Genomic DNA, 60,948 nt, shown 5'->3' on the forward strand with positions numbered 1-60,948 from the left:
TTGTGGGCCCCGCTCAGGCGGAGGGGGGTTCCCAGATGGGGCATTGCTTCTAGTGTGCCCTATCTGGGACGCTGTCGCCGTGCGTGGAGACCCGTAAGGCTGGAGATGGGGATCCTGGTTAGCCTGATGCGCTAGCTTTGGCCTCATATTCAGCCAAAATGGGAGGCTTGGATTAGCTCCGTCCAGGTCAATCGGCTGTGGTCGCCTCGGTGGATGAAGGGGTTACACTACTGGGCAGGTAGAGGGACCGGGCCTGCCGGACGTCGTTGAGGTTTGTTGGTGCTGCTTCACGACGATCTTGGATCTTGAACGCGTCTGCTCGCCTGTTTCGGTGGTGTATAGCTCTCACCTAACCTGACGTTGCTACTAACCTTCACCGGTTACGTTGGCGCGTCCCCTCGTAGGGCTGCATGGTGGGTGAGAGTGGAACAATACCCATTTAAATATGGGAAAAAATCAATGTCAAAGAACTGCTCTTAGTGAAACAATTGTCACATAAACCGCTTCTTCAAATCTATCTACTGTCTCATTCTTCTTCTTGCATAGTTCTGATACCGATAAACAGCTGTCAAAAGTATCACCATTCTTGATAGATAAAGCTCTCTATGGCGCAGTTGGAACTTTAAAATCAGTGAAGGCTCTTCGTTCAGGAGACCTTCTCATCGAAACCAACACTTCCAAACAAGCGAACTCATTCAAAAGCTCACATCTCTCGGGGACATTCCCATAACAGTCAAAATCCATCCCACGCTGAATTATTCACGTGGTGTCATCTCAGACCCTAACTTGATCAAAATGAACTAACCCAGGAGCTAGCGTCTCCAGGCGTAACATCTGCCAAACTTAGCATGAGCCGCAATGATGGCAACCCAGCTCCATCACGAAATATAATTCTGACATTTTCATCCCCAACATTGCCGAAAGACCTCAAAATCGGTTATTATAACCTCCATATCCGGCCATACATACCTAACCCTGTAAGATGCTTCAACTGCCAAAAATTCGGTCACTCACGAATGGCGTGCCGTAGTCAACCCACCTGCGCAAAGTGCGGTGAGAGGGACCACACTTGGGACAACTGCACTCCAACATCATTCAAGTGCGTCAATTGTGGTGGCAATCCCCCCGCATTTGACAGGAAATGTCCGAAATGGAATGAAGAAAAAGAGATCCAGAAGATCAAGGTCCTTAATAACATCTCATATATCGAAGCACGCCGTCGTATAACTTCTAACCAAACTCCAATAGGTACTAGATCATACTCTAATATGGTAACAAATCCATCGTTAGCTAATAAGACTAACAATGTCACCAAAGCATCTGTAACAACTCAGACCGAACCCATAGCTGATACATCCACTCAAACATCATGTAACCAACCATGTAATAGTTGTGGCTGCTGTTGCTCTGCTGGATTACGGAAGGAGTCCACCACCTCCGAAGAAGAAGTGGTAAAAGCAGCAGCAAACACATTCAAAGTAACTACAGGTACTAAGCCAAAAATCAATACTGGAAATAAACCTAATATAAAACTATTCAAGACCGGATATTCAAGAAAAGCCATTCAGAGAGCAAAGAAGAAGCCTACATTACAAAACATGTCACTCCTTGATGACAAATCAATTGGTGACATGGTACTCGCCGGAAATTAGACCGAAATAAAGATCTTGAACCGTCTACATCTATTTGAAATTTATGGCCAACATTATTCAATGGAACATTCGTGGTCTTAGATCTAATTACGAAAATCTCAAGGATTTGATCAATCGATATCATCCTGTTTGCGTGGCACTCCAGGAAACTTTCACGAAGCCCTCGGAGACTCATCAGGCGACATTCCCTGTTTCGTATTGACTACGATGACGGGAGTAGGGCTTGCCGCGGTGTTGCCCTGCTGGTTCCACATCATGTGTCGTCGCGCGTTTTAACACTGCGCACGAACCTGCAAGCCATCGCGGTGGAAATTTCTACTGGCCTAAGAATTATCATCTGTTCTATTTATTTGACACCATCTTACAGAGAGATCTAGAAGATCTGATTGATCAAGTACCACCACCATTTTTTCTTCTTTGAGACTTCAATGCTCATAATATGATACGGGGTTCTAACAGCTACACCCCTCGTGGGGAAATGGCTGAACGGCTGTTAGACGACATGGACCTCGCCATCATGAATGATGGCAGTTTCACTGCAATAGATTTATCGTTATGTTCACCTTCACTCTTGCCCAACTGGTCCTCGTAGGTTGATCCGGCCCTCCACGGGAGCAATCATTTTCCTCTAGTGCCTTGATCGAAGCCATAGCATTCCTGAGGGACCTCCTCGGTGGAAGCTTGTGGCCGCCCGATGGGCAGACTTCACGGTCAAGGCAGAAATCACAGAGGATATGGTCTCGCAACCCGACATCGACCACTGTGTTGACCTTGTGACCAGTTGCATAATGTCAGCAGCCAATGAAACAATACCCAAAGTCTCCTCCAAACATCCTAAACTCTGGTGGAACCACGAATGCAATCTTACGATTAAAGTACAAAAGAAAGCATGGAGTAGGTTCCGGCGGTATCCTACCCATGACAATAAGTTGGCATTTTTAAAAGCAAAGGCGATAGCTAGAAGAACCAGACGCCAGGCTCAACGTGAGTCCTGGCAAAAGTTTACAACGGGAATCAATTCATCAACTTAATCGAAAATCAAATGGTCATTATCAGTCTCATCCCATCACCATTTTAAATACCAATGGCACTATCATCAGCGATGTGAGGGATATTGCGGACACCATCACCGCTGTCTCCAGTGATGCGAACTATCCCCCATCGTTTCATCCCATTAAATCATCAGCCGAACGTACATCGTACACCTTCCGGGTACAATTCATTGTTCACCCTTCATGAACTGACGACGGCCTTGCAGCGAAGTCCTGACTCTGCTGTAGGGCCCGATGCCATTCATTATTCCATGATTCGGCATCTCTCACCAGAATCACTGTCACATTTACTCATATTGTTCAATCGGATCTGGGACAGTCATTCATTTCCTGACACCTGGCGAGCAGCCATAGTTCTTGCATTCCCGAAGCCTGGCAAAAATTCTCAACAACCAAACAGTTACAGACCTATTGCTTTGACCAGTTGTCTATGTAAGCTCATGGAACTCATGGTCAACTATCGCCTTATGCACTACCTTGAGGTTAACAATATTTTATCGAAACCTCAAAGCGGCTTTAGACGGTTCAGGTCCACAACATGCAATCTGTTACGCCTTGAGACATCATCAATAAGACAAGTATTTGTGAAGAGGGAGCATATGCTAGCCATATTTTTCGACATAGAAAAGGCCTACGACCGTACTTGGAGGCAAGGAATTCTTTCCGACCTCTATAATAGCGGCTTGCGGGGCAACTTGCCCATTTTCATTAAGAACTTTCTTGCTCACCGCATCTTCCGGGTAAGGATCGGAAGCACATTATCAGCTCCCCAAATTCAAGAACAAGGTGTACCTCAAGGTAGCATTTTAAGTGTAACACTTTTCATTTTAAGACTCAACGGGGTGTTGAACCAACTCCCGTTGTCAGTCACTGGCGCACTCTACGTGGACAGCCAATATGAGGACAGCCGAGAGACAATTACAAACCGCTCTTAGCAAGATCAGCAAGTGGGCCCATGATAATGGCTTCTCTTTCTCCGCCGACAAGACTGTCGCTGTGCACTTTTGTCGGTGTCGAGACCTTCATGATGACCCACAATTGCTTCTAAACAATAGTCAAATACCAATTCCTCGGCATCATATTTAACAAGAAACTAACTTTCAAACCTCATGTTGCACAGTTAAGAGCTCGTTGCATGAAGACGATGAACCTCTTGAAGGTCATGTCGTCTACATCATGGGGAGCAGACAGTAAGTCGCTCCTCCACTTATATAAAGCCCTAGTAAGGTCAAAGCCTGACTACGGCTCCATTGTATACGGGTCAGCACCTCGGAGCTATCTGAGTGTGCTCGACCCAGTCCACCATCTCGCCCTCCGCATTTGCTCTGGAGCTTTCCGGACATCTCCACTGGAGAGCCTGTATGTCGAATGCAACGAGCCGTCACTGACATCAAGACGCCAGCAACTATCCTTTAAATATTATATAAAAATGAAGTCTTTACCAGATCATCCACTTCATCGTGTCATTTTTTAATCCTTCTTTTCATTGACTTTTCGCTGCTCGTCCTACGGTCTCCGTATGAGGGCACTTCTGGAAGAACTACAATTATACATCAGTCGCGTGGCCCCAGTTGCCGAGCAATTGGCACCGTGGGAACAGTCTCCGCCAGATGTCTCTCTTTCTTTGTTATCATACCCTAGAGCCACCACAGCAGATGTCATATATCGACAGATATTCTTTACGCACAGGGGTAGGTACAATAGGTACTTCCCCATATATACCGACGGCTCCAAGAGCCCTGACCATGTCGGTTCTGCCTACATCTTTCAAACTTCCCGACATATTCTCTATTTTTTCTGCGGAGCTGTACGCAATCCTTCAGGCTCTACGTCATATAAGACGCAAACGCCACCGACGATGCATCGTTTATAGTGACTCTCTCAGCGCATTGCAAGCACTATGTTCCTTCAGTTTGGCAACGAAAAAGCAGACACCGCAGCTCGAACAACAACTAACATTGACAATAGTCTTTTGGTTCCTGCCAGTGACCACTTCTCAATCCTCCGGGAAGTGATGCATCGCCGCTGGCAGGAGCACTGGAACAATCAGATAAATAATAAACTTCATGCCATCAAACCCACACTTGGCTATGGCGTTCGAGCTGCAGAACTAACCGAAAGGAGGAAGTTCTGCTTGCCCGGTTACGCATAGGACACAGTCGCCTAACACAATCATATTTGTTATTAGGAGAGAGTCAACCAGAGTGCCCTCATTATCAAAGTCCATTGCTCATGCTTTTACTTGTTCACATCATCGTCATCATTTTACGACCGCTTTTGGTCAGAGTCATCTTTCACTTCATGAAATTTAAAATGACAATAGCGATGCATCTCGCATTTTTAAATTCATCAAAGCCATTGGTTTATACGACAAATTATAGTTTTACAATTCATGTCATTGATTTACGTTTCATGCTGCTTTTTATCATGCGCTTTTTTAATTTTGTGACATGACAAAAGGACAACTTCTTTTTTATAATAATGTGTGTTAGCGCAGTTTGACCAAATTGGTCCTTGCGCCAATAAACTTAAAATCCAATCCAATCTTGTGTGCTTGCACGTGGTCGTATTTGATGTTGTAGAATGCGCTCATAATGCTCGTCATGCAGATATAAGAAAATTCTCTTTTCTCTATTTGGCCCCTTGTAGAAGACCTGGATAGAAGATGAATATAAATAAATATATATATATGTATATATGCATCTATACTTAGAATGAGACAACCATAAGTATTCTTTATGGGCATTGTATAATTTTTATCACGTGTATATTTTATAATTTTTATTAATTGCATTTTTAATTGGGTTGCTGTATTTGACATCCATATTTTTATGGGCATCTTTTTATCAGCCACCTCGTTGGTTAGTGTTAGAGTTGGTTAGAGTTGGTTAGAGTTAGTTTCCCGCAAAATGGATGATTTTGGGCAAGCAATTGACTTCAACAATGAAACGATCAAAGAACTATATCCAAAATAGTTCCAGAGATATTTATATTAAATAGAGATATTTCCAAAAAAAATATCGAGATGAAAAGGGAAATGAAAAATTAGCTGTGATATGATTGAACTTAAGCAATATTCCAGAAACTGAGAATGAAAATCTCCAACAAATTTTCACGAATATAGATGCACTAGTGAAAACAAATGTCTGCAAAACTCTAGTGACTGCTCATCGTGTACCAACATTCAACAAGGACAGGCCAAAACCTATTATCTTACAGTTCACATCAAAAATTATCCGTGACAACATTTTGAGAGAATTAAAGGATTGCCGAATAAAGGCCTCCGAAATAAATCCAAGATTTGATTTATGGACGTCTCTGTTTATTTCAGCGAACATCTCATACCCGAGCTAAAAGCACTGTTCCTTAACGCGGAACACAACTATAAGTACTGTTGGACCCGTGACGGCAAAATATTCTTACGTGAGGACGATTCATCCAGGATCTTTCGTGTAAAATCTGAAGACGACCTACATTCACAGATCCATTGACTGATATAAATAACGATTTCCAATCCACCTGGATGATTTAAAGCAATTTTTGTCGTCTGCACCTTAGAGGAGAAATAAAGTAGAGTGAGGGAAACCCTACTTTTCGGGTACAGACAGTAAAGGTCACGTGACTTATAAACAATCTTCCCCCCTCCCGCGGCCATTTTCTATGTGTTTACCGTAGACTCTTGGAAGCGTCGCCTGCTCTCGCGTGTTACTTTTGTTAATAATGGTGCTAATGTGCTGTGCTTACGCTTGTGATGAGAAAAGTGTGGAAGGGGGACGAATAACGTTTCACAGGTACGTAAAATCGTTCTTTATTTTAATTTTTTCAAATATATATAAGTCATTAAAGTTTGCTATGCAAAAGTGCATTCATTAAAACGTGCGTTTTTTCGTTAAGGTGCACATTCTTGCTAATTTTTTGATAAATATTGAAATTAAGTTTAACAACCAAATGGTTATAAATATTTCTGCACTCTTGAATAAAAATTTAATTAAATTTTGATCTATTTGTCATTATGTTCCACAAGTATGTTGATGTTGTTCTTGGCGACCAAATTTTTCGCCAACTACTGCAGCTCGGATGCGTTTTCTCAACCCATTTTTGACAGATCTTCCGATTTTTAACCAAATTTCACACAAATTTTGCATATGATTACTGGTTACTTAACATACCTGAGCAGTTTCAAAAAAATGGAAAAAATTATATGAATTTTGATTTTTGAAAAATCAAAGTTAATTTCTTTGTACCTTTTTTTTGAAATAGTATGACCATCATACTTTTCTATTTCCCTAAAATGATAATTTCTTGGAGAGGGCGATTTCCCCATCCCCAGCTTTTACAAAAATTTAAAAAGTAACAGTAAGTGAAAATAAATAAATAAAAAAATAGATTCAGATGCCACAGTAAAGCAATTTTCAAAGTAGTAGCTGGAAGACAAAAAAAAATATTGCTCATAAAACATAATTTTTTAATAATTATAACAATTTTAACATGTTATTTGGATTTGCATTCCAATAGTCTCGTTTTTTTGCCTTGAACTGACACAAATATTCTTTATTTTTCAGTTTTCCTAAAGATCATGGAAAAAGGCAGCTTTGGGAAATCAATCTTTGGAGAGAAGGCCTCTGATTGCTCCAAAATTTGCTGCAAGCATTTTACAGAAGACGGTTTTGATCGGGAGAAGTTCATGGCTAAAAAAAGCTTGTTGGAAAGTTACAAAAGAAGCGGGAAAGTGATGAAAATTCAATGTGCCTAGTAATGCAGGTAACAAAACACATTTAGTTTTCTGTTATAATCCACTTAAACTATTTTTTCATAGATGAATTTGATTCTAGTCTGTCATAAGAAAAATATCTCAAAATGCAAATGTGAAAACTCGTGGACATGTTTCTCTTAACACGAAACTTTGTTTTATGTTTTCATGTTGATTGACGTGAAACTGATGCGTGTCACTAATTTTACTGTTAACATATTTTGCAGTTGCCAAAAACAAAAAGAAATACTACCTTGGAGATTTTGGTTCTGATGGTATGAAGTCCCCTGTCCATAAGCTACTGAAGTTGTGAAAATAGCTAACCACAGGATAAGCTAAATTACAATATTGGGCAGAAAAAAAAAGAAGAAAGTCACTCGAGATAAAAGTCAGTTCTCTTCAAGAAATGCTGGAAATCATGAGGAAAAAGTCTTCAATCTCTAATGCTGCTTGTAATATGTGAGAGGTATGGTTGCATTTTTCATGAGGTTATTCTACATAGACCTACAGTCAATTTTCTATCAGTTGAACTCTGATGACTCAAATATCTGCTCGAGTTGAACTTTTCTTCCTTTAAGCCGAAGTTTTTGGTTTGAAATGAATTAAATTCATTATCAGAGTGAAGAATTTAGGTACGGCTTATATTTAAGACATTTTTTTTTATTTCCTACTTCCCTTCTCTAGTTTTGTAAATAAACTAACCAATGACAATCAACTTGGACAACAGTGCTTGCAAATCTCTTGTTGCATGTATGGTCATGTCAGTAGTTTTTTAGCTCAGTTGCGAGTAATGCACAAATGCCAGATCACATCTTGATTGTGTGTAGACTTTTCTTGAAAATATCAAAGTAGTAAAGTTTTAGATTTGAAACAAAAAAAAATTATTAGCCTAATGAAATGGAAAGAAATCCAAATCTCAAAAGTTCGTACGTTAAATTTTTTTTCCTGAATATTATTTTTACCGACTTTGTAAAACATGGTAATTATTCGTGCAAGACTGCAAATATGAATGAAAAGAGACAACTAAAAATTTCTGAAAACACTATAGAAATTTATACAAGTATTGAAGGTATATGTGCAATTAGTTTTTTTTGTTTATCATTTATATTTTATGTATGTCCACGTTAAATTTTTTTTCAATATTCTCATTTCTGTGCTCTGATGGCAAAATGTCACTTTTTCAAAATTTCATGAGGGCAAATTTGTAAACAATATTTTGTAAAAATGTGATACTGTGGCTTTTTGACTTATTGCAATTTGCCTTCGTTGGTTCCTCATAAACCGAAAGATAGACAAAATTTTGTCACTTTCCAAAATTTTGATGAGCGAGACTCCAGAATGCGAACACATCAATTTTTTGGGAAAATTGGCTTGTGGCATTTTGCTATTTGATTGTATACACATAGTTCAGTACCATATAAACATTTTCAGAACGAAGGAGTCATTCAAGTATTACGTCAGCATCGAGGTGGGGGGGGGGTTTGGATTTTGTGACTTTTGATGACAATAGGGGGAGGGAAGTTTGAAGGTTGCTTATGTCATCAACCACCTCTTTTTGAAGATATGAAATATTCTAAGCTGCTGACGAAAATTTTGCTGACAGGGGGTGGGTCAGTGTTTTGCTGACTTTTGCTCACAGGGGGGGGGGGGTCAAAAATGGCTGAAAATCTGATTACGTAATACTTGAATGGCCCCCCCCCCAATTCCTGAAATGTTGAAAATAAACCGCTCCTTTATTAGGTACTTGTTTTTTAGGTACCTGTACTGATAGTCGTTTTCACCTTTCTTATAGTTTTCATTGCCTGGTCCAGCAGCAGAACTTAAGAAAGCTCAAAAATGGAAAAATATCCACAAGAATTCGGAGCCTTTGCCTTAACGTTAGTTTTATTCAAGCAAGGCTTATAACTTCATGAGAAAGACATTCAAAAAATGCTTATCACACCCATCGGCAATGCAAAAGTGGTATCAGATGGTCAACCTGATGAATGAATGTTTGAAATCTGTTCAAGAGACTGGTGTGGAAGTAGTCTCTATGACTATTGATGGCACCAGCTGTAATTTTGCAACTACCAAAAAATATGGAGCCATAATATGGAATATGAAACCATATTTCAAGCATTTATTTATTCGCAGCATTGTTTCATACATCATATTTATTCCCATCGTGCTTATGCATTGTATTCCCAGCATAGTGTTTATATATCATGTTTATTTGCAGCAACGTGTTTATACATGAGTTATTGGCATCATATATCATCAAAACTATTGAATAAACAATTTGATGTTTGTTTGACTTTTGAAAGGATGATTATATTTGTGAAATTTAAAAGTTGGTGCCACACGCACACAATATCTAATAAAGTGTTCTTCACTGTGTTTGCTTTATTATATCACTCTTGAGGTTTTATGTCTTCATCTTTATAAAGGATTAACAGTATCCACTTAAAATAATTTAACATTGTGATTAGGGGAAATCTCATATGTAACAAAAAAAAGGAAAACTATTTATCGGACAAAAACATTATTGTAAATTAGGATAGGATTTTAACTTCTGAAAAATTATTTTAAAAACCAGTAAACTTAAAATTATTTCTTTCAGACATTCTGAATTTTCATCAATTTGTTCTAGAATTTTCATTAAATCCAAAATATTTTTCAATTAATTCCGAAATTATCTTTTCATTAATTCTAGAATTAATCGTCTTTCATAGTTTTCATCCATTTTCTGAAGATACTCTGCATATCCCGGCAAAAAACTCCGCGGACAAAGTGTGCGATTACGAATTCGCCAAATTCCGAAGCGCGTAAGATAACCGCCAAACATGGCAGCTTTGCTTATATAAGTCACGTGGTATACTAAGAGCGCGTGTATGGGCTTTCGCCCTCTACTTTATTTCTCCTCGATGGTCTGCACCAACAAATTGTAAGTCATACTGCAATATTTTTCATGTAAATACACAGAGCTTACGCGCTAACTTTGATAACTTAACCGCTTTACTATCAGAGTATATGAATCATATCTCAATATTAATTCTTTCCGAAATTTGTATCTACAGTAATGAAATGGATTTATATAAAATTGAAGGCTTTGATTAGTTTTTTTTTTCAAATGCAGAAGATAATAATCGGTCGGGAGGCATTGCAGTTTATACACGAAATTTGTTAAATTTCAGTCAAATCGAATTGGAAATGTCAACTGCAGAAATATTATTATACAGCAAAAAATTGAAAATTGCATTAATATCACTATATCGCTCTCACAATTTTACTATTTCAAATTTCAACACTGAACTGGATTTTGTCTTAAAAAGTTTAAATTATGGAAACATCATAATGATAGGAGATATGTACATAGATTTACTAACAAATAACTCCGATGTACTTGAATATCAAAACAATCTATTTTGGGTCGGATTTCAATCCTTAATAAATGAACCAACCAGGGTTAAAGATACCTCGACTTGTATTGATCATATTTTTATAAAAAATCAAAATCGTACAATAACATTTTCCTCTGGGATATTTATCAACGATTTAACCGATCACTATCCCGTTCTTCTAAAATTTTATGACAAAATTCCAATTTCCAAATTTCAGGAAAATCCCCCTCATATTATTAGATAAAAAAAACTTTCCACTTATTTTAACAATTACAAATATCTCTGGTTAAATAATATCAACTTAAATTTACAATATCAATACTTTACATCCACTCTGAACTCTATTAAAAATAACTTCAAGTTTGTAACATATCGAAACAAATTTAAAAAAAATTGGATGACGTTTGACTCTATGTCTTGATCAAGAGAAAGGAAAAATTATATACTAGATTAAGGAAACATCCTTATGCGTGTGTGATTTAAAACTGCTTATAATTGTGTAGCTAGGGAACTGAAATTGAAAATCACAAACACTAAAAACGAATATTATGGAATGCAATGGAAATTCTTTAATAATACCATCAAAGTCCAATTTTTCCTAACAGCTTGGAACTTGCAAATCGATTCAACGCCCATTTTAAAGATATCAGCAATGGTAATCTAGCCTTTAACGATATTAATGAATTCAAAAATTATTTATATCCAACTGTGAATTCTTTTGTTTTGCTTGATGTAGATAACACTGAGGTCCTAAATAATCTAAACAGCTTCTACAAGAAATCTACATCTGACTACGATGGCAGCAGTATATATCTTATTAAATAATTTGCACGAAATAATGTTGAATTTCTAAAAAAATTTATGAATACATCTTTTTATTCAGCCACATTTCCCGATTCCTTAAAGTGAGGAACTATCACTCCGATCTACAAATCTGGAGAGAAAAATTCCCTTCTCAATTACAGACCTATATCGATTTTTTTACCTATAACCAATTTTTTCTAGAGTTCTAGAACATAAAGCGACAGGATATGATGGTATAACAGTAAAAATGATCAAAATCATAGCCAGATATCATAATGACTTGTTACTATACCTAATAAATACCTCACTAATAAAAGGAATTTTCTATCGTGTACCCAATTTTTAAAAAAGTTGATAAAAACCTTTTACCAAATTATAGACCTATTTCAGCACTCCCGGTTTTTTCAAAAATAGTTGAGAAATGTATGAAAACAAAATTGACTAGTTACTTGAAACGTATAAACTTCTTTGCTGAGAATCAATACGGTTTTCAAACAGGAAAAAGCACTGAAATGTAAATCGCAAAAGGGAATGAATATCTAAACCAGAGCTTCAACAACAATAATTATTCAATAGCAGTTTTTATCGATTTAAAAAGAGCTTTTGATAATGTAGATCCATCTCTGTTATTACATAAGATGGAGAATGCCGGAATTCGGGGTGAACTATTGCGGTGTTTCGAAATGTACTGTTATGGACGAATACACGCAGTCTATGTAGAAAATGAAAAAAGTGATTACCTTGAAATAAAAAAAGGAATACCTCAGGGAACAGTACTTGGTTTCACACTTTTTCTGGTATATATAAATGAATTATGCCTTCTAAAATTGCATGGTAGAATAGTGTCTTTCGCGGATGACACTGTATCATATGTTGAAGGTAAAAATATTTCTCATTTGATAACTGAAGTTGAAGACGACTTTAGACAGATTAACATATGGCTAACAAAAAATAAATTACTTCCAAACGTAGAAAAAACAAAATTCATCTGTCTAAAAATTAGAGATATTAAACCAGAAACTCCAATATCACTAAGATTACACGTTTGTAAATACCCCTCCCAAATTTGTTCTTGTAGTCACATAGAAAGAGTAGGAGAATATAGTTATTTAGGGGTAGTTATACAAGACGACCTAAAATGGAATAGCCATTCTAACAATTTCTGTAATACGGTAAGAAAACAAATTGCAGCTTTATATACACTGCTCAAAACAAATAGGGGAGCAAGCAAAAAAGTGAAGAAAACCGTGCGAGACAGCCACGTATTGACATACAATGGATAGTACACGCGTATCAATGCGCAATACAGAAAAAAGACGTAAAAAAATTTGGAATTAAGCTTTAATTCTTTGGAAAAAACATGAAAAGATGATTTAAGGCAAAAATTTGGTTACATGTAAACGATAAAAAAAAGTACTGTTTAGACATGATGCATGAGTTTTAATAGGGCGTGTGGTCTCCTCGAACAGCTAAGACTGCTGCACACCTGTTTGCCATGGATGCAATGAGGTTATCGATCAGACTTTGGGGAATACTGTTCCACTTCTCAAGAAGTGCAATCTGCAAGTCTCGGACAGTAACAGGCGGCCTTGGTCGCGCAGCAATGCGTCGTCCGAGCATGTCCCAAACATGCTCGATTGGATTCAGGTCAGGAGAGCACGCTGGCCATTCCATACGCTGTATTGTTTCAGCTTCAAGCATGTTCTCCACCAGACAAGCTCTATGCGGTCGGGCATTATCATCCTGGAAAACAAAGGAATCTCCAATGGCTCCAGCGTAAGGGATGACATGAGGTCGCAGTATTTCGTCTGCATACCTTCGGGCCGTCAAAGTGCCATTCCGAATGATATGCAGGTCCGTACGTCCGCCTATGCTGATTCCACCCCATACCATCCAACCAGCTCGTCTGTATTGTGACCTTTCACGAACGAATGCGGGGTTATTTCGAGTGCCCCTGTCCATCCATACCAGAACACGTCGGGTGTCACACTCCAGACTGAATCGGGACTCGTCTGTAAACAGCACTTGGCTCCAATCATGTTGCTCCCAATCTCGATGTTCAGCAGCCCATCTTCTTCGGGCCGCACGGTGGCGTGGGGTCAACGGAATGCACACCATTGGCCTACGTGCATAGAGCCCTCCCTCATGAAGCCGATTACGTACTGTTTGGCTGGACACCCTTCGTCCTGTTGCCAAGAGCAACCATCTTTGCAGCTGCGTAGCATAATCTGTTCTGTTTCGACGGGCTGTTAACCGTACATACCGGTCATCAGTTGCTGTAGTGGCGCGTGGCCGACCTTGCCCTGGTCGACGTCTAACATTTCCTGTTTCTTGGAATCGATTCCACAGCCTTGCAACAACACTTCTGGCGACTCCAACAGCGTCCGCGACACTACGTTGTGTTTGCCCGGATTCCAGTCTGCCTATAACACGCCATGCCATGGATTCCGCTAAATCACGTTGTTGAGACATCCTCAAGTCACCTTGTCTCAAAAAAAAATACTGCGCAATCGAATTTCACAGTTACGGCAGTAAAACAGACGTTTCTGCAACATCCCGATTTCTGCCCTTATCTCCTTTTTCTGGTTTTTGACGTCATGAACTTTGATTTGCATATGAAGTTTTCTTCTTCCGTTTCCTGCTAGACTTAAAATGAATCATCCATAATTTAATGTTACTTATCGGTATACATCTTTGTGTAATTTTGTTAAAACCATGTGCTCCCCTAATTGTTTTGCGCAGTGTAGATACCTACTAAGATGGGATATCTGAAAATTCACCCACCAAGGGGCTCATGAGGCATTCAAATGTTATATGGGCTATCATTTAATAATAATAATAACAACGTGATCCTCACGTATTCCCAAGGGATCAGTATGATCCGTCCAGGGAATTTGTTAGTGTTAGTAAACATCCATGCCCGAACCGGGATTGCCAAGTAATTTTTAGATTACTAAATCCACTTGAGTAAAGCCACAGGTAACAGCTAGTAATGAATATAATTGCAGCAGTTTTAATAACTTAACAAATTATTTTTTCTGATAATTGACACTGTTTGTCATCAACAAGAATGATAAGATTTGGACTCATAGATATATTGAGAGCAATCAACATTGTACATTACAGCCTTCATTAGGGCAGAAATATTCACATTATAATAAATAATTTTACAATCAAAATTAACTAGAGTTTTCTAAAATTATTAAGTTTATTTTTTTAATCTTGATCATTTTTGTTGCACCACGGCCATTTTTCTGTACACGAGGGCTAATTAGACTGGAACCTACAATTTATTGCAGATTCCAAACAGCAGGCTTGTTTTCATACTCACCGAGAGGTTGGTGCGCTAACCCCTCGATGAAGGACTCCCTGCTGTAGCAATGTTTTCTGCTGTCATATCGCCGTTTCTGTTGTACCCCTGTGTCAGGAAAGTTTTCTGACAAGGACGAACTGGGAATCAAACTCACGACACCTCTAAACATCCTTTGGTACTTCAGGCGAGTTCTTATTGACCTGAACTACTGCGCCCAATCTTGTTCTGACTTCATGGGCGGCAACTAGTTTTTCAACGGGGTTGCCAGTTCGACACCTCTGCTTTACATTATATGTGTGTTTATATTTTAATTATAAAATAATCTGAAAAAACATACATATTATTCAAAAAGTTCTAATGTGTTAACAAAAGAGGGTTTGAAACAGGGATTGACAAAATGAAAAAGAATTAGGCACCAGCCAAATGCCTTAAAAGTCAAACAAAATATTATCTTAGATCATTTTTGTTGGGAGGAAACACCAATAAAAATGATGCAGAATAATCTTTTGTTTTTCCTTAAAATTTTCCAGAACTCGATGACCCCTTTCTATGTTGGTAGACACAAATACAACGTGCTGTATACAACACGTATACACACAATACAACATGTTGTGTTGGTAGACACAAATACTGGAAAATTTTCCAACTTAAAATTGCTATATTGCCCACTTACATTTATTCAAAAAATGTTCAGACAAAATGCATAAATAATGGTTATACACCAATAACTATTATTTATGCATGAGACAATGCAATAAAACAAATTAAAAATAGCATTTGAAAAAACAAAATAAGCTAAAATAAAAAGTTTCAAATAACATTTTGAAAAAAAATGTTTTTTTTATATATATATATATATAAGCACAAGAGATTAATGATAAAACTTGGGAAGAAGCAATGTGGTGATCCTCCACTAAAGTGAGATGACTCAGCCAATGTGGAATACCAATTATGTGTATCTAAAGTGAAAGTCTCTTCCCACATAAAAACCAAAGACAGCTAGAATAGAATGATGCACACAAAGACTGACAGGGTAACTGGGATAGGGTGCTCAGCTATGAATTGACATTTTGTGTGTCCACAATAATCAAAGTATGTGTTTCTCATCTCAAACAATAAATATTCACTAAATAGTGCACAAACCAGTCAGTGAAATTCATCACCTTTGTGACATTGATTGCCGAGAGCCCAAGAAGGCTTCACAATTCGATCTTAAGAGGGAAATCTGATGTTGAGAAAATCTTGAATACTATGTGCATTTTACCACACTTCTAAGCTCTACCACTGTTTGACTAAAAAAAATTTGGAATGCTTCATTGGCTTCAAGCTTACCACCATATTTAAGCCCTATGGAGAATTTGTTGGGTGTACACAGAGACATTCAACAATAAGTTCCGAAGGACAAAAATGATCTTTTGGCAAGTTTGAAGACCATGTCAGAGCAGTTACATAAACCACTAAAAATGACTAAAGCGATAGTGGATGACATGCAAATAGCTTATAGATATTGCTAAAGCAATGGGATATGTCACAAAATATTGCACATTGACATTGTTTCTATTTTGAGTAATTTTTATAGAAATTTTTATAACATAAAAATCATAATTTTTTTCAACTAAGTTTAAAAAGTTATTGCAGTTTTGCGAATTTTCCAAAATTTCAATTATTTGTTAGTTCCAATTTTTATCCATTTTATACAGGGTGTCCTGTATGTGCTAGCACGGCCTTTATCTCATGAACCGTCCATCGTAGAGGTATGATTCCAATTTAAAAAATGCTCAACAAGCATTCAAAAATTACACTGTATTTTCATTCACAAAACTGGTATAGTGTGTTAAAAAATAAAAAAAATCCAAATTTTTATACAGTGTCCCTGTGCTCTAACTTCCAATTGGAAAGTTGTTGCCATTTTGGTCTCAACCTGACCACTTGTGTTCGATTAAACGAGAGGCATATCCAAGAACGTCAAACTGAGAACTTTCTAACTTAACATGATTTATTTAAACTTGAACAAAAATTATTAGTTAACCAAACATAATGTTAAAACATACTGCAGTAAAAATATTATAGCATTGATTGAAGTGTGCGGCTTTCTTATATAGTGGATGAGGGCGTGGCAATAGATGACCGGTAACGATCACATCACTTTGCATATGGAATGCAGCGCCGCCACAGTACTCCCCCCCCCCTAGTGAGCAGGCGGAAGCACAAATCTGACTTGTCTGCCAGATCGAGTGAATACTTTTTGATCACCCGGTGGAGCTTGCTTTTCCGGGAAAAGATCAGCTTCATAGAATGCGGGTTTTACACGGTCTACAGATATTGTGACCGGCTTACCCTTTATCTGTAGGAGAAAAGTTCTTGCCTTTCTTTCTAGTACCTGATACGGTCCTTCGTATGGCATTTGAAGAGGGCGACGTACTGAATCAGTTCTCAGGAATACGTGTGTGCACTTTTTTAGTTCTTTATGAACAAAGATTGATTCTCTTTTCCATGGCGAGTTGCTGGAACGGCACGTAACTTGTTCATAATTTCTTGAAGATGAGATATGAACTCGTGTCGGTCTCGTGCAGTTAAATCTTTCGACAGTGAACGAAAGAAATCTCCTGGTAAACGAAAAACAGTTCCGTACACCATTTTTGCTGAGGAACATCCGACATCCTCTCATAAGCTAGATCGGAATCCTAAAAGAATCGGAGGAAGTTTCTCCACCCACTTATCTGTAGCGTGACAACGAATAGAGGCCTTTGGATCACGATGGAATCGTTCCACCATACCATTAGCAGCAGGATGATAGGCGGTTGTACGCATTTTTTCGATTCCAAGGAGGTTGGACAATTGGCGTACCAAACCACTTTCGAATTGAGTACCTTGGTCAGATACGATTGCTTGTGGGCAACCAAATCTTGATATCCAGCCAGCCAGAAATGCTCCAGCTATGGTCTCTGCTCGTTGATCTGCGACTAGAATCGCCTCGGGCCATCGAGTCCACCTGTCGACACAAGTTAGACAGTATCGACAACCTTGAGAAGTTGGTAGTGGCTGAACGATGTCGATGTGTATCACTCGGAAACGATCATCTGCAGGAGGGAATTTTCCTAGAGGGGCACGAGTATGGGGTTGAGTCTTGGCTTTTTGGCAAGGTATACACGTTCGTACCCACTCTGCACAGTTCTTTTAGAGATCTTTCCAAACGAACCTCTGTCTCATCAGCTTCATCGTTGCGCAAACACCAGGATGTAACAATCCATGTACCGAATCGAATGCTTGACGTCGAAGCTCTGCTGAGACATAAGGCCTTGGAGTTCCTGTGGAGACATCACATGCAACCGAAATATTTTCCGGACGATGAAATACATCCTTTATTTCGAGACTACATTCAGGACCACGCAACACCTCCAATTCTTTATCATTAATTTGTTTATTAGCTAATTCTTTATAACTAATTTGATTAGGAAAATATACACTAGATATCCTAGAAAGTGAATCGGCCACAACATTTTCGTTACCCGGTATGTAACGTATGTCAGTGGTGAACTGAGCTAAATATTCAAGCTGCCTTTGTTGTCTAGGGGAAACCCTCTCCAGTCTCTGGTGGAACGCAAAACAAAGCGGCTTATGGTCACTGAAAATTGCAAAATTCCTGCCTTCCAAAAAATATCGGAAGTGGCGTACCGCGGAATAAGCGGATAGCAATTCCCGGTCATAGGCGCTATATTTTAACTCTGCAGCTGTAAGCTTACGAGAAAAATATGCGAGTGGCTGGAAATTATCACCAACCGCTTGTTGCAAAACCGCACCAACAGAGACGGAAGAAGCATCCACCATTAATGAAACTTCAGCATCCGCTACCGGGTGCACTAATAAGGCGTTTTTCACCAATGATTTTTTACATTGATCAAAGGACTCAATATATTTATCTGTCCATTCTATTAAAAAGATTTATCATTTTTCTTCTTAGATTTCACGAATTCATACAGTGGTGCCTGGATTTCCGCTGCGTTTGGTACGAATTTATGGTAGAAATTTAACATCGCGAGAAATCGACGCAAATCTTTCACGGTCACTGGTCTAGGGTAGGCAGCAATGGCAGAAACCTTTTCGGACAAGGGGGATATACCTAAAGGTGTAACTAAATAACCCAAAAACGGTAGTTCACTTGCACCAAAAATGCATTTATCCACATTGACCACCAAACCATACTTCTGTAACCGCTTAAATACCGTGCGGAGATCTATATGATGCTTTTCCACACTTTCTGACGTCACCAAAATATCGTCTAGATATGGGAAGCAGAAATCCAAACCACGTAAAACTTCATGAATAAATCTCTGGAAGGTATGTATATTTTATGTTTACATTGGATGAACGCAGATGTCGAGGAGATATGATCGAAGTGTTCAAAATTTTCAATGAGATGGATAGAATGGACCATGAACTTTTAGTACACAGCTAATCGACTGCTTTTACAAGGGGACACCAGTATCGATTGGTAAGGGACAATGCAAGGTTATGGTGTCGCAGGGAATTTTTCTCTAATAGGGTTGTCAATAAATGGAATAGCTTACCCCCAGAGGTAGTAAATTGTAACACAATTGACACGTTTAAAAAGAAATACGATAAACATGTTGGGGTAAATCGAGAAGCTATCCATTCTTAGAATAAGACAACCATAAGTATATTCTTTATGGGCATTGTATAATATTTTATCATGTGTATATATCGTTTATAATGTTTCTAATTACATTTTTAATTGGGTTGCTTTACTTTTGAAATATATGACATCCATATTTGTTATGGGCATCTTTTTCTCAGTCACCTCGCTGGTCATTTTGCCTGTTGTGGTGTTGTATTTGTATTGGCTGCGTTTCGCAAGCCAAATGGCATACATTTGAATTCAAATGCACCAAAAGGTGTGGTAACAGCCGTTTTCAAAACATCGGATGGCTCAACCGGTATCTGATTATATGCACATACAAGGTCGATTTTTGAATATATTTGTTTTCCAAACAAATTATAAGAAAAATCGTGTAAGTGTGGAATCTGGTATTGTTACAGCATTAAGTTTGCGGTAATCACCACACACACGCCAAGTGGAATCTTTCTTAGGGACCATGTGAATAGGGCTAGCCCAAGGACTATTTGATGGGCTACAAATTCCTTCTTTGAGCATCCGATCAAACTCCTGTCGAGCCACCTTCAGCTTTTCTGGCGATAACCTTCGAGTTTTAGAAAAAACCGGTGGACCAGTGGTTTGTATACAATGTGTAACATTATGCAACATAGATGATCTGGACAAATTAGGATTAATGATTTCTGGAAATTCGGATAATAATTTATGTTACTCGGAATTATTTGAAATTAAAGTCAAGCCAATCGAAGGTCCAGAAATTTTTTTTGCTTTAATGCTTAAAGATGTGACTCGTTCGACCAAACGTTGATTTTTAATATCGACTAGCAATCCAAATCGACCCAAAAAATCTGCACCCAATATAGGTCTAGTGACTTCGGCGATAAAGAAATTCCAAGGAAATTCTCGCTTCAATCCAAGATTTAAGTTTTGAAAACTAGTTCCAAATGTTCTTATCCGAGATTCATTAGCTGCATATAATTGCAAATCGGTAGGTTTTAGGTTCTTTTGAACCCTACTCCTAGGAATTACCGAAACTGCAGCGCCTGTGTCAACCAGATACCTAACACCTGTGCTTCGATCAAAAACAAAAAGGCGACAAGGATTAATTCCAACATCCTCTGTCGCCGCGAGGGTTGTCTCACTCAGTTTTCCGGATTATAATTACAAGGTTTTTGACATTTACTTGCCCTATCCCCAAAATTAAAATGATACCAACACAAACCAGATTTTTTAAAATCTGAACCGCTGCCACTTCGAGCTCTAAAGCTTGTTTTCCTCTTGCGTGTATTAAATTCTCCTGAGCGCGACATTTGGTCGATGCGTTTGGCCACGTTCTCATCACGAAGTGCCGATATCTCTGACCTATGCTCTACTGGTGCAACAGTAGCTGAAATAGCAGAAACTTCTACGATTTTATCAGCCATTTCAGCTAATTTCTCGAGGGGATCTGTCGAAACGCTTAAAATTTGTTGCACTGAAATAGGGAGTCTCTGCAACCACAACGCGCGTAATGCATCGTCCTGAAAATTCGATGCTGCCAGTTGCTTCATTTCACGCAATAAATGGCTAGGTTTTTTATCACCTAAATCCAACACTTGTAAAAGCATACGTAGTCTAGAAGCTTCGGATTCAGAGAATTGATTGGCAATTCTAGTTTTTAGTGTCTCATACTTATTTTCCGGAGGAGGATTACGCAAGAGATCGCTGACATACAAAAGTATATCGGAGCTCAATGCGGACATAACACAATGGTATTTCGTTACATCAACCGTAATTCCCGAAATTGCAAAATTAGACTCGACTTGATGAAACCACAAATCGGGATTAGCACTCCAAAAAGGGAGGGGGCCTAAAAGCAACCCGTGCCAATTCAGCCCCGCCCAAGGGATCCGCCATACCAACTACCCGATTTCTCCAAAAAAATATATGTATGTAAAACTAGTTTTATGTAAAAGTTAAAAATTTGTAAAAAACTATAAAATCCGTAAAATGTTAAAATTTAAAAATTATTCATAATTAGAGGTGCCGCAAGATCCAAAACACAACTCAAAATACCTGGTAGGAGTAATCTCAGGGCTTCAGCTGGAACAGCTTCAGCCGGCTGTTCCAAAAGGTTTCTTTCAACATGACATTGAGGATCCCGACATCAATCTCGAACTTGCACAAGATGGGTCACCACTTTGGTTGGTTTTTGGTCTCAACCTGACCGCTTGTGTTCGATTAAACGAGAGGCATATCCAAGAACGTCAAACTCTGAGAACTTCTAACTTAACATGATTTATTTAAACTTGAACAAAAGTTATTAGTTAACCAAACATAATGTTAAAACATACTGCAGTAAAAATATTATAGCATTGATTGAAGTGTGCGGCTTTCTTATATAGTGGATGAGGGCGTGGCAATATATGACTGAAAACGATCACATCACTTTGCATATGGAATGCAGCGCCGCCACACCATGTCTCTCCTCATGCCAACAAAAAAATTCTGTGTTTCTAAGTACAACATTCACAGAGATATTTGAATTCGAAAAACCGAGGAAATTTGAGAAAGAACGGCGTTAAATGTGGGTAAAACGTGTTTATGCATTTAACACTGTTCTTTCCCAAATTTGCTCCGTTTTTCGAATATCTCAGTGAATATTACATTTGGAAACATGGATGTTTTTCTGTTGGACTCAGAAAAGACAGGGCAACAACTTTCTAATTGGAAGTTAGAGCACAGGGGGACTGTATAAAAATTTAGATTTTTTTTTTACACACTGTATCCCAAAACTGATGCAGGGTAATTTTTGAACGCATGTTGAGCATTTTTTAAATTGGAATCATACCTCCACAACATAGGCGGAGATTGAATTGAAAGTCTGGGAGGGGGGCAAGGTCATTATTGCTGGGGGGGGGCACGATGATGATGATATCAATTCATCTATACATATATAAATTAGATCAGTCGACTCCACGTTTGATCAGTCGACTCCACGTTTGATCAGTCGACTCCACGGGGGGGCCCCCCCCGTATCTCCGTCCATGCTCCACAATGAACAGTTGATGAGATAAAAGCCGTGCTAGCACTTACAGGACACCCTGTATAATGAAGACATGTTAAATAAGTATACAAATCAACAGTATTAAAAAAGTTCACTCAAATTTTGCAGCATAACACAGAACAGATGCTGCCACTATAGCCATAAAGAAAAAAACATTAATTTATTAAAGTTCATTGGCCAGCAAAATTATCAGAATTTTACAAGAGATTTCAGTCACACTTTCAATTATCACTATGTAATGATTTTTTACACAGACAAGAATATTCACCAATCACATTTAATAAGATGTATGTCCTCATTTTTTAATATATTTGCTTAATCAGTACATATCAACCACAAGAATAAAATGCTACCAGCAGCAGCCACAACTACATACACAAAAATACTTGATTAACACAGCGAAATAATGAAACAAACAATATACAAAATTCATTCATGTGAATACTTGAAGTGACCATAAATGCTTTATCACACAAAGCAACCATTTGGCACCCACACTCAATAGTTAAGCATGAAATTGTACATAACAATGCAGTCTCTTACTTACGAGTGTCTTCAAATGGCAATGATTCTTCAAATTACTCTGTATGAAAACTGGACTGTGAAGCATTATTTTTGTTCAAGTTGTCTGGGGTAGCTTGAAATAAAACATAAGAAGCTGATGATATATCATCCTTGGAATGTGTATTACTTGCAGTTACTGACTCTGCTTCACTATTGACACTTTTATTTTCTTCATTTGCCTTGCTTGTGTTTCCATTCAGATCTAGTGTTTGCGGGTGGTTTTTCTGAAATAAATAAAAGTAAATAAAATAAATAAGTAAAACACACAAGTCATGGTGTAAGAGAGAATGAGGAGTTTCTTTCAGTTTTAGCATAATTTTTAATAATGTTTAAGAAAAAATATAACAGAAAAATTTCTTGCCTAAAGTAAATAGACAATAATTTGCATAAAAAAAATTTCAACCATAGTGTCCAGTCTGTGTGCGATACCAGATACCATATGTCTCTATGAGGTACCAAATACATACAGGGCATCCATAATTAAAATACCCTATTTTAAAGTAGTCTACAGGCGAAACCAGTCATCCATCAGAAGTGTAAAGTTTTGTGGAGGACTTCATGAAGTAATGGGAATTTGTTTCAGGGAGAAAAAAATTAGTTGCACATGTCACCACCAGAGGGCATTCCCCTTTGAATACATATGGTAAACATGTAAATTTATGTAATGTCACACAGCAGCTGTTATAAAATCTAAATACATTTGCAGAGATTTTGTTTCTCAATGTGTTTGCTGCTCACAATGACGATAAGTGTATGAGATCATGCTTTCTTGGTATAAAATTGTTTTAACAAAACAACAATTCCGCAGTAACTACTCTACGGAAATTTCAGACTTGGAAGAGGATTCAAAAAGGTCCAATGAATGTTAAAAACCTTCTGAGTATGATAACGAAATTTGAAACCATAGGATTGTTGGCTGTTCGTCCTGGAAGAGGAAGAAAACCTGTATCTATAGACGCAGTACAGGAGGTTTCGCTTCAGGTGGAAGAAGACAGAGCTTCAAATTCTTGTGATAGCACTATCGTCAGACGTGTAGCACAGGCGTTTGATAGGCCACATTAAACTGTCCATAAAATCATGCAAAACATCCTCCGATATTATCCGTACAAACTTTCACTTGTGCAGCGGTTGCTTCCACATGATTATGACGCTCAACTCCGGTTCTCACTGCAGTTTCTAGCTCGTGTTGAGGTCGATTCAGAATGGCCTTGGACTATCCTCTGGACAGACGAAGCGCATTTTCACTTGGATGGTGCAGTCAATACTCACAACTGTCGAATTCGGGAACAAGAAAATCTGTAAGCTATTTTAGATGTTCTGTTGTATTCACCAAAAGTTATGGTATGGTGTGGATTTACTGCATCATTTATTCTCGGTCCCTACTTCTATGAGGAGTTATGTTCTACAAGTCCAGTGACATGTCCAATCACCAGGAAGCGATATGCATTGCTGTTACAGGACAAAATTGTTCCGGCTCTGCAAGCACGTCACTGCCTTGCAAATGCAATCTTTATGTAAGACGAAGCTTCTCCACACATTGCAGTGTGTGTTAAGAATATTCTTAAAACACATTTTACAGAAGAACATGTCATCAGCTATCACTTCCCTAATCGATGGCCTCCCTGATCCCCGGACCTTAATCCATGCGATTTTTGGCTTTGGGGGTATTTTAAATGTCTTGGTAAGTCGTGACAACCCAAGAACTTTACCTGACCTTAAAAGCAGCATTTCACGCCACATGCTGAACATTTCCCTGCACACACTTTGGTCAGTTGTGGAACATGCCATCTTGTGATTCCACATGGTATCTGAAAATGATGGCCATCATGTGGAACATGTTTTGTTGCAGTAACAATTGTAAAAGTGTTTAACAATTATTAAAATTGTAAACGTTTGCCTAAATGTGTCTTTTTTTTTATTAAAACGCCCTCTGGTGACGGCATGTGCAACTAATTTTTTCTCCTGAAACAAATTCTCATCACTTCATGAAGTCCTCCATAAAATTTCACAATTTATGATGAATGGTTTCGCCCGTAGGCTACTTTGAAGTAGGGTCTTTTAATTATGGACACCCTGTACTCTCATAACAGGTTAAACCCCTCTTCATCATAGTTCTGCCTTATGTTTGACAGTAGTGTGTGATGCAATAGTTGGGAATGGGTGTTTTCAAGTGCTGGAGGACAAGTTACGGGCAGAGTTGTGATGCTATAGCGATGGATCAGATCTGATAGTTTATTCAAATTCAAACGATTCTCAAGCAATGCTGAAGATGAAATTTCAGGACATTGGGGACATAATAATAATTACTAAAAGACACTTCAATCTCGAAATTTCATTTTCTGTGCATATTTGCATATAGTGTAATTAAACTTTAATTTGTGACTTAAAATTTTTTTTAACTACAATACTAAATTTTACTACGTACTGATTACATTTTTTTCTTAAGTCACAAATCAATGTTCAATTACATTATATGTAAATATGCACAGAAAATGAAATTTCGAGATTCAAGTGTCTTTTAGAAAAACTATAATACTAAATTTTACTACGTACTGATTTTTCTTTCTTATGTTAAAAAGCTCTATTTCTTGTAATTCTTTCCAGTCGCCTCAGTTTTGAGATAGAGAGGTTTGACTGTATTTGTATCACTGGTTCACTTATATCCAGACTTGAGCAGGAGTGAAGTTTGTCACACCGAGCTGCAAAATATTAGGGGCCATAAAAAATTACAGCCTGGATCTGCTTTTAGCAAGTCTGGTTTTAATGAGCAAATCAATTCATTTTGTTTGATGCAATGCTAATTGTACAGCAATTCTGTCACTTTTAGCGAGCAGGTTTTTTACAGTAGCTCAAATTTAATGAGGGTTTCAGAAGGAAAACTCCAAAAAATGGGAGAAAATGAAAAGTAAATTAAGAACCACCCTAAAACTGAGTTTTTTTTACTGCTCTCATAAATATGGAGGTAATGCACTTGATGAGGGATGATTGTCAACCAAATGGTTCTACAAAAGGGTTATCGCCCCCTTCACATTTATTGTCAATGTTCAGGAACAGCAACATTTTGTCTAGAAGGGAGAAATGGGCATGAAAAATGAAGATAAAAAACTGACCAATCAGAATTTCAAAAAAATGGCAAATTCAGTGCTTGCTCAACTTCCCATACACACTCAACATGTTCAAGTGTGAGGATCATCAGCAGAGTTTTTCCTTTCCCACGTGTTGTATTTTTAATATTTTTGTAGGAGAAAAATAAGTTTTCACTGTCAAAGTGAAATCATCAATCACTAGAATCTGTAGACTCATCAGGAACACTATCTCGGGATAGCAGAAATGCCAGATTTAACCTGTCGATGTTGACCACCTTTTCTCTATCATTTACTTACACTGCAAAGTCCTTGGTCAGTCTCCATACGACACAGAATGGACCTTCATAGACGTACTGGAGAGACTTCTTGAAAGGACTATGATATATGAGGACATGAGTGTAGATGGTGAGGACATAGATATTTGGCAGTCTATGTCTCACAAGATTTGTTGATTTCAGAGAGCTCATGATCCTCTGCAATTGAGTTATGTAGTCAGGAGTATTGGATACATAGGCAGAGATACAGTGCGTCTCAAAAGTATAAAGAATGTGTATTTTCCACATGCATTTTCCTGAATAAAATATGAAAGAAAGCAACATCTTAAAAAGTTTTAACACACAATCATGGAACTGATTAAGCACACACCTTTGGAATAATTTTGACATGAAATACAAAATTCCAATTTGAGTTAACAAAATTTAAAAAATACTGTCTCAAAAAAGCATAGAGAAAAACTTATAAAACAGTGATTTCACAAAGAAGTTTAACAAATTTGCATTAAGGTGGATTGCACATGAACAGTACTTTGACACACTGTATAAAAGGCTCAATAACTTTTACACTTCATTTAGTTGTAAAAATGCCCTACAACGTTAATTTTTTTGTAAGGAAGCCTGCCTTGATATAGTATGACGTCTTGAAGCAAATGGATGGAGTGTTTCCCAAATTTTTAGGGAAATTAATTGAGGTGAGTTAGCTAACAACAAAGTCTTACCAAGAAATAGTGATTTTATTGGAAAGAAACAATTTGGATGGCCAAGAAAAACATGACCACATTTATGTTCAATGTAAAAATTTTCACAATGTGAAGTTTTCAGCATACTGTAATAACTCAAACTACACAATGCTTCCAAGTATCTGAGAAAGCAGTAACAATGTGAACTGAAAGAAAAACCTCCCATTACCACAACAGATGCTCCTCTATTCTGTCTACTAAGAGGTATTCTGAAGTTCACAGCTCAAATCATGCCAGTAACAGTTCCAGCCATTTGGGTCATTTAAGAGTTGAACTTCTTTTTTCATGAGAGAAAATATCTGTTACTCATTTGTCCTTCCAAAGAATGTGAAAAAAACCATGATAATCAAGCTTGTTTGTGGTGCACATAAAGTTTTGAGAACGAACACATTTTGTTACACACAGTGTTACGGCTTTCTATGGTACTTAGACAAACTGTGTACTTTGAGATTTTACAGTTGATATGCTGAAAAACTTCACGTAGTGAAATTTTTTATGTTGAATACAAATGTGGTGATTTATTTCTGTTGTTTTTCTTAGCCACCCAGTTTGTTTGTTTCTGATAAAATCACTATTGCTTGGTAAGACTTTGTGACTAACTGACTGACTTCTATAATTTCCCTGGAAATTGGTAAAACACTCAATCCATTTGCTTCATGATTCCTTACTTTCAAGGCTTCCTCACAAAAAAAATGAATGTTGCGTAACATTTTTAAAACTAATTGAACAGTGAAAAATATTGAGTCTTTGATTAACTATACCAAAGTACTGTCCATGTGTGATCCAATTTTATGCAAATTTGTTAGACTTCTTTAGGAAATCATTGTTTTATACATTTTTCTCTATAATTCCAATTCCGAGACATTTTTTTTGTTATAACTCAAGTTGAAATTTTGTTATTCATGTCAAAATTATTGCAAAGACTTACATGAATTAGTTCCATGATCGTGTTAAAACTTTTTAAGATGTTGCTTTCATTCATATTTTATTTAAAAAATATGCATTCTCTATACTTTTGAGATTCACTATAGACTTGAAAGGCTGCGGGGGGGGGGGGGGTTATGATGATATCAATTCATATACAGGTGAGAACTTGGTTAATTCAAGTTTTAGGATAATTTGAATTTCAGGAGTTCCCTTTGACAGTCCTATTCAATTTAATGTTGATTGGATTGGATTGGATTGGATTTTGAATTTTTGGCGCAAGGACCAATTTGGTCAAACTGCGCCAAAGCAAGACATAAAAATGAGAAAAATGTCCTTCTGTCATGTCAAAAAACTAAAACATATAAAACGGAACATGAAACGTAAAACAATGACATAAATTTTAAAAACTATAATTTGTCATAAAAACCAATGGCTTTGATGAATTTAAAAATGCGAGATGCATCGCTATTGTCATTTAAAATATCATGAAGTGAAAGATGACTATGACCAAAAGTGGTCGTAAAATGATGACGATGATGTGAACAAGTAAAAGCATGAGCAATGGTTAATGGACTTTGACAATGAGGGCACTCTGGTTGACTCTCTCGTAATAATAAATATGATTGTGTTAGGCGACTGTGTCCTATGCGCAACCGGGCAAGCAGAACTTCCTCCTTTCTGTTAGTTCTGCAGCTCGAACGCCAAAGGCCAAGTGTGGGCTTGATGGCATGAAGTTTATTATTTATCTGATGGTTCCAATGATCCTGCCAGCGGTGATGCATCACTTCCCGGAGGATTGAGAAGTAGTCACTGGCAGGTACCAAAAGGTTACTGTCAATGTTAGCTGTTGTTCGAGCTGCGGTGTCTGCTTTTTCGTTGCCCGGTATTCCTACATGACCTGGTACCCAGTAAAATTTTACTGTGGTACCATGATGAATGAGGTAATGCAGTTCATGAAAAATGGCATGAATGAATGGATGAGTGTGAAAAGTGAAGGAACACAGTGCTTGCAATGCGCTGAGAGAGTCGCTATAGATTATGCATCGTCGGTGGCGTTTGCGTCGTATATGACGTAGAGCCTGAAGGATTGCGTACAGTTCTGCCGAATAAATAGAGAATGTGTCTGATAGTTTGAAAGATGTCTCCTCACAGCAGATGTAGGCACAACCGACATGCCCAGGGCTCTTGGAGCCGTCGGTATATATGGGGAAGTACCTGTTGTACCTACCCCTGTGCCTGAAGAATATCTGTCGATATATGACATCTGCTGTGGTGGCTCTGGGGTATAATGATAATGAAAGAGAGACATCTGGCAGAGACTGCTCCCATGGTGCCAGTTGCCAAGCAACTGGGGCCACACGACTGATGTCTAATTCTAGTTCTTCCACAAGTGCCCTCATACGAAGACCGTAAGATGAAACACATGAAGGGCGAGCAGCAAAAAGTCTATGAAATGACGGAATGAAAATGACATTATGAAGTGGATGACCTGGTAAAGATTTCATTTTAATATAATATTTCAAAGAAAGTTGTTGGCGTCTTGATGTCAGTGATGGCTCGTTGCATTCGACATACAGGCTCTCCATTGGAGACGTCCGGAATGCTCCAGAACAAATCCGCAGGGCGAGATGGTGGACTGGGTCGAGCACACTCAGATAGCTCCGAGGTGCCGACCCGTATACAATGGAGCCGTAGTCGAGCTTCGATCTTATTAAAGCTTTATATAAGTGGAGGAGCGACTTACGGTCAGCTCCCCACGATGTAGAAGAGATGACCTTCAAGAGGTTCATCGTCTTCATGCAACGAGCTCTTAATTGCGCAATTTGAGGTTTAAATGTAAGTTTCTTGTCAAATGAAATGCCGAGGAATTTTGTATTCTCTACAATAGGTATTTGACTATTATTTAAAAATAACTGTGGTTCATCATGAAGCTCACGACGCCGGCAAAAATGCACAGCGACGGTTTTGTCAGCGGAGAAAGAGAAACCGTTATCATGAGCCCACTTGCTGATCTTGTTGAGAGCAGTTTGTAATTGTCTCTCGGCTGACCTCATATTCACTGATTGATATGATATTAACAGATCATCCACGTAAAGTGCGCCAGTGACAGACAACGGGAGTTGGTTCAACACCCCGTTGAGTCTCAAAATAAAAAGTGTCACACTTAAAATGCTACCTTGAGGTACACCTTGTTCTTGAATTTGGGGAGCTGATAATGTGCTTCCGATCCGTACCTGGAAGATGCGGCGAGCAAGAAAGTTCTTAATGAAAATGGGCAAGTTGCCCCGCAAGCCGCTATTATAGAGGTCGGAAAGAATTCCGTGCCTCCATGTACGATCGTAGGCCTTTTCTATATCGAAAAATATAGCTATCATATGCTCCCTCTTCACAAATGCTTGTCTTATTGATGTCTCAAGGCGTAACATATTGCATGTTGTGGACCTGAACCGTCTAAAGCCGCTTTGATGTTTCGATAAAATATTGTTAACCTCAAGGTAGTGCATAAGGCGATAGTTGACCATGCGTTCCATGAGCTTACATAAACAACTGGTCAAAGCAATGGGTCGGTAACTGTTAGGTTGCTGAGGATTTTTGCCAGGCTTCGGGAATGCAAGAACAATGGCTGCTCGCCAGGTGTCAGGAAATGAATGACTGACCCAGATCCGATTAAATAATATGAGTAAATGTGACAGTGATTCTGGTGAGAGATGCCGAATCATGGAATAATGAATGGCATCCGGCCCTACAGCTGAGTCAGGACTTCGCTGCAAGGCCGTCGTCAGTTCATGAAGGGTGAACAAGGAATTGTACCCCTCCGGTGTAAAAGGCCGGAAGGTGTACGATGTACGTTCGGCTGATGATTTAATGGGATGAAACGATGGGGGATAGTTCGCATCACTGGAGACAGTGGCGAAATGGGCGGCGATGGTATCCGCAATATCCCTCACATCGCTGATGATAGTGCCATTGGTGTTTAAAATAGTGATGGGATGAGACTGATAATGACCATTGATTTTTCGGATCCGGTCCCAAATGACTTTAGATGAAGTAGATGAATTGATTCCCGTGGTAAACTTTTGCCAGGACTCGCGTTGAGCCTGGCGCCTGGTTCTTCTTGCTATCGCCTTTGCTTTTAAAAATGCCAACTTGTTGTCATGGGTAGGATACCGCCGGAACCTACTCCACGCTTTCTTTTGTGCTTTAATAGTGAGATTACATTCGTGGTTCCACCAAGGTTTAGGAAATTTAGGAAGTTTCGAGGAGACTTTGGGTATTGTTTCATTGGCTGCTGAGATTATACAACTGGTCACAAGGTCGACACAATGGTCGACGTCGGGTTGCGAAACCATATCCTCCGTGATTTCTGCCTTGACCGTGAAGTCTGCCCATCGGGCGGCCACAAGCTTCCACCGAGGAGGACCCTCAGGTATGCTATGGCTTCGATCAAGGCACTTAACCACTAGAGGAAAATGATTGCTCCCGTGGAGGTACGGATCGACCGACCAGGACCAGTTCGGCAAGAGTGAAGGTGAACATAACGATAAATCTATTGCAGTGAAACTATTGTTTGGGGCATGGAAATGAGTGAAACTGCCATCATTCATGATGGCGAGGTCCATGTCTTCTAACAGCCGTTCAACCATTTCGCCACGTGGGGTGTTGCTGTTAGAACCCCAAATCATGTTATGTGCATTGAAGTCTCCAAGAAGAAAAAATGGTGGAGGTAATTGATCAATCAGATCTTCTAGATCTCTCTGTAAAATGGTGTCATTTGGTGGCAAATAAATAGAACAGATGGTAACCCTTAGGCCTGTAGAGATTTCCACCGCGATGGCTTGCAGGTTCGTGCGCAGCGTTAAAACGCGCGACGACACGTGATGTGGAACCAGCAGAGCAACACCGCGGCAAGCTCTACTCCCGTCATCGTAATCAATACGGAACAAGGAATGTCGCCTGATGTTCCATGTCTCCGAGGGCTTCGTAAAAGTTTCCTGGAGTGCCACGCAAACAGGATGATAACGATTGATCAAATCCTTGAGATCTTCATAATTGGATCTAAGACCACGAATGTTCCATTGAATTATGTTGGCCATAAATTAAGTAGAATTAGACGGTTCAAGATTTTTAAATTTATTCCGGTCTAGTTTACGGCGAGTAGTACCGGAATCTGATCTATTGTCAAGGTCCATGTCACCAATTGATTTGTCATCAAGAAGTGACACATTCTTCATGGATGGACATTTCAGCGCTCTCTGTACAGCTTTTCGTGAATATCCGGTCTTGAATGGTTTCTTTTTTGATTTGTTTGCAGAGTTGATTTTTGGTTTAGTATCTGTAGTTATTTTGAATGTGTTAGCCGTTGCTTTTCCCGCTTCTTCTTCGGAGGTAGTGGACTCCCTCCGGAATCCAGCGGAGCAACAGCAGCCACAACTATTGCATGATTGATTGGATGAAGTTTGAGTAGATGTGTTAGCAATTGGTTCGGTCTGAGTTGTAATAGAAACTTTTGTTACACAGTTAATCTTGTTAGTAGTCGGTGATTGTGAAGTCGTATTGGCGTATGATTTACCAACTATTGGAGCTTGGTTAGATGTTATGCGACGACGTGCTTCGATATACGAGATGTTATTAAGGACCTTGATCTTCTGGATCTCTTTTTCTTCATTCCATTTCGGACATTTCCTGTCAAATGCGGGGTGATTGCCACCGCAATTGACGCACTTGAATGATGTTGAAGTGCAGTCGTCCGAAATGTGGTCCTTCTCACCGCATTTTGCGCAGGTGGGTTGACTTCGGCACGCCGTTCGTGAATGACCGAATTTCTGGCAGTTGAAGCATCTTACAGGGTTAGGTATATATGGCCGGATTTTGAGGCTGTAATAACCGATCTTAATATCTTTCGGTAATGTTGGCGATGAGAATGTAAGGATTATGTTGCGTGATGGAGCTGGGTTGCCATCTTTGCGGCTCATGATATGCTTGGCGGATGTTACGCCTTGAGACGCCAGCTCCTCTGTTAGTAGTTCTTCATCCATATTAATCAAGTTAGTATCTGAAATCACACCACGTGAATAATTCAACGTGGGATGGATTTTGACTATTATTGGAATGTCTCCGAGAGATGTGAGCTTTTGAACGAGTTCGGATTGTTTAGGTGTGTTAGTTTCAATTAGAAGGTCTCCTGAACGAAGAGCCTTCACTGATTTTAATGTGCCTATTGCGCCATAGAGAGCTTTGTCTATTATGAATGGTGATACTTTGGCCAGCGGTTTATCAGTGTCAGTACAATGCAGGAAGAAAAATGAAACAGCAGGAGTAGGATCAGTGACAATAGTTTCGCTCATAGCAGTTCTTTGACGTTTTGGTGCATTTTGATTTTTCCCCATTTTGGAGATAATGTGTTCGGCTCCTACCGACCATGCCCACCATGGAGCCCTACAAGGGGACGCGCACACGTAACCGATGAAGGTTAGTAGCAACGCCAGGTTAGGTAGGAGCTATACACCACCGAAGCAGGCGAGCAGACGCGTTCAAGATCCAAGATCGCCGTGAAGCAGCACCAACAAACCTCAACGACGTCCGGCAGGCCCGGCCCCTCTACCTGCCCAGTAGTGTAACCCCTTCAGCCACCGAGGCGACCACAGCCGATTGACTTGGACGGGGCTAATCCAAGCCTCCCGTTTCGGCTGAATCCGAGGCCAAAGCTAGCGCATCAGGCTAACCAGGATCCCCATCTCCAGCCTTACGGGTCTCCACGCACGGCAAACACGCAGGTAGACAGCGTCCCGGATGGAGCATACGCTAGAAGCAATGCCCCATCCGGGAGGACCCCTCCCCGCCTGAGCGGGGCCCACAATGAGGGGTTGGACACAGAAGACAAACATGTACAGGACAAAACGAGACGCAAGACATGTACTGCAAGATGTGTAGAAATAGACGTGTAATTTGGGCTATTGAAGGTGAAGTATATGAGCACAAAAAGCGATGACAATGACGTGTGATAGATTTGGCGTTACCCAGGGTGCACCACGAGGAGGCCTATCACATTACACCCCAATTTAATGTTGAAACCACATGTTTACTTGGATTTTTTTTAGAGAATTCAAAGTTTGATTCAGGTATGTAACATTTTCAAAATCTCATTTTTCAGAATTCCTGGCTAATTTTTAGTCATCCTTTTCTTTATTACATTTTTTCGGTGGCAACAGGCTGTGTGCATGTAGTTTGAGCAAATTTCTTGCTAGAACCTTTTGTTTGTGTTATATATATATATATATATTTTTTTTTTTTTTTTTTTTATTTCAACTTATTTTTTTTTTAGTTAAATTAAATTTTTTTTTTGTTCAAGCTGTGGCTGTGGTGCTGTTAACATGTTAGTAAGTAATCCCACAATGATTGTTTGTCTTGCATGTAATGAAACTGTTAGATCAAGGGAAGATAAGATTGTTTGTTCAGCGTGTAAAACCCTGTATCATTTTTACTGTACAGATTTTTCTGAAAAAACTTCCGGATATATACCCATAAGTCTGAATGGAAGTGTTTGAAATGTACGAATCCTCACGTTGGTGCTCAACGAAGATCTGGAATGGCTTCAAGTTCACCTACGACTTCATCCCAGTCTATTGATCGTGTTTCCATTCAATCTGAACAGGAATCATCTCCCCAACCAGTGCCCACAGTAAATGATGTTTCCATGTTTTTTCACGACCTTGATTTACATAATGCAATAACCGAATCTGCAAAAACACTACCACCTGAATCTGCCAATATAATATCGTCTATTACTAATTTGATTGATGCCCATTTGAAGTCACTGATGATTTATCTCTCAGCAATTTTTGGTTTATACAAGTGAGTTGTCTACTGTCAAAGTACTGCTCAATAATCAATCCATTGAACTTAATGATTGCAAAGAAAAACAGACGCAACTTCAATTTGAAGAGCATTGAGAACAATGCTCTAAAATAAGAGGTGAAAAAACTGAGCGTTGAAACTGCTGATTTACAGCAATATACTAGAAGGTGCAATGTGAGGTTCAGGGCCTGTCTGAATCCGAGAACAAAGATATTGAGGTAATCAAGCACTCTATTCTATCTACAATGGACCAGAATGATCTCTCTGATTCCATCACAGCAATTCACAGAGTTCCTACCACACGTAAAGATAAAATCAAACACATCATAATACAGTTTAACAATAAAAAAATTATGCTTTCCTACAAACAGCCAAGAAAAGTGAGTTAGATTCTACGACTATTGATCCCCAACTAAGGCTTAACTCGGTATACTTCAATGAACATCTCACACCGTATGTTAAACAGGTACTTTTTGCTAGCAAACAGTTTAAATCAGATAATGATTATAAATTTTGCTGGACTCATGATGGTAAAGTTTACTTAAGAAAATCTGAGAAAGCCAGGGTGCACAGAATCAGACATGTTGACGATCTTAATCAACTTATTAATCAGAATTGTGATATGATTGTGATCTGTCTGTGTGCCCTGAGTATATTCTCTCGAAGCTTGAGCCCACGAATTAAATTTTCACCTGTCTTGTTGTTCTACAATAATGTTAAGAATTTTTTTTTGTTTCATCAAATTTAAACTTAACGATTTTTTCCCTTAGTATTTATAATTATATTCACTCTAAAATACAATATTTTTATTCACTATTATCATAACATTAGGAGTCGTCAAACTATCCATTTATCTATTTATCATACAATAGTTTTATCATGTTATTCTATTTTTTTAGCGCTACTCATTTTTGACAATGCGAATTATCTTAACTATTGTAACATCATACTAGCAATTATAGTATTAAGTCAACTTGATCTTACTCTTGCTATATTTAGTATCATTTATACCCACGGTATTTATATCCAATCATCTAACTTTTGCCATAGATATGATTCTATTATTTCAAAATTAATTGCTAACTTACGAATTTATATTTTGCATTCTATACTTAATAACAAATTATCATATATTAATATGTTCACTTAACATTATTGCATATTTTTTAACATTTGAACCAATTAATTCATTTTCAATCCTCCAGGGGTTTTTAAATGGGAATTTTTTTTTTCTAATATGTCTAGCAATTGAGAAATAAAACATTTCACACTTCATACCCTGGAGGATTTTGAAATTTTTTTTAATTTATCTATGGTTACTGATCATAAATCGATATTATCAAAACTAAATATTGTACATTTTAATATTCGCAGTGTAAGATCAAATTTTAATTTACTTTTATCATACCTAGATTTAATAATTAACGAAATTGATCCTTGTTTTGTCTGAAGTATGGGTTTATACTGATGAAATTGATTTTTACAAAATTTCAGGTTTTAACTTAATTTCTTGTTGCCATGATTATAATAGATCCTGTTCATTTTTTATTCACGATTCATTAGCCATGCTGACCGCCAAAATGATTGTTTTATCTCTAACTGAATTACAAACTACTATACTCTGTCTATACAGATCTCACTCTTACTCAATTAACAATTTTGTTGATTAATTAGATGCTATATTGAGAAATGTAAAATGCAAAAATTTTATTTTTCTTGGAGATGTTAACATTGATTTATTAAGCTCTGATTTTAGTGATATTCAATATTACATTGATATGCTTTCCAGCCATCTGGTCTATCACCATTAATTAATGTTGTAACCAGACCATCATCGCAATCCTGTTTAGATCACATTTTCATTCGTAATTTAAGAAACATTGCTAATATTCATTCTTCTGTATTTACTACTGATTTAAGTGATCACTATCCCATACTTTGCAAGTTCATATTTTCATCTCCTAGATTGATGGCTGCTTTAAATTCTCCAACTACTGTGAATTTAATTGATTATACAGCTATTTCTTCCTATCTTTCTAACCATAGTTTTAATTCTCGTTCCAATGACCCGGGCAAGGCATTTGATGATTTTATTCTCTCCCTTGAAACAATTGTTAATAATCATTCCCATTGTCACTTGATCAATTCGTGTAGGATTCCTAATAAATGGTTTACGAGAGATCTTTATGAACTCATTAAAATCAAGCAAAAAAGCTGTATTTAAAATCCAAAAATATCCATTTGATAATTTGATCTTATCTGTATTCAAAAGTACAGTTTCTCATGTTAAATTAAAAGTTAAAATTGCCAAACAAAATTATTATTCTCAGCAATTTAACAGATGCAATAACCCAGATACGAAATGGAAATTTATCAATAAATTATCAGGTACTAAAGATAAACAATAAAAATTGCCTTCTGTAACAAACCTTCTCTGTACTAGATAATAATTTTGAAATTCACATTTTATAAATATATCTCGTTCTAACTATGTTATACCTTTTGATTTCAAGCTCTTTCTTTCTCTTAATCCTAATTCTATTCTTTTTCTCTCCTACTAACACTCACAAACTTCTTCAAATTATTTGAAAATTACCTACTTCTGCTTCCTCTGGTATTCTAAACTCTTCTATTTTAAAAATTCTCCCTTTTTGCACAGTCTCCACTCTGTCTACTCTTATCAATTCTTGCATTTCAGAAGGTGTTTTCCTGGATAGTTTGAAAATTGCATCAGTTATTCCAATTTATAAATCCGGTGATTCTAACGACCTCAATAACTACAGACCTATTTCAATCCTTAATTCTGTTTCCAAGCTGTTTGAAACCATAATGAAATCTCGACTGTTGCCTTTTCTACTTAAATCTAACTTTTGGGGTGTAATATGATAGGCCTCCTCGTGGTGCACTCTGGGTAATGCCAAATCTATCACACGTCATTGTCATCGCATTTTTGTGCTCATATCATTCATTTTCAATAGCCCAGATTACATGTTTATTTCTACACATTTACAGTACTTGTCCTGCATCTAGTTTTGTCCTGTTCTTGTCTTTTATGTGAAACCCCTCATTGTGGGCGGGGTCCTCCCAGATGGGGCATTGCTTCTAGTGTATGCCCCATCCAGGACGCTGTCTACCTGCGTGTTTGCCGTGCGTGGAGACCCGTAAGGCTGGAGATGGGGATCCTGGTTAGCCTGATGCGCTAGCTTTGGCCTCGGATTCAGCCGAAACGGGAGGCTTGGATTAGCCCGTCCAGGTCAATCGGCTCTGGTTGCCTCGGTGGCTGAAGGAGTTACACTACTGAGAAGATAGCGGGGCCGGGCCTGCAGGACGTCATTGAGGTTTGTTGGTGCTGCCTCACGACGATCTTGGATCTTGAACGCATCTGCCTGCCTCACGACGATCTTGGATCTTGAACGCATCTGCCTGCCTGCTTTGGTGGTGTATAGCTCTCACCTAACCTGGCGTTGCTACTAACCTTCATCGGTTACGTGTGCGCGTCCCCTCGTAGGGCTCCATGGTGGGAGAGAGTAGAACAATACCCATTTAAATATGGGAAAAATCAAAACGCAACAAAACGTCAAAGAATTGCTTCAAATCAACCAAATGTAACTGCAACTGCTGCTTCGAATTCATCAACTGTTTCATTCTTCTTTCTGCACTCTTCGGATACCAAGAAACAACTGGCCAAAGCATCACCATTTCTAATAGACAAAGCTCTCTATGGCACAGTAGGTACCTTAAAATCAGTGAAGACTCTTCGTTCAGGAGACCTTCTCATCGAAACTAACACATCCAAAGAAGCCGAACTCATTCAAAAGCTCACATCTCTTGGAGACATTCCAATAACAGCCAAACTCCATCCCACATTAAATTATTCACGTGGTGTCATTTCAGATACTAACATAATTAACAAGGATGAAGAAGAACTAACACAAGAGCTGGCGTCTCAAGGCGTAACATCTGCCCAACATATTATGAGCCGCAAAGATGGCAATCCAGCTCCAACACGTAATATAATTCTCACATTCTCATCACCAACATTACCGAAAGATATCAAAATTGGTTATTGTAACCTCAAAATCCAGCCATACATTCCTAACCCTGTTTGATGCTTCAATTGCCAAAAATATGGTCACTCACGAATGGCATGCCGTAGTCAACCCAACTGCGCAAAGTGCGGTGAGAAGGACCACATTTCGGACAACTGCACTAATTCACCATTCAAGTGCGTCAATTGCGGTGGCGACCACCCCACATTTGACAGGAAATGTCCGAAATGGAATGAAGAAAAAGAGATCCAGAAGATCAAGGTCCTTAATAACATCTCATATATCAAAGCACGCCGTCGTATAACCTCTAACCAAGCTCCAATAGGTACTAGATCATACTCTAATATGGTAACAAATCCATCGTCAGCTAATAAGACTAACACTGTCACCAAAGCATTTGTAACAACTCAGACTGAACCAATAGCTGACACATCAACTCAAACATCATCATCTAACCAACCGTGCAATAGTTGTGGCTGCTGTTGCTCTGCTGGATTCCGGAGGGGGTCCACTACCTCCAAAGAAGAGGCAGGAAAGGCGACAGCACACACATTCAAAAAACCTACTGGTACTAAACCCAAGATCGATTCTGGAAACAAATCTAAAAAGAAACAATTAAAGACCGGATATGCAAAAAAAGCAATACAGAGAGCAATAAAATGTCCCACCCTCAAAAATGTGTCACTAATTGATGACAAGTCAATTCGTGACATGGATCTCGATAATCCGTCAGAATCTGGTGGTACTCACCGGAAACTAGACCGGAATAAATTTAAAGGCCTTGAATCATCTACTAATACTTAATTTATGGCCAACATAATTCAATGGAACATTCGTGGTCTTAGATCCAATTATGAAGATCTCAAGGATTTGATCAACTGCTGTCATCCTGTTTGCGTGTCACTCCAGGAAACTTTTACGAAACCCTCGGAGACATGGAACATCAGGCGACATTCCATGTTCTGTATTGATTACGATGACGGGAGTAGGGCTTGCCACAGTGTTGCTCTGCTGGTTCCACATCACGTGTCGTCGCATGTTCTAACGTTGCGAACAAACCTGCAAGCCAGCATCGCGGTGGAAATCTCTACAGGCCTAAGAATTACCATCTGTTCTATTTATTTGCCACCAAATGACACCATCTTACAGAGAAATCTACAAGATCTGATTGATCAATTACCACCACCATTTTTTCTTCTTGGAGACTTCCATGCTCATAACATGATATGGGGTTCTAACAGCAACACCCCTCGTGGGGAAATGGTCGAACGGCTGTTAGACGACATGGACCGCGCCATTATGAATGATGGCAGTTTCATCCATTTCCATGCCCCAAACAATAGTTTCACTGCAATAGATCTATCCTTATGTTCACCTACACTCTTGCCCAACTGGTCTTGGTCGGTTCATCCGGACCTCCACGGGAGCAACCATTTTCCTCTAGTGGTTAAGTGCCTTGATCGACGCCATTTCATTCCTGAGGGACCTCCTCGGTGGAAGCTTGTGGCCACCCGATAGGCTGACTTCACGGTCAAGGCGGAAATCACGGAGGATATGGTCTCGCAACCCGACGTCGACCTTGTGTATGATCTCTGCAGCAAATGAAACAATTCCGAAAATCTCCTCGAAACTTCCTAAACCTTGGTGGAACCACGAATGTAGTCTTACAATTAAAGCGCAAAAGAAAGCATGGAGTAAGTTCCGGCGGTACCCTACCCATGATAATAAGTTGGCATTTTTAAAAGTGAAGGCGATAGCGAGAAGAACCAGGCGCCAGGCTCAACGTGAGTCCTGGCAAAAGTTTACCACGGAAATCAATTCATCAACTTCATCCAAAATTATTTGGGACCGGATCCGAAAAATCAATGGTCATTATCTGTCTCATCCGATCACTATCTTAAACACCAATGGCGCTATCATCAGCGATGTGAGGGATATTGCGGATACCATCGCCGCTGTTTCCAGTGATGCGAACTATCCCCCATCGTTTCATCCCATTAAATCATCAGCCGAACATACACCGTACACCTTCCGGCCTTTTACACCGGAGGGGTACAATTCATTGTTCACCCTTCATGAACTGACGACGGCCTTGCAGCGAAGTTCTGACTCAGCTGTAGGGCCCGATGCTATTCATTATTCCATGAGTCGAAATCTCTCACCAGAATCACTCTCACATTTACTCATTTTATTTAATCGGATCTGGGTCAGTCATTCATTTCCTAACACATGGCGAGCAGCCATTGTTCTTGCATTCCCGAAGCCTGGCAAAAGTCCTCAGCAACCTAATAGTTACAGACCTATTGCTTTGACCAGTTGTCTATGTAAGCTCATGGAACGCATGCTCAACTATCGCCTTATGCACTACCTTGAGGTTAACAATATTTTATCGAAACATCAAAGCGGCTTTAGACGGTTCAGGTCTACAACATGCAATCTGTTACACCTTGAGACATCAATAAGACAAGCATTTGTGAAGAGGGAGCATATGCTAGCCATATTTTTCGATATGGAAAAGGCCTACGATCGTACATGGAGGCACGGAATTCTTGCCGACCTCTATAATTGCGGCTTGCGGGGCAACTTGCCCATTTTCATTACGAACGTTTTTGCTCGCCGCATCTTCCAGGTACGGATCGGAAGCACATTATCAGCTCCCCAAATTCAAGAACAAGGTGTACCTCAAGGTAGCATTTTAAGTGTAACACTTTTTATTTTAAGACTCAACGGGGTGTTGAACCAACTCCCGTTGTCTGTCACTGGCTCCCACTCTACGTGGATGATCTGTTGATATCTTACCAATCAGTGAATATGAGGTCAGCCGAGAGACAATTACAAACCGCTCTTAACAAGATCAGCAAGTGGGCTCATGATAATGGCTTCTCTTTCTCCGCCGACAAGACTGTCGCTGTGCACTTTTGTCGGCGTCGAGACCTTCATGATGACACACAATTATTTTTAAACAATAGTCAAATACCAATAGTAGAAAATACAAAATTCCTCGGCCTTACATTCGACAAGAAACTCACTTTCAAACCTCATATTCCGCAATTAAGAGCTCGTTGCATGAAGACGATGAACCTCTTGAAGGTCATGTCTTCCACATCGTGGGGAGCAGACCGTAAGTCACTCCTTCACTTATATAAATCTCTAATAAGATCAAAGCTCGACTACGGTTCCATTGTATACGGGTCAGCACCTCGGAGGTATCTGAGTGTGCTCGACCCAATTCATCATCTCGCTCTCCGCATTTGCTCTGGAGCTTTCCGAACTTCTCCCATGGAAAGCCTCTATGTCGAATGCAACGAGCCATCACTGACATCAAGACGGCAGCAACTTTCCTTGAAATATTTTATCAAGATGAAGTCTTTGCCAGGTCATCCACTTCATAATGTCATTTTCAATCCGTCATTTCATAGACTTTTTGCTGCTCGACCTTCATGTGTTCCATCTTACGGTCTTCGTATTAGGGCACTTGTGGAAGAACTAGAATTAGACATCAGTCGTGTGGCCCCAATTGCTTGGCAACTGGCACCATGGGAGCAGTCTCTGCCAGATGTCTCTCTATCATTATCATCATACCCTAGAGCCACCACAGCAGATGTCATATATCGACAAATATTTTTTAGGCACAGGGGTAGGTACAACAGGTACTTCCCCATATACACCGACGGCCATGGCCCCCACATCCTGTAGCGGGGCCCCTAGGCTGGGATCTTTTGCGGGCCCCTCGGTCAACCTTTTAACGGGCCCCTTCTGTAGTTAATTTATAGCGTGAAAAAGCAAAAAAATGATGATAATCGTCCCGGGCCCCAGGGCTAGAGCCCTGTCAGCCCCCCCTATGTGGGGGCCATGCCGACGGCTCTAAGAGCCCTGGGCATGTCGGTTGTGCCTACATCTGCTGTGAGGAGACATCTTTCAAACTTCCCGACATATTTTCTATTTATTCGGTAGAGCTGTACGCAGTCCTTCAGGCTCTACGTCATATACGACGCAAACGCCACAGACGATGCATCATTTATAGTGACTCTCTCAGCGCATTACAAGCACTGTGTTCCTGTATGTTTGACACTCATCCATTCATTCATGCCATTTTTCATGAACTACATTTCCTGATCCATCATGGTACCACAGTAAAATTTTACTGGGTACCGGGTCATGTAGGAATACCGGGCAACGAAAAAGCAGACAACGCAGTTCGAACAACAACTAACATTGATAATAGCCTTTTGATACCTGCCAGTGACCACTTCTCAATCCTGCAGGCAACTGGCACCATGGGAGCAGTCTCTGCCAGATGTCTCTCTTTCATTATCATCTTACTCTAGAGCCACCACAGCAGATGTCTTTAGGCACAGGGGTAGGTACAATAGGTAGTTCCCCATATATACAGACGGCTCTAAGAGCCCTGGGCATGTCGGTTGTGCCTACATCTGCTGTGAGGAGACATCTTTCAAACTTTACAACACATTCTCTATTTATTCGGCGGAGCTGTACGCAATCCTCCAGGCTCTACGTCATATAAGATGCAAACGCCACAGACGATGCATCATTTATAGCTTCTCTCTCAGCGCATTGCAAGCACTGTGTTCCTTTAGTTTTCACACTCATCCTTTCACTCATGCCATTTTTCATCAATTACATTACCTCACTCATTATGGTACTACAGTAAAATTTTACTGGGTACCAGGTCATGTAGGAATACCGGGCAACGAAAAAGCAGACACCGCAGCTCGAACAACAACTAACATTGACAATAACCTTTTGGTACCTGCCAGTGACCACTTCTCAATCCTCCGGGAAGTGATGCATCGCCGCTGGCAGGAGCACTGGAACAATCAAATAAATAATAAACTTCATGCCATCAAGCCTACACTTGGCCTTTGGCGTTCGAGCTGCAGAACTAACCGAAAGGAGGAAGTTCTGCTTGCCCGGATACGCATAGGACACAGTCGCCTCACACAATCATATTTGTTATTACGAGAGAGTCAACCAGAGTGCCCTCATTGTCAAAGTCCATTGACCATTGCTCATGCTTTTACTTGTTCACATCATCGTCATCATTTTACAACCGCTTTTGGTCAGAGTCATCTTTCACTTCATGACATTTTAAATGACAATAGCGATGCATCTCGCATTTTTAAATTTATCAAAGCCATTGGTTTATACGACAAATTATAGTTTTTACAAGTTATGTCATTGTTTTACGTTTTATGTTCCTTTTTATGTTTTAGTTTTTTGACATGACAAAAGGACATTTTTCTTATTTTTATGTCATGTTTTGGCGTAGTTTGGCCAAATTGGTCCTTGCGCCAATAAATTGAAAATCCAATCCAATCCAAATCTAACTTTTCTCCCCCAAACCACATGGATTTCTACCTAACAAAAACACAGAATCTGCTCTTCTACATTTCACTTCAACTGTTTATACTAATATTGATAAATCTTACAAAACAGTTGCTATTTTTTTAGATATTAGAAAAGCTTTCGATAGTTTCTCTCATGAAATCTTGATTCAAAAACTTAGTTTCTGTGGTATAAGAGGTGTTCCTCTTAAACTTTTGCGATCTTACCTTAATAATAGATACCGATTTGTTAAATGTGGTGACAAATATAGCAATATTATGAAAATTATTAATGGCGTCCCTCAAGGCTTTATTCTTGGCTCCTTATTATTCCTCATTTTCATTAATGACTTTTGTAACATTAACATTGTTGGTAACAAAATAACATTTGCTGATGATACAATCATTATCTATAATGCTAAAGAAGACCAAACGTTGACTAATACAATTAATCATGACTTAATTAAAGTACGCAACTGGTTTTCAGCTAATAAATTAACTATTAATATATCCAAAACTAAATTAATCTATTTTTCATTACTCAATAACCCTCTATATAATATTAATATTGTTTTCCATGATTCTAACTGCTCCCTTAACGATTGTTATTGTAATCCTATTGAACAAGTACAATCTGTCAAATATCTTGGTGTTTATGTTGACTCTAACCTTAAGTGGAATTCTCATATCACAAAACTTCACAGCTAACTTCGTTATTTGTTTTTTTTACCTCAAATTTTATGTAAATTTCTTTTTTCTTTTAGTTTTGTACTACTCATTTTTTCACTCTCAATTACTCTATGGTCTATCTGCCTGGGGTAGTGACTACATTACTAACTTATATTCTTTAATCACTTTGCACAAAAGAATAACTAGACTGATAACTAATGATTATTTTGTACTCTCTCACTACAACTTTTCCATTCTCTAAACATATTACTACTTCGACATCTCTATTTTTTCAAATTAATAGTTATTTTATTTAAAAAACAACATTCTTTACCTCTGAATACCTTTCGTTCTTCTGCAAGAATCAACTCCACCTGTTTACTCCCTAGAATCTATAGAACGATTGGTAAGAAACATTTTTCATACCTTGTCCCTAAATTCTATAACTCTTTGCCCATAATCAACTGCTTAGTAATAATACTTCATTATTAGCTTTAAAAAAAATTAAAACGCTACCTGTTTTCAATAAATAATATTGAAGAGTTTTTTTTTTTAGGATGAATTTCCCCCACCACCTATAACTTTCTTTTCCCTTATTACATTTGGACCTACTTTACGTTTTAAATTAACACTTTTCCCCCCCCCCTTTTTTTTCTACAATCGAAATATTACCACCACATGCCTGTGGCCACCATGACCTATCAAGTTATATTGTGTTTAGTTTTTTTTGTTTTCTTTTTACTTTCTGTTAATTATTTTTAATCTTTTTATTTATTCATTTATAAGTTTCATATCAAATTGTGATTGCCAGTAAGGGCCATTTGGCTCCTTTTGGTAATTTTTTTTCTCTCCTCTTTTTTCTGTATTCCTCATATCTCACTAATAAAGTATAAAAAGGTTGCTACATGGTGTACTCCTCTTTTTCAGTGTATAATCTGTAACCTACATTAAATTTTAAAAAAATGACTCTCAACAGAAGCTGAACTTTTCTTGCTGAGGCTTTAAGTAAGATGCAATGCTTTCATTATCATTCCCCCACAAACGCACTGGCCTTTGTCTTCCCACCGCAGCTGGTGTTTTACAGGATCACTTGGGTAACTTTATTAGCACCTGCCAATGGCAGATGTAAATGCTACTACTCAGGAAATACTAGAGTTTGTGTGTAATAATGAACTTCTACACAGACGGAATATTTAATTTTGGAGTTATGAAATCTCAGTCACTTGTCTGATAAAACGTATTGGAGATTCATGTCTCTTCAGAAATTATTTGTTTTATTTGAGATACTTAATATAGTTTAGCAACATTTTTCACCATGTTTAAACAAGGTTCATAAGCTTGCTCAACTCTAGAAAGAAAAACTGTCATTACGATTTACAGATACAGACATTGGTGAAGTATATAGAGAATAATGTCACTTGAATCTTCTGATGAAGAGGGCGACAACAAATTTAAGTACAGAGTCAGGGCTCCCACTCTCAAAAATTAAAAAAAGTAGGATGGGGATACCCCCCCCCCCCAGACAAAATAATCATAGCATAATAATTTAAAAAATTCATTGCACTATTTCATTATCCCATAAGATTGACTCAAGCCAAAGCAGAATGACAGAGATGACATGGTAACAAAAACAATTTTTGGCTTAAATAGTGTACTAGCACAACCACACACACACAGATAATTCTTTACTGCCTCTCCTCACAATATACTCGTATATTACTTCTTTTTTGGAGTCTTCCATAGTCCAGGCTGTCAACTTTCTCCGACAATGCACAGCAAATTATGAAGACGTAAGTTTTTTAAGAATGACACTCTTCCAAGGCCACTATCAAAAGCACAGTGCAAAATGTGTAGATTACACAGTTCAATGTAAATAAGTCAAGGTGAACCAGATGGTTTTACTGTGTTGTCCATCCTTTTTTTAAAGGGATTTGTTTACATAGTTGATTACACTGTTCAGTGCCAGTGTAATCGTTTTTGACAAATGAAACACTTCCATTTCTAGCTCTTTTTTGCTGAGCATTGTAAATATTGCTTGTGTCTCCATGCCCTAAAAATACAGGAGACAATGCTATTGGATAGCATCAGAATCACCAAACCTAGAATAAGCCTATGTATCCAACTGCTTTGTTATGCAAACTGTTGTTTCACTTATACACAAAATGTGCACCATAATTTTGAATGATGAATGTTAGTTGCTGTCTAAGACCACATGAAGTAGTAAATACAAAATTATTTTTTCCATCCAGAAATTTTCAATGAATACTTTACTTGCTGAACCCTCAAACTAAGCAAATGGAAAATCAATGAACAAAATGCTCCACATACACTCCCACCTCCCAAATAACCTGAAAAACTATACAATTTCTGCTTTGGTAGAATCATTAATTGCAATCTACTACATTTACATTAATTGGCAATATATATGATTCCCTCCTTATCATATCAATTAAAATCAGTTATGTAAATTTTGTGATAGGAAGATTTGGTAAGAAAAAGTAGAAAAAGCAGGACAAAAACTAGAAAGTAGGACAAAAATTGAACATTTTACCAAAAAGTAGGACAAGTGGGAGCCCTGCATATAAACAAGTTTTGCTACATCGTTTTTCCTTTCAAAAAATTGATTGAAATCTTTCCTTTGAGTAGATTTTTTCACGCACGGAATATGCTGCTATTTTTCAATTAAATAAACTTCAATCAAATTTTTATTTAAAAAAACCTATTTCGTTGAAAAAAAACCCCAGCCAGGAGGGGGGGGGGTATCCACCCGGGGAGCAAATCTGACAATCCTGATAGAAATGTGTGAGAAACATCCATCAGGGGAAATCCATCAGGTGCAAACATAAACTGGTTTTTTTAACGAAGCACACATGCTCTACACCTAACAGTTATATCTAGATATACCATATAGCCATTATATTAATTAGATCAAATAATTGATATTAATTAACTGTTTATTGGCCTTTATAGTGCTATGAGGTAACTCGTAAACTCGTTCAAAACTTTTTTTCTCAAGTTTTGAGGGACATAAAAACTATTTTCACCTGTAGAATTATCAAAATAAAGATGGATGTTTGAAGCAAGCATTTGTAATGTGACCAATTTCACAGTACATCTGATACTAACACTTCCAGGACTTTTTAAATTTTTCACCGGCAGAATGCATTTTCTTCCATAATTGCACATCTTCAAGTGGCAAAAAATGAATTTCTATTAAATTCAGGGGGCTTACTGCATTTGCAATAGCTATGCTTTCACAGATTGAACTTACCGCATGATACTCGCTAATCAAAGCTGAAAGCCTTCTTTGAGCTGTTATGCTTCGTTTTATTCGTTTCAACATTCTACCTTCCATTAACATTCCTCTTTTGACTGCTCGGACTGCTTCTTGCAAGTCTGTTTTATCTTTGAATTCTAGTTGCTCCTTCTCTTCTTCCAACCATTTTTCCCATGTTGCAATTCTTTTAACTAGGTTCTCCTTCAGTTTACATTGAGCATCTTGAACAATGAGATCCACAAAGTCAACAAATGCATCTTTATTGGCTTCCCCTGTTCCTCCTGATTGATTGGCATTGACATCCATGTTTGAATCTAAGAAAATAACATAATGTAATAATCCAGAAAGTATCTTTCCTTGAGGTGTTGTTGGCTGAGAAAATAAGCATCTCTCTTTAACATTATTTTACTTTGAAATACAGACACAGACGATGCTCATTTTTTAACTCGTACTGCAGTGGTTCTCAAACTTTTATCACCCATGGTTATCTTGCCCAACTCATGCTTCATCTGTGGCTCCCCAGAATAGTTTAGTAGATATTTTTACTCATAAAAGAATCATTTCAAAGCATAAATGGACACATAAATAAATATCTCCAGCTTGCTGTGACGCCCTTAACAAATGTTAGCAATGCCCCTGGGAGCCAAAATGCACACTTTGGGAAACACTGCAGTAACGACATGAAAAAAATAGTTCTTGAAATTGAAAGTTCATAAATGGGAAAGACGTTTAAGGGAATAGTATATTTTTTAATATACAGGGCTCCCACTCAAAAAATTAGAAAAAGTAGAACCCCTTATACAACATAATCATAGCATGATAAAAAAAAATCCCTAAATTTTTTTTTCTTTATAGAAAGTTTTCAAATTATTTTTTTTATAGCACTACTTTAGTATCCTGTTAGATTGACTCAGGCCATAGCAAAATGACAGAAATGACTTTGTATCAAAAGCAATTTTTGACTAAAGCAGGGTACTAGCAACCACAGATAATTCTTTTCTGCTCTCCTCACATATATAGGGGCCACGTATAGGGGTCAAGTATTACGTCAGCAAATTTTTAGCCATTTTTGACCCCCTCCTCCCGTGGCACATTTAGAGATCCCTTGTGTCACATGTGGGCGCAGTTTTAGAGCACTTAAGAAGCCCTCAGTGCGGTTCTACATCACTCAAGTTACCCTTGGAACATTCCCAGATTACTTAAGTGATCCATAATTATGCCATGGATCACTGAGTGATGGGTGACACAGTTCCAGAGCACTTAAGCAGCCCGGACACATTTCCAGAACACTTGGATTCGTGAAACATTTAGAGATCACTAAAGTGGCTCTATAGGGGACTTATCAATAGGGGGAATGTTAGTTCAGGTGCCCAATAACTATCGAAAGGTTTTTCCCATTTTTGACGCACCGAATAAGATGCTATTAAGAATATTTCATATTTTCATAAAGGGTGGTTGATGACGTAAGCATCGTCCAAACCCCCCCCCCCTCTTGTCATCAAAAATCAGCAAATCTGTAACCCCTCCCCCATCGATGCTGACGTAATACTTGAATGTGACTCCATATTACATTCTTTTTTGGAATCTTCCACAGTCCAGTCCAATATCGATTTCATAGTCAGCATGGCGACCTGAGATTTGAGAAGCCCACTAGTAAAGTATCTTAAGCCACATATACATAAGCGAGCCAAACCATTTGCAAACTCAATTTTTGTGGTTGCAGAAACACAAAACAAACCACTCACAAGGCTCCCACAAAAATTAGAAAAAGTAGGACTAAAAAGTAGAATGGGGGAGGGTACCCCCTTAGACAACATAATCATAGCATATACATAATAAAAAAATCCCTCAAACTTTTTTTTAAATTTAAAATAAAAAAATTCATAGCACACTATTTCAGTATTCTATAAGATTGACTCGAGCAAAAGCAAAATGACAGAAATGACTTGGTTACAAAAACAATTTTTGGCCAAAACAGGGTTCTTTTTTGGAGTCTTCCACAGTCAAGTCTGTTAACTCTCTTCGATAATGCACAGCAAACTATGAAGACATATAAGTCTTTTAAGAATGACGCTGTTTCAAGACCACTTCCTAAAAGCACCGCATAAATTACACAGTACAATGTAAATAAGTCAAGATGAACCAGATGGTTTTACTGCATTATCCACCTGTTTTTTAAAGGGATTTGTTTATATTTTACTGTTTGATGCCATTGCAATTGTTTTTGACAAATAAAGTACTTTCATTTCTAGCTCTTTGCTGAGCATTGTACCTATTGTTTATGCCTCTGCACATCTTAAAAATGCAGAAGACAATTGAATGTTACAAACCTAGAATAGGCCTATGTATCCAACTGCTTTGTAATGCAAACTGTTGTTTCACCTATACACAAAATGTGGACCATAATTTCGAATGATGAATGTTGGTTACTGTCCAAGACCATGAAGTAGTAAATACAAAATTATTTTTTACATCGAGATAGAAGTTTTTAATGACTACTCGTTAAACCCTAAAACTAAGCAAATGAAAAATTAATGAATGAAATGGCCTACCCCCAAATAACCTTAAAATTGATACAATTTCTGCTTTGGCAGAATCATTAATTGCAATCTAAAACATTTGTAATATTTGGCAATATATCTATGATTTTCTCTTCAATCAAAATCAATTACACAAATTTTGTTGATAGGAATTGGTGGAAAAGTAGGACAAAACTAGAAAGTAGGACAAAACCAAGAAATTAGGACAAGTGGGAACCCTGAATATAGTATACAATAAGGTTTCTTGATAATAAATCATAATTGTTAAAATTTTAAGCTACAGCTTTGTTTGGCAGTCATGATGCAGTCAATCTATGTAATGTAGTCAAATGTATATAGTCAACCTATTCTGATCTATTTTTATGGCCCCTAATATTTCATGGCTCGGTGCAGCTTTAGCTCCACATCTTGCAACAGAGCCTATAGGCTAATATCTCTGACAGGCTCCAGACCAGGATTTTTTACTGGCTTTTCTCAGTAGTATATTTAAAGGTAAAAGAAAGGGTATGGGATTCATCCTAGACTGGATCCCTGTGAGCTCTCTCCTCGGCCAAAATCTGGTCCTGTATCATAAATCTGCTACGATTCCATAAGCATGGGGAACAGCAACTTGATGACCCCTTTTCTGATGCAAACTGCATTGGGAATTACAATCACCAGTTTGACTGATTTTAAATTTTTAACAAGTGGCCATAGTTTTTGAATTCGTTTTTTTATTTCATTTTTTTTTTTTTTACATTTTTTATGAGAGTTCAGTTATTTTAATAAAAAGAAATGGTTTTTTTGTGATGTAAATAAATACTGTAATAACATATTTAGCAGTATTCTAACAAAAAAACTCTTTTCAGCAGGCGTAAAAGTAAATGTACTCTAATGCTTGCTGCTACTCTTATTAGAAACAATGATAGCTGTGGAGGCCTGGATACTTTTTCCCGGGTGCTCTCAATAACTTTGTTTTTCCTTCCATTTGGGCCTATTGTTGTAGTGTTAGTGATTTGAGATAGTTAGCTAATTCTAATAAGTATAAATTGTACTTCGTAGCTTAATACTTTTTTTAGTATACTTTTTTTCTATGTATATTTTGCATAGTAATGTATTTTACATTATTTTAATTTCCAGTTAACGTTTCTCATTTTCCTATTTTTAAGTATTATTATTATCTAGCTTTCGAAATAGTGTTAGTATGCCTCGACCTCGACTAGTGTTGTGTAGAGCTTGCGACGGGAGATTTCCTTGGTCTAGGGGTATAGTAGCTGATAGTTTCAATTGTAAAGGGTGCTTGGATAGGAAAAGGCTGGAACTCGAGGTCGAAGCATTAACGGAAAAAGTTAGGGTGCTAGAGGGCCGGTTATAACGGAGCCTCTGGTCGTCGAGCTACCTGTTGATGAAGAAGCAATCTCCACGAACAATGACAGTTTAGAGGGCGAATGAGTGGTCGTGGATGAGGTAGAGGGGGATAGTGATAGGGGTTTAATCATCGGCAATTCTATGGTTAGGGAACTTGGGAACCGAGTGTGTAGGGATTTTTGGGGTTTCGAGCGCTGTTGTCTTCCTGGGGGAAGATTGGCAACGTTCGAGACGTTTTTCATCGCCAAAAATTGCCCTTGCGGGTGATTCTGTGGGTGGGAACAAATCAGGTAGGAGCGAATATTAGTGAGTCTCTGTCAGAGTACCGGGATTTACTATTATCCGCTAGGGAGGGGGGTTCAGATGTGGCAGTGATTCCAGTGCTGCCAAGGGGTAGTAGGGGATATAGGAGTAGGATTCACCAATTCAATATAGGCCTGAAGGCCATTTGCTCCTCTCTTGGGGTCATGTTCTTGGAGCTTCCCGCATTTACAGATAGCTGGCTTCGTTCGGATGGGATCAATCTAAATAAGAGGGGGGTCTGGGAGGTTTACGATAGTCTTAGGTCAGGTTTTTTTTACTCCCAGACCACGTAGTCGGGAATGCGGGTTAATTAATGATAATCACAACAGTACTGATGGGGAATTACCCACCTCTGACTTGGATGGCTTCTCGATTGACACTAAACCACCGGGCAAATTAAAATGTGTGTTAATAAATGCCAGGAGCTTGGGTAATAAGAAAGATTTTTTAGAAACTATGATAGTTGTGGAGGACTTGGATCTCACAGCCATTACAGAATCTTGGGAAAACAATGGAGATGAATCTTTCTTACACATCTCAGGATACGATACTTTTTTAAGAAATAGAATGGATAGAAAAGGGGGTAGAGTGTTGATATATGTGAAATCATGTTTGAAGGCTAGAGAGTGTAACGTGCACAGAAGTGATATTGAAAGTATATGGGCTGAACTGGAAAACAAAAGGCATCATGAACTTATTGTTGGGGTTTGTTACAATCCACAGAACAGGGGATACATCACCAAACTTCATGGTGAAAAAAATTTCCTACATGTGTAAGAAAAAGAGGATTGTCATGCCATCACAGGCATGAATTTGTATTTTTTTTTTGTACTCGACCCCGATCGCAAAATTTACTCATACATCTCTCCCCAAAAATATGTGTATGGTCACTAGAGAGAACGATCGTCGCGCAGATTTACAGGAGTAGTATTGCTGAGGGTATTGCCCAAGGTATTGGAAACTTGCAAATGTTGTTCCGATATTTAAAAAAGGTAGTAGAGAGGCTGTGCCCAATTATCATCCAGTGCGTTTCACGAGCTCCCTCTTGAAAATTTTGGAGATTATTATCAAAAAGTAATTGGTGAAGTGGCTAAACGAGAATAATGTATTGTCGGATAATCAGCATGGGTTCAGGAAGGGGAAGTCATGTGTAACTAACCTCCTTTGCTTCTATGATCACGTGACTAAGGCTTTGGGTAAGAGCAAAAATGTAGATGTTGTTTACCTTGATTTCCAGAAGGCATTTGATCTTGTCCAACATGACAAAAACACTTCAAGAGTTTACCATGAGATTGGGATTGGGGGCAACTTGTTGAATTGGATAGAATTGTGGTTGAGAAAATCGTACTAGATCACAACGGGTTATGGTGAATGGGAAATTCTCTGACTGGACAGGCGTCACTAGTGGAGTTCCTCAAGGAACTGTCCTGGGCCACATAATTTTTTCACTTTTTATCAATAAACTCGATCAGGGTATCTCTCAATGGGATTGTTAGTAAATTCGCAGATGACGTGAAGCTAATAGGGGTAGTTGGGAGTCAAAGCGATAAGGAGTTGCTCCAGACTCACTTGAACAGGATTGGAACATGGGCAAATGAATGGAGCATGAAGTTTAGTATTGACAAGTGCATGGTCGCTCATTTTGGTTCAAACAACCCACATTTCTCTTGAATGGTGCCCATCCTGGATGCAACAAGGGTGATCAATTTGGGAATTCATTGATTTGCGGCTTAGGTTTTCTGAACATTGTTCAGCGGTGGTAAAGAAAACAAATAGAATGCTGTTTTATTTTCAAAAAGATGTCTTTGGGTTTTCCTAAAGTCATTCTTCTGCTTTTCCGAGGCTTAGTTCGTCCTGGACTGGAGTATGCTGTAAGGTTTGGAGACCATACCTACTTGGTTGAAGGGGTGCAGAAAAGAGCTACACGTGTTTTCATTGGCACATGCAGCTGGAGTTATGAAGAGAGACTTCATTTTTTTAATAAGTTTACATTCGATGGACACAGATGTCAGGGAGATAAAGTGTTAAAAAATTTTAACGGTATGGATAGGATGGACTATGATTTATTAATTCACTGTCAATCAACTGCTTTTACAAGGGGACACCAGTATCGTTTGGTAAGGGGGAATTCTGGGTTATGGTGTCGCAGGGAATTTTTCTGTAATAGGGTTGTTAATAATTGGAATAGCTTACCCCCCAGAGGTAGTAAATTCTAACACAACATGTTTAAAAAGAAATACGATAAACATGTTAGGGTAAATCGAGAAGCTATCCATACTTAAAATAAGACAACCATAAATACATTTTATGAGCATTGTATAATATTTTATCATGTATATATGTGTGTGTGTGTGTGTGTGTATTGTTTATAATTTTTGTGATTACATTTTTAATTTGGTGCTGTACTTTAGTAATATATGACATCCATACTTGTTATTGGCATCTTCTTCTCAGACACCTTGTTGGACATTTTGCCTGTTGTGGCCTTGTATTTGTACTACTGTCTTTAAAACATACTATTATAATGGACAAAAAGCTGTAATAAACATAATGGACAAATAAGCACATTCCAAAAGGTAATGAAAGATGTCCCACACGGATCAGTCCTTGGGGATCATCATTATTTCTTGTTTATATCAATGATCTGTAAAATGAGTTTAAATGGTAAATTAATTTCATTTGCAGATGACAAATCCTTTATGTTGAAGATTCAGAAAGGATATGTCTTAAAAAAAGTTGAAGAGGATCTATTTAACATAAATATACGTCTAAATAATAACAAATTGAAATTAAATACTTGAAAAACAAAATACATTTGATTAAAAACTAAAGCTATCAACCATGAGAAACTGATTTTGTTGTTATTAGAAACCATCGAGTCGATTTCAACTCCTGGTGACTCTATAGATCACGGCTCTCCAAGCTAGTCAGTCATTCACATCATGTCTCAGTTGTGCTAGCTTCATTCTAGTGCTTTGCAACACCTCTTCTATCCATCTGGTGCTTGGTCTGCATCTTCCTCTCGTTCCCTCAATTATTCCAAACATTACCATTTTTCTAATGAGCCTTCTGTGCATATTACATGGCCATAGTAAGAGAGATTCTGTAAAATGACTGCTGCTTCTAGAGAATAGTCAACCTTGACTTCTTCGATAACCGATTTGTTAGTCCTTTTAGCTGTCCATGGAATTCTCAGCATGAGAAACTGATATACGCATAAAAATACACGGTCACTGCTTGTGCCAGTTGCGCTTACAATATAATTGTCCAGAAATTGAAAGAGTTTATGACTATAACTATTTAGGAATTATAATACAAAATAATCTTAAATGGAATCTTCAGTGTGAAAAAATAATTTTAAAAATTAGAATCTATTCCGCAATCCTATATAAACTCAGATTTTATGCCCATAAAAAGTTGTGATATCTGATGTAGAGCCAAGTCAAATGCTGTTATAATAAATTAACTGTGACACTTTGATTCACAAATCATCCCAAGGCTACACCTTTAGTTGAAGAACATTTGGGACTTGGCAATCATGTAGCACACATTACACCTTATCATGATGAGATTTCATTTCTTTTTGTAAGTACCGTAGTCTGCTTTTTTGATGTTTCGTACTTTTTGGACACCGTTTTATTTATTTTTAAATTATATTTTGAACATTGCTTCACCATACAATGTAAAGTACACAAGTTGAAAGGCCTTCTTACTATGGTAACCACATGATCTGCATTTTAAAGGGGCACATTTATTGTTTTGCCGCCTGTGGGCTACAGGAATTTTGCTGCCCTTCTTCCATTCTAGTCTAATTTCCTTGACTTACTCTTCCCTCAAATTCACCACCACATCCAATAACCCGCTTCACACACCCCCTCCTGCAAGTGCAACTTTATCTCTAAGTCATTGTTTTGGTCACTCCAATGCTCACACTCTCTCTAAGTCATTTACATACTTGCACATAGTTTTGATCACTCACATGCTTTTGCACTGTTTTGGTTGCTCACTGACATTGGTTCCTTACATTATGTGCCACTATTTTGATCATTTACACTCTTACACTTGCTCTGTCATTTTTTTCTTTTTTGGTCATTCACATGCTTTCACTCTCTCTAGGCCAGTGTTTTTCAACCACCAGGCTGTAAAATTAGTCACATCGGGCCATGAGCGATTCACAGTTTCATTTTCCCATTAATTTCTCGTTAGTTGTGTGTATGACCGGGCCTTTCACTTACACAAAATAAATTTACCAGGCCAGCGACTTCCAAAGGTTGAGAACGACTGCCCTAGGTCATGCTTTCGGTCATTCATGTGCTTGCACACATTCGTCATTCACTGTCTTGCTCTGTAGGTCATTCTTTTGGCCATTCACATACTAACAGACACTCTAGGTTAGCGGTTCTCAACCGGTGCTTCACTGAGCCCCAAGGGCTCCGCGGCGACTCGAGGAAAATAAAATGAATCAGTAAATTTGATAGATAAGCAAGGCCTGCAAGGTTCTGCCATAAAAATTATGTACAAAAAAGGGTTCCTCGAGTCAAACAGGGCTCCGCCATAAAAATTATACACTGAAAAGGGCTCCGTGAATCAAAAAGGTTGAAAACTGCTGCTCTAGGTCACTCACTGGCTTGGTTCTTTGCTCTTTACGTAATTTTTTTGCTCATTCACGTGCTTGCAAACTCTCTAGGTCACTTTTTTGGTCTATTACCTAACTTTCTGAACAGATGCGTATTTACTGAGGGTTATACAAATTTTGCCAGCTTCTCCTATTCTACTAATTTTCTTGGACGCTCATACCTCAAATTTGCAGTCCCTCTGAATTTTTTGCCCTGGGCTATAGCCTGTTAAACCCCACTGTAAATATACCAGACATTTTTCATCATAACTCAGTTGAATTGGTAATACTTACTAAAGACGTGGACAAAGATAATATGCGTAACATTATTATATTATGATAACTGTGAAAAAAATTTGTGTATGTGTGTGTTCATCTCATATTTTTGTCTTACACAACAAATACTGAATGTATATTTTAACATTTTACAGGCCAAATTCACATTGTTTTTCATTATTTTTACACTTCTGATCCCCTTGTTTAGAGATGAATGTCATCCGAGAAATTCAGAAGAAAAAAAATTCCTGTATGTTTTTTGGATTCATTTTTGTCCATGAAACAAAACTAGAATAAAAATTAGATAGTTTTTTCATTGAAAACGGGTGATTTTAGGAAAATATATCAATGTAATACAGTAGTGCTATAACAAATGAAATTTTTGCTTTTGAAATTAACACTGCATTTTATACTGACACAGCACTAAATTAATACCACTGTCTACATAAGTGAAAACCCTTCCCCCCCCCCCCCCGTCTTTGGCAAATTTTGAACAATGTCAACCATTGTTGGCAATCTTGCTTTTTGGTGAAAATTGGTAATATCCCAAATTTTCCCATATTTTTAATCCCGAGAGAAATTTTCCGCATTTTTAAATTTTTCCTTTTTTTGTATCCCAAACACTACCTTCATAACAAATTTCATGTTTCTTGAGCTGCTAGAAGTGCCTAGGAGTTTTGATGATTGTGAGTCAGTCCATGTCAAAACAACAAAACTTTGAGTTGAAATTTCTCAAGAACTACGAATGATAGTGAAAAGTGAGTCAAAGGTTTAATCGAACTTGTAAAATACTCAATATATGCAAAGTTTCAAGTGTCTGAATAACTTTAATATAGAGATATGGGTGTCTCAAAACTACCTAAGTTGCTTCCAGAAGAAGGATGTTACGGCCCTGGTTGCTTTACTCGACTTAGCGGGGACACTGCCGTGCCCCACAGATCCAAAGGGCAGCAGATTTTCTAGGACCGGCCATGACAGTGTAAATATACATGTCTTTTTTTCTTTTTTTAGTATGTTCTTACACGAGATATTTCAAACTTTATATAGTGATCAAAAAAAGGGTGGGAAAGAGGGAAATGTATGTGTAATACCGATTGCACTATATATAATAAAATAGAATGGTAAATGTACACATAACTTGACATTAACTAATTCATTTTGTGTTACTTTATATTTAAGAAAAGAGATTCATTTAATAATAACATAAATAATTCTTGAAAAATGAATGATGGTTGCCACGTGCCAACAGACAATAGATTTTGTTTTTGTAGACCTACTGGAGAGACACCCTAGTATCTTGGGGTCCCAGAGAGAATGTTCATAATCTATGTTATTTATATGTTTTGTTTTTTTTTGTCTCTGCGTGTCTTTTTAACCCATTTTTCTTACTCTGTTTTTGTCTTTTTATACCAGTTTGTACTTGTTGGATTTTTGTCAAATAATTTTTTTTTTACATGTTAAAATATTTATTCGGGCATCTATGAGTATTATTTCAAGCGAGGGCAGCTCAAACAAGGGTGCAAGGGGGCGCAGTGCCGTCTTAACGCATGGGCTTACCTGGGCACGGCTCGGGGGGGGTCTAAAGTGTAGAGGGCCTCACAAAAATGAGATTAGGTTGAAATTTTCTAAACTTTACATGGTAGGGTGTCAGAAAAACCACTTGACCCATGATGCTCTTTAGATGGCCCTGCCCAGGTGGCAGGTTGTAAGGGCTAGCACTGTAAACTTTAGTTAAAACTCCAAGCTTTTAAAAAATTTTACACCATAAAAATTTATGTGACATCACGCTTTTGAGTTACACCTCGACAACAGAGATGTTGAGTAAACTTGAAGAATGTAAGCTATCATGGCAGCTCGAGACAAAATCTCTATCCATGCTGGACTTATTTTTTGTGCCTCCAGCTTATTCGCCCCATATCCCTACATCCTGTGTCAGGGCTCCTAAGCCAGATTTTTCATGGGGGGGGGGCCCTTCTACAGTTCATTTATAGTGTGAAAAGAAAGATGAAAAAAATGATAAGGATAGAGTACTGAGCCCCAGACTTTAACCCTGTCAGCCCTACACTTGTGGGTCATGCCCCTCCGTCACAACTTATCCGAACAATTGTTTCCCAACAAAAAAACATTTTTCCAAAAAAAAATTCTCCCTTTCATCTCCGATATGACACCCCTCTAGAGAGGACAGAAATCATTTTGATGAGCCATCGATAGTTTTTTATCCATCAACACCCCTGTTGAGCGCCGTTCTATGTGACTAATGGGTTGCATAGCTCAAGTAATGCCCCTATACTCTATCAAAAGGGGCAAGTGTGCACATTTTGGTTCTCTCTGCTAATATTTTTTCAGAATGGTCAAACGAAAGCAAAGGAAAAATTCTGCATTTCACTTGTCCAGTCCTTGGAGTACCAGAAACACCTTTGAAATAAATTTCTTAATATCAATAAGTTCAATAGTCTGAAAATGCTGGATTGCTGATCGGGCTAAACTAGCATATGGCTGGATTATAGAGTCTACTGAATCACCTCTGACCTGAACTTGAGGGGGAACCACAAACATTTATTTTTAACCTTATAATATTGTATATATACAATAACTTTTTGTATATATACAGAAAAATTAAATTATTATAATCTATTATTGAAACCAGAGCAATAAACTTGATTAGTTGATTATTGAAACCAGTAGATGGAGTGAGTGCGACCAATTTTTTTAAGACAGTTTTCGAGTGTTTAATGCCTTAGTTTTTAGTAATTTTTGCATTTTCAATTTGTTATTTTTTATTCATTAGCCTTTTTAATGCCTTTCACATGCCTATTTTTACAATTCTAGTGCCTATACTTTTGATCTCTAGTTATGATAAATTACACATGAGGAATACAAAAGTCGCCAATGAATTTCTAAAAGGACAAATCATAAAAGATTGGAAACCACTTTGGAGGATTAAATCTGTTAGTATGCTACAATGATTGTAATGAAGCCTAATTTGCTCACAATGGCTGTTGCTAGAACAACTACAAAACTAATAGGATTAAAAGAAGGGAAATTGTTTTGAACTATTGTCATTCCACCATTATTTAGAATAAATGAGAATGTGGCTTTTTACAGTAATTAAATTATTTACATCGCAACAGCCAGTCCTAGCAACAGCAATCACTTCTCTTCTTTTTAGGCTGAGAAATGCAGTTTTGGTTCTTTGAGAACCCTCGACGCATATAGACGACTTGGACTAAGATAGCATTTCTAAAATCTAAACTGAAACCATGTGACCATACATCCAGTAATTTACAGAATAGATTGTTTCTTGGTTTGTCCGTAATTTTTTTTTTTTTTTGAATTTTTGTAAAGCATGATCGTTGCTGTGACCATACGTCCCGTATTTTTCAGGGACGTCCTGTTTTTGTTTTTTTGGTTGTCTCGACTTTTTTGCAAAAATGTCCTGGTTTTTCACGT

The 60,948-nt window shown here is 38.2% G+C and overlaps 1 protein-coding gene and 1 long non-coding RNA gene across 4 annotated transcripts; one reads left to right on the forward strand and one right to left on the reverse strand.

Annotated features, from left to right (window-relative positions):
• The first annotated feature begins 6,419 nt into the window (after positions 1-6,419).
• Positions 6,420-7,910, forward strand: LOC149074653 (uncharacterized). The gene is made up of 3 exons (XR_016194497.1): positions 6,420-6,495; positions 7,267-7,465; positions 7,682-7,910. It is a non-coding gene; the product is annotated as an uncharacterized LOC149074653 (long non-coding RNA).
• A 14,861-nt stretch (positions 7,911-22,771) lies between these two features.
• On the reverse strand, positions 22,772-60,725 carry LOC149074654 (uncharacterized). Of its 3 annotated transcripts, none has more exons than XM_089247087.1 (4): positions 60,620-60,723; positions 55,038-55,123; positions 48,412-48,731; positions 22,772-23,418 (listed from the first exon to the last, which is right to left on the reverse strand). In XM_089247087.1, the coding sequence occupies exons 2-4, from the start codon at positions 55,075-55,077 to the stop codon at positions 23,209-23,211; spliced, it is 570 nt and encodes a 189-aa protein (XP_089103213.1). In that variant the 5' UTR covers positions 55,078-55,123; positions 60,620-60,723; the 3' UTR covers positions 22,772-23,208. The 3 variants fall into 3 exon arrangements, with proteins under 3 accessions (XP_089103213.1, XP_089103214.1, XP_089103216.1); XM_089247088.1 differs by having other exon boundaries at positions 55,038-55,143; positions 60,620-60,721; XM_089247090.1 differs by lacking the exon at positions 55,038-55,123 and having other exon boundaries at positions 60,620-60,725.
• Between the last annotated feature and the right edge of the window lie 223 nt (positions 60,726-60,948).

The sequence above is a fragment of the Pholcus phalangioides genome, unplaced genomic scaffold (genome assembly GCF_987345545.1).
Source record: "Pholcus phalangioides strain wild (caught in Gottingen) unplaced genomic scaffold, Ppha-v1.0 ptg000017l_1, whole genome shotgun sequence".
Classification (NCBI taxonomy): domain Eukaryota; kingdom Metazoa; phylum Arthropoda; class Arachnida; order Araneae; family Pholcidae; genus Pholcus; species Pholcus phalangioides.

Coding starts and splice junctions, on each gene's coding strand:
- LOC149074654 (XM_089247087.1), bottom strand. CDS start 55,077: ATGTCCAACAAGGTGTCTGAGAAGAAGATGCCAATAACAA. Junction 48,732..55,037: donor GAAGAAGATGCCAATAACAA/GTATGGATGTCA, acceptor TTATTTTCTTAG/ATTCAAACATGGATGTCAAT. Junction 23,419..48,411: donor TGATTAGCGAGTATCATGCG/GTAAGTTCAATC, acceptor TATTTATTTCAG/AAAAACCACCCGCAAACACT.